Source organism: Benincasa hispida, chromosome 9, assembly GCF_027475165.1.
Source record: "Benincasa hispida cultivar pf3 chromosome 9, pf3_genome.v1.1, whole genome shotgun sequence".
Taxonomy (NCBI): domain Eukaryota; kingdom Viridiplantae; phylum Streptophyta; class Magnoliopsida; order Cucurbitales; family Cucurbitaceae; genus Benincasa; species Benincasa hispida.
In genome coordinates, this window is record NC_143486.1 from 13,699,201 (window position 1) to 13,771,289 (window position 72,089).

Genomic DNA, 72,089 nt, shown 5'->3' on the forward strand with positions numbered 1-72,089 from the left:
TTGAGTAGGAGAATAAAGTGTAGACATTGTTTCTAAATTCTCATAAGATCAAAGTTGAAATGTTGCCCTTCTTGTATTATACATCTCTTCAGAACGACGATCTTTCCTTTCAAAATCTATTTATCACGACAATCTGATCATCTTAATATATACATTTTTTCATGCGTGTAAATTATATAAATTTCAATGTCCATCAACTTACTAGTTTAATTCATATAAAATACAAACTCCTAATACAATAATGGAGGTTGAAGAAACCTGAAGTGGCTAATCGAAATTTGGTCTAGATATTTTGCCCTAAATATCCAAGGCAATAATACTATGCTGTTGGGAGGAATAGATCCTTCCATGTGAAAGGGTGACATCCATGGGTCCATGCCACATTGATTAGAGACAAAAGGGTTGGTAGGAGTAGTTAATGCGTTTATTGTTTTTACCTACTTTTGTGATGATTGATGTCAATATCTTTTTCCTTTAGGTTTGCTTGTATATTTTTCATAGTGATACTAGAAAGTTTGTTTTAATGATATTATATTATATTATATTTATTTTAATGTAATTAGGACAAGAGATTCAAATCATATACCTATTAGTTGTTAATGCATGTATGACAGTTGAATTCTATTCGCTTTGGTGTATTGAAAATTTTGCTATTTAAGGGGAGTTAGATTTCTTAAAAGAAAAATACTTAGGTGTATCTTGGATATCACATATCTTTGTGCATCCCACTAAATTATCCAGTCATAACTTGCAATGTGGCAAATTTGAATTTTTTCCTTTTTTGAAATATTTTAATATTTTGTATGTGAATGGTGAGAAGTGATACACAAAGATGGGTAATGCCTGGTGTCACATTTATACTTCTTCAATTGTGCAGTGCCATGATCTTTTCCTCGAACATGACCAGCCTAAAGGCTAATCCTAGCTAATACATTATTTTCTCGAGTCATCTTACTTTGTTGGAGCTTCAGGCGAGGTTATTTCATCCTCAGCCGAGCTTACGTAATCTTTGTCTCACAACGCACATCGAACATTCGTTCGACTAGTCGTACCTATGAGCATTCTTTCGCTTGCAGTGACATTGTCTTGATCGTATGTTCTCAACTTGATGCTTACAACTTAGCTTATCTCGACAATGTACGTCGCCCCTTCGTACATTCCAACTTCTCTCCTTCACCTTAGTTCTCCACCATTCGGTCATCCCATTCCTCATATTGTCAGGACCTTACCAGCATGAGTTCTGGCCCATAACGGGGTCAATACTACTTTATCCAACTCATTATAAGCTTTTTACTTCATCTCGAGTCAGGAACTAACTTAACTTGTCAATTGGGATAAGTCTTGCCTCTAGCTGAACTGAGAGTAACTTTCTAACGCTCATTGGGTGTCCATCAGTGTTCAACGATGCCACCCTGAACCTTAGAATAACATAAAGCTTCATTCCACATAGGGACACGTTTATCAAGAATCGACTCTCGAGTCATTCACATCTACCGGGACCAACGAAACAACCATCAATACGAACATCATCAAGGCATGACGACACTTGCAACCATACCGCGTCGTTTGAGGATACTGTGCTGGAACCTGAGCATATATACCAACCTCCATTCTTTTCGAAAAGGAGCAATGTTCGGCACACTCGTGCCAGTCGACACTGTCCTTGAGTTACTCCTCCTCATAGGAAGTTGTCTGAGACACTCATCCCCGACACTCACCCACGCCATGACACACTTGTGGTAGTTCACTTAGGCACCAATGCCCATGGGTGGTAGAGAGACAACACCATGTCTCTCCCTTATAGTATTTTCTGAACATTTCCTTACTTGCCACCCATGCATATGGATTATGGCGAACGGTCACTCGCCAACATAGAGCTTTCATCTGAACTCTGATTGACTTGAAATTCAACGTGCTTGCATATTTCCTCAATATGCGCTCTAGAGTTGCCGTCCAAACTCACGACGAGACCCTAACTTTCAAGGTCATGGTCGCGGACCCCATCTGGCCCCCACTAAGCTCGTCATTGACACCACCAATGACAATGGTGTTTGTCTTCTTATTTGATGTTCAATCTGGCATGTTTGCTTACTATTCTTTATGTGTTAGATGATGCATCGTCCTCGATCGCATCGCACTTTACTTCTCTTGCCCTTTCTTTGGCCTGATAGATGACATCGTTTTAGATGTCATCGTGATTGCTTCTTATCTCGTCCACTTCGTGGGAGTCTCAACCCACTTTGTCATAGTAGGGTCGAGACACTATTTCCCACTTAACACTGTCATCGTCCTCGATGACTCTATTTCTAGGTCGACACAGTCTCCCCCACTTATTCTCCTCATCATTCTCGATGATGCTCACCCTTATAGTAAGGTCGAGACATTCTCCCCTACTTAATCACGTCATCGTCCTTGATGACGCTCTTCCTTGTAGTGGGGTCGAGACACTCGACACACCCAAGTATTACCCTTCTTAAAATATGTTGCGTGGACATATTTTGGGCATTTTCTTGCTTCTTCTTTATACACAGACACACACCCACTTATTTATTTATTTATTCATTCATTATAATGCATTCATGCAACTCATGATATTGATTATTAATGGGAAAACATAAATTATTTAGGGCTGACAAGAGAAATAACAAATGTTAAAGTTTCATTTAGAAAAATGGTAAAAAAATTTCAAAATTGTAAAAACAGCAAAACAAATTCAAATAATAGAAAATACAAATTGGTAAATGACCAAACTACCTCAAAGACTAACAAATTGAGTACAAATAGACAATGTTTTAAAAACAACTCGAACATTGCAAATATACTATATCTAAACTTCTATAAGCAAAAATAAATAAATAAATAATATAATATAAACCAAAAACTAAAAAACAAACAGCGTAGTCAAAATCTTAGAAATGGTTTGAAAATCTAAAAACTCGCCAATATGGTCCTCATTGAGAAACAATTGGCAGTTGCTTCTTCAATGGACGACCACGATGGTGTGTTTGTGGTGCGATGGTCATCAGTGGTGGCATGCAACCACTTAGAGAACCAATCGATGATGAACAAAAGAAGATTTGATAGTCGTGTAAACCGAAATGTAGCAGAGAGGGCGATAGTGAGAGAAGAAATGATGTAAGGTTGTAAATGAGATGACCCAATATGCGACTGTGGTGAGAAGGGTGTGCTAGCATAAACTTTAAAGGAGAGGTTGTGGAGATGTTATGGCTAGAAGTTACTGCAAATGGAAACTAGGAAAGAGAGAAAGAAAAGGATGGGATAAGAGGAAGGTAAAATATAATGAGGGGTTTTTTAAAAAATATATATTTTTAAATATGTAGGGAGGAAAGTGCTTAGATTTTTTTTTTTCATGAAAATTATAAATATATTCAAACATTGGAAATAAGGGTTAGTTTTTTTTTTTTTTTTTTTCCTCTTCTTCTTCTTCTAAAATGGAACAATATAAAACAAATTTTATCAAAATAATAAATATATTTTATATACCAATGATATATTGTTATATTATTAGATTACATTTTAAAGAGTATAAACTATATAAATAATAATAATATACACACAAAAAATTAATATAATAACAAACTGCATAAACAAATAATAAAAAAATAAAACAAAATTTGATAACAAAAGATAGATTCAAATAGATATCGTTGGAGAAAAATCAAGAAGAACCTCTAATGTAAATAAAAAAATACGAAAAATGAAAATTAAAATCGCATAACTTCATATTACAATGGCACTATATGTGTAAATGTAGATTAGTCAATCTCATAACTTCACGTTGCAATTACACTGTATTTACAATGTATATTAGTTAATTTTCAGAACTGGAAATATGTTCAACTTTATATTACAATTTGAAACTGATAATAACATATTTAAACTAATAAAAAGAGATTTAGATAAAATTAAATCAGGTTATCTGTTCGCATATGGAGGAACCGCGGTATCATGGCGACCAGTGAAACCGACCATAACAATCACTTCTTTAAATTATGGTGAAATCTTTGCAATCCACGAGGCTAATCGAAAGTGCGTGTGACTAAGATTAATGACTCAACACATTTGTGGAACATGTGGTTTGCCTTTTAATAAAAAAACTTTCAACAATATTATACGAAGACAACAGAACATGTATAGCCCAAATCAAACGATGATATATTAAAGGAGATAGAACAAAACATATTTCATCAAAACTTCTCTACACCCACGATCTTGAAGAAGATGTTGACATCAATGTACAATAAATCTGTTCAAAAGATAACCTGAAAGATTTATTTACAAAGGCATTACCCACCACAACCTTTGAAAAATCGATGCACAACATTAGAATGCAACGACTCAAAGATTTTAAATGATGTTTTCACGAGGGGAAGTAAATATATTGTACTATTTTATGAGTGTATATTACATTAAATATATACTTTTTTTTCTTTTACTAGGGTTTTTCATAGTAAGATTTTAATGAGGCATATTTCATATATATAATGAGCATCTAAGGAAGAGTTTTATAAATATTATAATAATAGATGCCCATTAGATGCTCGTGCTTATTGTCCATTGACCATGTGTCATACCCCTATTTCCCCAAGTGTTGTCTACTTGTCTCAAAATTACACACTATTAGTATCAATGTAATCCACCTAGTGACATTTGGTAGGTTTTGTAAGATACACACATATTGGTAAGAAATCCAAAAGGCTTGGAGGAAGTTTCCATTTTCTCCCATTTCCTATAATTTGATGTATTTCATTTAATTATTTAGTTATTTTATTTTATTTCAAATATATCTTCTCCATATCCGTGTTCTCGTCATACGCCATTGTGCTCCTCAATGTTACAACACTTTTGCTCTAGACCGATTTTTTAGTCCATTTTAAAAGAAAAACTTCCAATTTTTTTAAATTTTAGTCAGAAAATCATTTTTACACCATACATTTCATAAATTTTTTAAAATTTGAATTATTTCATTATGATATTTTATTTTTCATATTTGACTAATTTAGCATCCATCATTTCAAAATGTTTATTATTTTTTTTTTTTATTAATACTTGTTTTTATTATTTATTAATTTCGATTGATATTCATTTAATGCACAATAAAAATTAATGTTTCCTTCATTTTAGAATATTTAGTGTATCTTTTATTTCTCTCCATATTTCTAGTTGAAAATGGAAATTTCCTCTATTAAAATCTTGAGTATATATAAAATATACTGGAAAATGTAAATATACATTGTATATGCTATAGTTTATTTTTTGGCGTGTTTACAAATATACTAAAAAATGTAAATATATATCTCATATAGTGTTCGATATACAATATGATATATTGTACAAAATATATTGTCTATGCACTTATCAAATATACCACGGTTTATTTATAGAAACTTCAAATATATATCTAATATTTTGTACTGTAGATAACAAATATACTCGTTTTCTCCTTCAAAGCTTATTGTTGATTCATGCTTTCATTCACGAGAACTCTTTTCGAATTTTTGGAAACACTTTATTTACTTACATGGATTTTGAAAAGAATGTCACTTTGGAAAGTTCATAACCACAAGAAACTTTCCTATCTTTTGATATCGATACTATTGTATATGTTTTTTTTTTTTTTTTTTATAGTTGTTTAAATGGTAAAATTGCATAAAATAGTTTCAAGTATAGCAAAAATGTTATTGTTTATCAATGATAAACTGCAATTGACATCTATTAGTGGGCGATAGATTGCAATAGACATATATCAAACACTGATAGATGTCTATCGTGGTCTATTGCCGATAAATAGTGACATTTTGTTATATTTGTAAATAAATTGATTCATTCTCCTTTAGTTGAAATCTTTTTAAAAAAAGAATGGTAATAAAGGCCAAAGAAGTAAACTGGAATTTTTTTAAAAAATAATATTATTTTAATATTTATTGACAAAAATAAGGTTGGTTTGGAACTATTGACAAAAATAGGGTTGTGAAATCGTGGATGGGGGCCATGAGTTTTGAGTCAGCAGATAAATCGTGTGCCCCGTTCATGATTTAAGGCAAGGACAACCACAAAAAAATCTTTTTATATTTTTTAGCGTTTTTGCATATTCGAAAAATCGTGAAATTCAAATTTTCAAAGGCCTATAGTAAAATAAAAATTGAATCAAAGCCACGAATTAAAGTTAAATATATATTTTTTTCACATTTTCCCCCAACTTCCGTCTTCTTCTTTTATTTTTTAAGTTTTTTTTTTTTTGTATTTTTGGAGAATCGCGAAATTCAAATTTTTAATTGCAAATAAAAATTGAATCTTTAGCCTCGAATTAATTCTAGATATTTTTTTCTTTCACATTTTCCCCCAACTTCTGTTTTCTTCTTTTATTTTTTAGTGTTTTTTTTGCATTTTCGGAGAATCTTTTACCGTGAAATTTAAATTCTTAAAGGCGTATGGTAAAATAAAATTTGAATCAAATTTCTAGCAATGAATTAAGACTAAATCTATTTTTATTTTCACATTTTCCCCCAACTTTCATTTTCTTCTTTTATTTTCTAGTGTTTTTTTTTTTTTTTTTTTTTTTTCGGATACTGTGAAATTCAAAAAGGCATATGATAAAAAAAATTGAATAAAATTTATAAGGCTAAATTTATTTATTTTTTTCACATTTTCCCCAACTTCTGTCTTCTTTTTTTTTTTAGTGTTTTTTTTTTTTGTATTTTTTGATGTGAAATTCAAATTTTTAAAGACCTACAATAAAATAAAAATTAAATCAAATTTCTAGTCACGAATGAAGGCAAAATCTATTTTTTTCTCATAGATTTGTTTTACCGTAATTTTTTTTCTACATAGATTTGTTTTACTGGTAAATTCAAATAGATTTGTTCCCCTTTGTATCCACGAGTTTGTTAGCTGATATAAAAATCGTGTATCGGGTACACGATTTTGCTACCTTATTTTTGTCAATACTTTCTTCCTCCACCTACTTTTGTAATTTCTTTCTAATATATCCTATTTTTGTCATTATCTTTAAAAAATACATTATTCTTGAACTTACCCGTGGACCAAACTTTTAAGTAAAATAATAACGCATAGGCTATTCAGGTAAAAAAAATAAAAAAAGTTCAAACCTTTGACCAAACTTTTAAGTAAAATAATAATGCATTAGTCTATTATGTAAAAAATAAAAAAGTTTAAATAATTGTGTATTTGACATTTTTTTAAATCCAATATTGTTTTCAAATATAATAAAATACACTCAAATATTTTTATATATAGTAAAATTTCACTGTGGGCAAATGGGTTTGACATGTTCCTTTCTAGATTTATATCGCTTATAAAAATTAAAAATTAGGTTTATATAAATATAGGTTAAAGAGAAATTGTCTTAAATGGAAAAAATATTTAAAATATTTTCAAATATAGTAAAATCATAGTTTATTATTGACTGATATTGATAGGTATCTATCAATAGTAGATGATCTATATTTAAAAATATTTTCAACGATTTTTTCATTTAAAAGAATTTCTCTTTAACCTATATCTGTATACACCTCATTTTTAATTTTGAAAAGCAATTTAAAACTAAAAACGAACATGTCAAAACCCATTCGCCCGTAAGTTTGAGCCCCCATAAGAAAGCAGTAGTAAAGCCCGGCCCAAATTCATTGTCGAGTGGGCGTCAGTTTGATTCCAGCAGAAGGCAGACCTCCTCTACGAATCACCAAATCACAGCGAAATTCATCGCTTGGCGCGGCCATGGCGTCGTTCGGCTCTCTGAAGAACGCCATCTTCGAAAGAGAAGAGAGAAAACAGTGCGTTCTCTTGTCTTCAATCTCTCTTAACATGTCCATAACTCATCTCCATGGAGCTCTTTCTTTCACTTATTCTTAACTAATTTTCTTCCTTATTCTTGAAAATTTTGCAGACAGTACCAGGCTCATGTGCGAGGGCTTAATGCTTACGATCGCCACAAGAAGTTTATGCATGATTATGGTGCGATTTCTACTTTATTAATCTTTACTTTACTTTTCGTGGAGCATTTTTGTGTAATTAATGAGCATTTGTGAGGGAAACGATTAGATTCGTGATTATGGCTTAATTATATGTTGCTTTAGTTGAATTTAGCGCATGATCTTATATTTCAACATGACGAATCAGTTACTAGTAGTGGGGGCGAAATTACTGCTCATTTATGGAAGTGGATGAATATTATTGTTTAGCTTTTAGCTCATTCGGATTTTGTCTATCGCGGTTGCAAATGGAATAGAGCGACAACATGGCCATTGACCCGTTGCTCTAAGAATTGTTAAAAAAAACTCATTAAGTTAGCTTATTAGCTAACAGACGGACTTGAAGGAAGCTTGCAAATATTGAGCCCCTTATTTGCACATCCTGGAGTCCTAAAGCAAAAGAATGATGAACAGTTTCCTTCACTAAGATGACAGGAGGCTACAGTCATCCTAACATACAGTTTGATGCAAGAAATATTTCAGGTAACCTCGAGATTAGTTCAAGTACATTAAGTATATTACAGACCTGAATTGTGCCTCTGGCCTTTTGGTCTTTTAGCCTTGAACTTCGGCAGGGTATTAAAATTTATTATTTAGAGACTAGAGTAGGGGAAAAAAGACGAGTACATAAATCTGAGGAAGTACTAAGAATTCGGTGGAGCATTAGTGCTTGTATATGTCAGACGAAGTACTGAAATTTCAATGCGATAATGCGAGTCATACCTTATTTGAGTTATTTTATTTTATTTATATATATAAAATGTTGTATAAATATATCGTGGCTAAGAAAGATTCGTAAACGAATGAACTATGGTTGTCCACTTTCATGCTAGTTAACGTAAATTTCTTCTAGGAAAGGATAAGAATTTATTAATTTGTGCTAAAAGTTAAAGTAATATTAAGGCTTCAATTTGGTTCGTGTATCAAAGTAGACCTTTTTCCTACATGTTCATTCCTCTCAAAAATAGCTGATATATTTATTAAAAAGACGACTTCAAACTAAGACTGTATTATGGATTTTGAACAATCTATTGGTTAGGCTTATGGATTTTCGTAATAATTTTTCTTTTATTTTCCCGTGTTACTATTTGTTTTGGAAGCCGAAGCAGTAGAAAGAGAACCTCATATCTTAAAACATCTGAAATTGTGTCAAATTCTTGTCAGTCAATGCAACTAACGAATACGAATAGGCGTATCTTCATTTTTTTTAATAGCTCTATAGTCCTCCTTAGTAGGTTACCAGATTGATACTCAGTTATTTTTTTACTATTTGAATTGTGTGGTCTTTATTGGTTGCAGTTCATTTCTACGGGAAAAATAAAACTGGGGGAGAAAAATTTCCTATCAAGACTGATCAAGACACCTTGAGGGAGGGCTACCGGTAAGAACCCACTATTCTTCTTATGGCAGTCATTATAAAGTTCCTCGTCTTCATGTTTGCAATACGTGTTATGACCAGATTAGTGGTGTTTTCAGTAAGAAATAAACTATGTCATAGTTATACTGGTAGTGCGTGTTTTTTTTTTTTTTTTTTTTTTAAAAAAATTAAATAGTTTTTCTTCCCTTCTTTGGAATAAGAAAGTTTATAGGCTATTTTCAATGAATTATTTTCAAGGTTCATTCGTTCGGAAGAAGATGACATGGATACATCATGGGAGCAGAAGCTCGTGAAGCGATATTATGATAAGCTTTTCAAAGAGTATCCTATGTATAATCTGATGCCATATTTCTGGGCTTTAGCCGTTTGTTATATTGATTAGATAGAGTTTTAGATCTGGCTTTTGTCTTTGATTTCTATTTGTCAATTTGGTTGTTGAACTTTTAAAAGTTTCATTTTAGTCATTAAACTTTTTTCCATGTTTTCTTAAATTTCAGTTCATTAATATTTAAAATATCAACATTAGTCTTCAAACTTTTTTTAAGAGCTCATATTTAGTCTCTATCTTGATAATGTGAATAGGACATAGATAATAAAGGGGTTAAATTACATTTCAAGGAATTTAAAGAAAAATGGAGGACTAAAAATGAGATTTTAAGAGTTAAATGACCAAAGCAAGTTGTGGGTAGAAATTGAATGACCAAAATCAAAATTTAAAAATTTAGGGGCCAAACTACCAGAGACTAGATAATAGTTTAAAGACAGAAACTACATTGAAATCTGATTAAATTACTGCTACAGGTGCCTTAGAAGTACTTATAGCAGTTAAGGTTTTCTTTGTGTAACCGTTGAATATATATATTTTTTTGACTGTGCATTTCAAGGGCTACATTGCTGTTAGGGAAGCTGGAAACAGTTTAATTCGATCCCCCATTTAGTTACTTTTTTTTTAAGCATATGTGCAATGCTTCTTATCACAAGAACAAAATTAGTACTTTTTTATGCTTATGTGAGAGCAAATCAGATATTGTTGCCTTAAATTCATCGAAGATACTGCATAGCTGATATGACACAATACAAAAGTGGGAAGGTGAGCTATGAAGTTTTCTCATTACTTCACTTCTATTTTCCGTTTCTTACTGAAATTTTCACGTGAAATTCAAACTAGTATTAAAACTTTCTTTATAGATTGGTCTCAGGTGGCGTACGGAGAAGGAAGTAATATCTGGGAAAGGTACAATTTTTTTAATGTCCATTCTTTAGTATCTGCCATCTTTTCTTTCATTTTTTTAATTTTAGTTATTAACTTTTAGTATGAACTTCCATTATCCTGCTGCTTGACTGTACAATCGGTTGCCTTTTGATGATATCGCCTTTTCGTTTATTATTTACTTTACTTTGAATATTTGTTTATCTGGCTAATTGGCTGTGTGGTTAGCTAGGAGCCTTATAAAAATTATTCCACTTCTTTAAGTACCTTGTTCATTTTTTTTTTATTTTGGATATTGAAACTACCTCATTTTAAATGTACGCTGTATCTTGTTTTCACAATTTGTCTATTGACATTTTATAGTTGAAAAAAGTACTAATTTCCTGTAGGCTGTAATCTTTATCTTTTTTGTTGGGATTTATGCTCGAGCTTTTGCTTGACCACTTTTTCTTCTGTCAGGGCAGTTCATATGCGGTAACAAGCATTGTGATGAGAAGGATGGTTTAGCAAGCTATGAGGTAATATTAATATATATTTAGATACCAGCTACAACTAGTTTACTACTTCAACATATCAGGATATGATAGAGACTTGATAATGTATAAATAGGAACATATTAATTGGGACTGTGGATATTAACTGGGTACTGCTTTTATATTGAAAGACATAGGAAGGACTTTGTCTTCTGATTAAACTTTAAAGGCTTATTTGAGGGCAATAAGAGCAGAGGAGAGATATGACATGGATATATAAGTTTTTGGATGGGACCTGTTGTTCAGTGGATTCTGGCACTGCCCATCACACCTTACTACTCTGTTCGAATGAGTTGAACAGATTGTTTTTACTTTAGCATAAGCAGATTAAACTGTTAGGTGTGGTGGTAATATGATATGGTGTTACATGAAGAAGTATTGAATTCATCATGTTGTCATTACTTAGTTTAGGTTAATAATCTATGCAGTAGATTTTGCAAATCAGAATCAATATTCAAATCCACATAAGAAAGAATGAATTGAAAAAAGATCAAGCTTAAAATAGTGTATTAGCTTAGAGTTTTTTAGTCTGGTAGTGACATTGCAAGATAAAATGTAGTACTTCATGGACATTGAGTTTGGGTGTTTATCTGTTCTCCCTCGACCCCCCCCTCTTTTTCTCCTGCCAACTTCAAAGTACCTGAATTTACTTCTACATGGTCAATTCAATTATTTCCAAGAAGTTCCTTGTTTGACTGCAATTTTTCTTTCATGAGGCCAAAGATGGCCTGTTTGGCTAGGAAAAGGAGTTTAGCAAAATTAAGAAACAGATGCTTGAAATTTTCTTTTAAAAACACAGGATCGATAATGAGGATTTAATGATGGAAATTCATGTGGTTGCAAACTTGGAAGTGGTTAGTGCAGGTGCTATTGGTATAGGTATTGATAGTGGATAGTGCAGGTGCTATTGGTATAGGTATTGATGTACAGTATACAGGCAAAATGTCAATATTTACTATTGCAACTTTATTTGACATAATGACATGTCCTGATGAGCTGGGATGTTCAAATTTGGAATGGTTTTCCATTTGTTACAAGATCAAAGTTCTAAATGAACGATGTTGGCCGCTTCTAGTTACTGCATGTCTTTTTACTTCTCTATTATTGCAGGTGAACTTTTCTTATTTTGAAGCAGGAGAAAACAAACAAGCCCTTGTAAAGCTGGTAACTTGTGAGAGGTCGGTGGTCATTTTTATATGCTAAGGTTCCCGATTCTATTTCTTTTTCCCCTCAGCGACTGTGCTGTTTGTATCAGCACTTCGATGTGGTTGTGTCCTTTGTAGTTTTTATTCATTATGCTCCATTAGATCCGTTTGAACTCTTTTATATTACTGAAAAGGCCGCTTCTTTCCTAAACTGTGATTTGATCTTATGGAATATCTTTATCTTTTGCCAGATGATTGAAGGACGCTTTTAGATAATACTAGACATATTCATATTGTTTCTATAGTATTGTTTCCATAATCATGGGTGATATGTTTGGATGAGACTGTCATTTATTCTTCCTCTTCGATTGAAGCCAAACATTTTACATGCTTCTTTATCTTTTATAGATATGCAAATCATGGAATGCTGAATTAAGTAATTAATTAGGATCTGAATACATAATCATTAAATGCAGTTCTTTAATTCCATTTTGCATGATTTTGAATGTCATGTAGTCATCTGCACGTATTTATAGGTTTTGTTTCTGCTTGGATATGGATCATATGTTGAATCAGGTTGCTGTTTAGTTTCCATTCCTTCCACACTTCATTACTTATATTTAAATGTGATGTCAGATACGAATATGAATCAAAGCAACGATTTTCACTGTAACTCTTTGTTTGGAATATTAATTATTCTTTTTCTGATCGTCTTCAATCCTTTTTTTGTTTGGAATATTAATTTCCCTGATGACTAAAACCATCGTCTTCGATCCTTTTTCTATTTTCATATTGTCTCCTTGCGTTTCTTTGTAAGGTTTATTTACCAATATTTTCTCCCATCTTGGATAATTTGGAATAGATGCTTAAAAAAGCTTCACTACAAGAGAAAGAAAGAAAAGGAGAAACAGGAAAGGAAGGAGCAAGATATGTCCAAAAGGAAGAGGTGCTATTCAAAACTCTAAAGGAGCACTTTTCTGCTTGTCAACTTTTACAGAAGCTGACTGTTATATTTACTTTCAGGTCAAGTGATGACAACTCAGATAGTGAGGATGAAGGGAGCAGAACGAGGAGAAAAGGTATGATGAAGTGCCCTCTATAATTTGGAGAAGTTATTCAATTGTGTTTGCCACTTTTAGACCATTACATATATGAGAGATTATTAATTACTGTTGTCCTTTTTTTTCTCCTTTTTTTGTGTAAAGAAAGTTGAAGTAGTTGATTACAAGAACTTCAAGATATCATACACATTGGATCTTTTGTTATAGAAGGAAACCCTTTCCTAGGCTTGGTACTATGTTCTCAGGTTCATTTGGTAGTATAAAAAGTTGGATCGATAGTAGAAATCAGAGAACCATTTCGATAATTTGTAGAACAAGGAAATACAGAGCGATACCCCAAATAGTTAGAGGAATTTGAAACTTCCCTCTCTGATCAACTCAAGCGTCCTTAGCTAGTGAGTTACACTCTTAATAATCACATTTCTTTCCTATTGAATAGACTAGAAACTACTGGCTAGACTGGCAAGAGGATCTTGTGGCTGATATCAATTGAGCTCTTATTTGGTTGATTTAGAAGGAAAGAAATGCCATAAATTTAGAAGGAAAGCCCTGAAGCAGTTTTAGACATTTCCATATTGCAGGCTTAAAAAACATCCTAGCTTCTTTTTATTTCGGAGGGGTACAAATTTCTAGGTTTTATTATAATTTTTATTTTGATATTCGTTGAGTGTCCGGACCAGCTTATGCACACCTCGACGAATCTCACGGGACAACTCACCTGCCAAATTTCTAGCTTTTCACAACTATAGTTTAAATATTCTCATATTCAATCGGAGAATTTTCGTAACCTCATTGGATCGGCTTGCCCTTTTATAACATTTCGCATTTCTGTTCAAAATAAACTTTTGAATACTCAGTCTATTGGGAATGATTATTGCCATTTCTTTGCAGGAAAGAAGGCCTCAACATCATATGGGGATCATAAAGCTCACGACAAAGAAGACTTTGATGAATATCTGGAGGGAATGTTTCCATAATGATCTTGATGAATATGGGCCTCAGGACTACACTTTCAGCCTCGACGATTATTATTTTCAGCGATCCGCTTCCTTGAAACCTTTTTGAAGACGACAAATGGCTGTGGGTTGTACGCATACACCTTTTTATTTTTTTGGGAAACTTGTATCTTAACATAAAACATCATGTTCATGTGGTTCTCGAAATTGTTTAATTGTATTGCAGCCTTGTCATGATCTATATATCTTGTTCTGTTATATGAGCTGTGTGCAGCAGGGGTTTTTGCTCAGAACCATTTGTACAAAAGCTTCTTTCCTTTGGGAGTGATAGGAAAATTGAACGATCAATCGAACATTGGTTTGTCGATTTTGAATCATCAGAAGCTTGGAAGTCTCCTATTGTATTCAATGTTCATACTCAGGCAAAGATGTTCTCGAGCCAGGACTGGGAAGAGCTTCCCAGTCCCTGCCCCACCCCCTATTTCAATCTCCATTTTTGTAAAAGAAAACTATTTATTCATTTTTTTTAACACTTCTTGAATTTATTCTCACCCAAATAAAATTTTCTGGGTCATTTCCAATACATTTTTTTTTTTTATTAAAGAGCACTAAAATTTCCTCATACAAACAATAATATTGTGTGCAAAAATATTAAACTATTCACCCATGGTTTCTTAAAGTAAAATTTAAATATTACAATAACATAGTCTAACACTTAACTTTAAATAAAAATAAGAAAGTCTTAAATGTTAAAAGATTATATGAAAGAGTTGATTATTGAAGTATGATTTTTGTAAAGTATTATATATATATAATCTTATATATTTGTATATATGTTATATTTATCGTGGCAAGGCGTGGAAGAAGAATGTAATCCCCATCCTTAACTAACGAGAAGAAAATTCTTCCTTCTCATTTCTCCATTTTTTGTCTAATCGAGTGTTTTTCGTCTCAACTCCCTATTATCCATCGTCACCCTCACTGTCACCAACCACCCCTTTCATCCTCTAGTTTTGACGTTTGTTGGCTCCCACCAATGAACTTGGACTGATAGTAATTGCGTTATATAAAACGGAATTTTTGACGAGGAAATGTCAAATTGTCTGGTTGGTGGGTAGGTGGATGTTAGAACTTCACATCCAGTTTGGCAGTTTAATTGATAAGGGGATATTTTGTCTCTGTCTATTTGTTTTTAACCTACATACAGGTAGGATGGGATGTTTTGAACAAAACTTTATTAGTTAAGTCACATGGATTGATCTTTCTAATATTCAATCCGGGTATTTTATTCCAATATTGAATATTTAAGAATAGAATCAATTATATAAACCTAGAAGTACAACTAAAACAACTAAAACATGTAATTTAACCAAGATATGTATATAAATTGATTGATCAGAAAAATAAAGCTATTTTAGAATTGTATTTAGACTTTCGTCAATTTAATCAAGTTTGGGTTTCTTCATTTATTTAATTCAAAATCAACATAACTCAACTGACATACAAATATGTTGGATAACACGAGTATCTAAAGCAAATAGTGTTCAATATGTGGATGTGTGTGTGTTTTTTTTAAAGTATAATTTATAACCAACAACTAAATAGAGTCCAATACAAAAGCTTCCTCACAAATAGGAGAGGAGAACCAACTACACAAAATAGATGAACCCTAACAGCTTCTTCAATAATAGACGGGAGAAAACAAACAAAAAAAAGTCCCAAAATTATTGTACTCCAGTGCCGCATATGCGAGAAGGTGTGTCGCCCCATTAGCCAATCTCGAGCACCAGGCCAAGGAAACAACGCGGCTAATCTCAGATAGGGATAGGGTTGGCAAAATTACCCGCGGAGCCCCGCCCCGATCGGGACGGGAAATTTTTTCGAGATGGTATCCCCGCTCCGACCCAGACCTCGATTTTATATAGTTATATTTTAAATATTTTATAAATATATATTTATAATATATAAAATAACTTATTTATATGTATGTTTATAATGTATACTATAGATTTATAGTATTGTAAGCCCAATATTGAATATATAAATTCTAAATTTAAGCCCAAACTTAAAAAAATTTAAAAAAAATAGAAAATCCCCACGGGAAATGGGGAATGGGGCCCTGCGGGGCCCGTTTCCTCGACGGGGAATCCCGCCTTCAAATGGCGGGGACGGGGGCAGAGATGGGAGTCCCCCATCCCCGACCCCGTTGCCAACCCAGATAATCTCCTCCACTAAACATCCAAGTTCAGTCAAATCACAACCCACATGACGGACATCAGTAATGAGCTTAGCAAAATAAAATTTAACGACTAATGGGAGAGGAACCCAATTCTGGGTTGAAGATTGACAACTCTTTGATCATCACGATCCAACTGATATATGGATATGTTGGAGACCAAAAGATTTGGAATTTCAATTCAATTCCTCTACCTTTATCATACTTCGAGAAGAAAACATTATTTATAATTGTTAATTTTTGTATATTATATGGAATAATCAACTTGATCAAAATACAGAGAAATAAAGAATAAATAGACATCAACGAACCTAACAAAAGGAAAGAAATAGAAAAGAAAAAAATACTGAAAAAGAAAAACTAGATAAGGAAAAGGTATAGGAAAAATAAACCCTCATTAACTTTAACACCTTTCCTCAACTCAAAGTGGTAGAATAACAACCAACTCGAGTTTGTAAAGGGACCGACTGAAGCTGACGACGGAGATTGAAGAAAACTCCAGAATCAAATTAAGGCAGATCTGGGTTGGAGACAGAACCCATGAAGAACTAAAACACAAAGTACGAGACAGAACTTACAAAGAACTAAAACATAAAGAACTTCTGGACTCAAGACAGAACCCACGAACGACTAATTGGAAAAGGGAACATAAACCCTGAAAGATCTGAAAACATAAATAGAGGCCCACAAATGCATATTTGAAAATGAAACAGAATCAGTGACAGAAGCAAAGGTAGTTTAAAACCTAAACTCTTATATCAAGTTAATTCTTATATATTATATTGAATAACCAACTTAATCTTCTTATATATTATATTGAATAACCAACTTAATCATAATACAAAGAAATAAAGAATAAATAGACATCAATGAGACCCAACAAAAGAAAGAAACAGAAAAGAAAAACTAGATAAGGAAAAGGTACCAGAAAAATAAACCCTCATCAACTTAACAATAATAATGCTTGGGAATCAGTGAGATTTCAATTGCAATTGAATTAAGGCCGGTTTAGTATTGCTTTTGAAATAACAAAAAAATTATTTTAGGAGAATCTTAACTATCTGTTTAGTAAAACAACTTATTTATTAATCTACTTAGAATCACTTCTAAAATTGTTTTAATCTGCCAAAGTTATTTGATGGAGAATTTAGATTTTAGTTTTCCTAAAAATTTGGTATCTTTTCTCATCTATCTCAAATTTTCATTTCATCAATTTATTTTCTCACGTTTAATCCAAATTTTAATTGGTTCAAATTCTTATAACAATTATTCTTTTCAAAGAAATTATTTCATAATTTTTTTAATTAAACAAAAATGATTGCATTTCAAATCATATATATTTTCAAATAATTATATAACTAAATTACACTAATTTAGTATTAATTTACCAAACACCTTAACTAGTTTTTTTTTTTCCTAATCTTAACATTAAAATTTACCAAACATTCTTTTACATCTATCTACATTAATTTTTCTAGAAGCATAGCTACCAACAATTATTTTAAAAACTACAACAATTCCAAATGAAGCCTCGACCAAAATAATAAATTAAAAAACCCAAATGATTATACATTAAAAGGGATACTACTGCATCAAGTAATTCTCAACCTAGTTCCTAATTTTTAAAAATTCTGAATTTTCCTTCATATGTTAGAAATTAATCAAGCCAAAGAGTTGGCTAAAATTTGTTAATAAAAAAGTTTGTTGTCGCCAGATAACATATTTAGACAAAGACAAGTTGGCATGTTGATGTCAATTCAGATCATGGATGATTTTTATTGCGATGATTAGCGCATTGGAATCTTTGTGTTAAATAGAATTAGAGTTGTATATGCATAGTCTAAAAAGTTTAAATATAAAAGGATGAATATTTAAAGATTTTAATTACTTTAAGACATAGACTCTTTTTAGGTCACAATTTTTAAATTATGTTTATTTCTTCTCAAATTATATATTTTCACGTATTTTAAATAAAAATTTGAATTTTTAATCAATTTTTTAAAATAAAAAAATAAGTTTTTACTTTCTAACAACTATTTTTCCTTTTTCTAAAAAAAAAAAAAATCAATACTATTATATATTTTCAAAATTAGGGAAGTTGATTCTATTATATATTTTCAAAATTAGGGAAGTTGATTTGAATTCTACCCCCCAACTTACCTTTACCATGTAATTACTTTAAATGGTAAAACTATTTGAAATATTTATAAATATAACAAAATGTCAGTGTCCGTCAGTAATAGACTACAATAAATATCTATTGATGATATTGATACATATCGATGGACAATAAAATTTTATTATATTTATAAATAAGTTAGTTCATTTTCGTTTATTTTAAACTAGTCCTATTATATATTTATATCTAAAATTCTATTTAAAAAAGGAATTTTTCACAGATAGAAAATGTCAAACAATTTACAAAAATAGAAAAAAAAATTTATATAAGCGTCTATCATGTAATATCAATGATAGATTTCTATTAGTTTTTATCACTATAATAAATATTAATAAACTTCTATCTACATATATAAAAAAATTTAAATTTTATTATTTTGTATAAATAATTTAGTATATTTTTCCAGATTTGAAAAGTTCTTAACAAAAATAGTCAACCAATTCAAAATTTGTCTTACCATTTTCCATTTTTTTCCAATACAAATCCGAGTGCAGACTTCCATGCATATGCAAAACGCCACGTGTACTTCATCCACAACTTCATGAAACGTGGCATCACCTCAGGCACTATCTTTTATTACGTGGCGTTCATGCATTTGATAACACAAAATTTGCGTGCTACCTTGTCATAAATACATAAACGTCCGCATGACGATCCTCTAACGCCTCAGTACGGCTCCGTCAGTGTGCCGTTAGGGCTTTGAAATGGAGTTGACGTGTAATTGTCAGAGGTGGGACCACCTACCTTGTTACTGTGACACGTAGCGGCATCCAGTAGAACCGTACAGCTGTCAACTTGTCACATTTTCCAATATTATTATTTTATTTTAATTATTATATAATATATTAATAATATTGATATTATTTTTTGAGTTTTAAATATCAAAGTTGGGAATGACGAAAAGCTTCTATTCCCATTGGTCACCTTTTGGTTTAGCTTTGGCATTGGTCAGTTTGTAGCCTCATACAGAGGAGAGAATGACCAAACTACCCTTTCCTGATGTCATTCCCTAAAGGAAAATATCTACAAATTGGCCATTTTTAGAATTATAATTGACCAAAACTAACATTTACATTTTTTTTTCCACATTTGATAAATAATCAATAGACCAATCTTGTTTGATATTGGAAACATATTCCAAAAGTTTATGGCTTATAGACAATTGAAAATTTTATAAGTCAAGACAAAAATTTTTAATATATATTTTTATAATTACATAACATTGTCTAGAACTTTACGTAGAGTTATATATATATAGTACGGCGACTTAAATCAAAATATTTCCACAATAACGGGTATTGTATTCACATTTCGTAAACAACGAAATCTCTTTCAAAAACTTCCATATAGAATTTTGTACTATTGATTAGGCGGCAAAAACAAAGTAAAGTCACCTAGATTTTATCATAACAAAAAACACTCAACTTTTCCTATTGTTTTAGTTATAAAAACACACATTGGTCTTATTATTTCTTCTTCAATAGACACTCAAACACATAAAATTATAATAATGGCGGATCCAAAAGAAGGTGGGATAGTGAAAAGGGGGCATGAGGAAGGGCTTGAACTGGCCGTAGCCCTTTTAAAGGAGTTTGAGTTGCCAGAGGGGCTACTCCCTCTAGCCGACGTGGTGGAAGTTGGGTATGTGAAGGAGACTGGCTACGTCTGGATCGTGCAGAGGAAAAAGGTGGAGCACGAATTCAAAATGGTGAGTAAGTTGGTGAGTTATGACTCGGAGATTACTGGGTTCATTTTGAATAAGAGGATTAAAAAGCTTAAGGGTGTCAAGGCTAAAGAGTTTCTGCTTTGGCCTCCTGTTAATGATATCTACATCGATGATCATTCAACAGGAAAGATTCATTTCAAGAGCCTTGCTGGTGTCACCAAAACTTTTCCGATTCAAGCCTTTGCTGCAGGCCAGTGACAAATCATATAATTAATAATAATTCATATCCATCCTTGTTCTTGTTTGTTTTTTTTTAAAGAAAATTTACTTTATCATGTCTGCGTCTTTTGGTTGTTGAAGTATGTTTGATTTGGACACGAATTCAAATTCAAGCGTGTTACTGGATGGTTATCATAATTTCAAAGGTGGATAAAATTATTTTATGTTTCACAATTATTGCACCTGATATATATATGTATGTATGTAGTATGTATGTATGTATGTATGTCTGTTTGTCAAATTCCATGTACTACCTTTGATGTGATCATTTGGTCTTTTTGTAAACAACGGCGAAATACATTCTAATGATGGCAATTTAAAGAAATTGCTTTTCTTTTGATTAAAAAAAATTATGATAACAATTATCGCTTTTTATGAGACAATTGAAAAATGGATGATTTTAAAAATATAAATAAATGGTTAATAAATTGATATAGTCAAATTTTAACATATATTTTTTTATAAATAAGTTTACTCGAGAATTTTATCGCATTAAAGATAAAATTGAACATTCTAAAAGATTAAAGATCAAAATTATGAGAACCATTTAAAAGAGACCATTCACGAAAAGTTAAGTTCTCTTCATTTACTTTTAAAAGTGAAGGTTGTGTTTGCTCATTACAAGGTGAAAGTTTTGATGAGATTTTCGTAAGGATGACATCTTTTTAGGGGCATGAATGGAATTTGGTTTATGCTATGAAATTGAATGAAATTTGACCTTATACTGACTTAAATGTACTGTGAAATTATCGATTCAACCCAATGTATTAAGGAGCGAACATGATGTTATTTTTTCATTTCTCTTCTTGCTTCTACCTCTTGCTTATTTGATTTTTTTCTCATCAAATCTGGCTCATGCTCCCTTCGGATTCTTCCTCTTGTTTGATTCTTTTTCTCGCTTCTTCCTCTCGCTCCTTGATCTCGCTCTAATTCATGCTATGGTTTCAAGAAGGATTAAAAAAATGTTGCAGAGAACGAACATAGGATTAAATTTTTTTTTGCAGAAGAACTACAGATGACTAAAAAAAGGTACAGGGAAAGAATGATAAAAAAAGATTCAAAAAGAAGAAGGATTGCAAAAAAGTTGCAGAGGACGAGAAATGTGAAGAACGTTCAGAGAGCGAGAAACGAGAAGAGCGAACGTGTGCATATAGAAAAAACGAGAAAAGCGAATGTGTGCAAAGAGCAAAAATCGAGAAAAGCGAACAAGTAAGAGGAAGAAATAATTGATTTTGGTAATTTCACAAGAGGAAGATGTAAGCAAAATGCCCAAAACTCATGTGTTTTCAAAACCTAGGATAAATTTCATTTCGGTCTCTTGGACAATCTATACCATTTATTAGAGTAGGATGCCAGCAAATTGAGAAACATTTACCAATATCATCTTTTGAGAAGATATTATTATTATTATTGGGTTAAATTATAAAAAATATTTTAAACTTTGTCATCTATTAAAAAAATACCCTTAATCTTTCTAAAGCTTTAATATTACTTTTTAATCTTTCTAAAGCTTTAATATTACATCGCTTTAAAAAATGTTTAAAAAATACTATTGTTGTAAAATTCTATTAAAACGTTGGATGGAAACTTGACGTAACCAAACACTGGACCACGGTGTTGTTTTTCTTTTTCTTTTTCTTTTTTAAATTTAATATTATATTATATATATATATATATATATATATATATATATATAACTAATTACTAGAAATATATGTCGTTTTTAAACTTATAATTGAAATATTGTAGGTTTGTTCCTTCGGCCTCTTGAAGAGACAAAGTGCATCCTTTTACCTATAAATTTATTTAAAAACAAATAAAAAATGGAGAACATCATTGTCTATTTAAGAGACAAGAATGTAATAGTTTTACTAAAAGTAGAATTTGGCTACATTGGAGAAGCTTCCTAAGATTTTGGAGGTCTTAAGATTGAGGTTTGCATCATTCTTTTTCCTTTCGTTATTTTATTGGATTATTTTCAAATAAAAGAAAATGAGCTAATTTATTTATATATATAACAAAATTTTACTATCTGTTAGTAATAGATCATGATAGATGTTACCGCGATATACTATGAGTAGACATTGACATTTTGTTATATTTAAAAATATTTTACAAAAATTTATCATTTAAAACAATTGTCCCTTTTAGTTTCTTATTCTTTTGAGATTTTTGAAAAGTATTTATTTTTTGGAATATATGATTAAATGGTTAATGAAATTGTTAGATAACTAGATATTATAATATTAAATAAATTACACTTTTGGTTCCTTACACTATTTGTGTCAAATTTTGTCCCTAAATATTAAAATTAAACAAACAAATCTCCAATATTTAGGAGAGAGTAAATCTCAATCCCTCGATTAACAAAAACGGTTGATCATTAATGGAGGTGCTAGTCGAAAATCTTCAAAAATAAAATAATAAAAAAATAAAACTAAAATTAATCATTTTTATTATAATTATTGTTTTAAAAGATCCACACATACCCACTGATTAATTATTAGTGAAAATTTAATTCTTAAATGAAAAAAAAACCTTTTGAGAATCCCACATGCTATTTTATTATTTTATTTAATAAGTGTGAAATTATTAATTGCTAAGTTTAATAAGTGTGAAATGATTTTATTTAAATAATAAATTTTTTATTTTATTATTATTTAAAAATAAAGAAAAAAAAAATTTCTTCAATCTTCTCGAGCGCTTCTTACGTGTGGTCCTCACACACGTTCCACGGTTGCATGCAAGTTAATAGTGTGGCACGTGTGTGTGAAATGATTTTATTTAAAAAAAACAATAAATTTTTTATTTTATACTATTTTATTATTTTTATTTAAAAATTAAAAAAAAAAAGAATTTTTCTTCAATCTTCTCGGGCGCTTCTTACGTGTGGTCCTCGCGCATGTTCCACAGTTACACACTTTTCTCGTTGTTCATTTCGCATCACCGTTGGCCTTTAAGGCCTATAAATTGCACGAGCTTCTCCAGTTCTACACAACACAAAAATTACACAGTCTCTTCTTTCTCTCCCATTTTCTTCTTTCTTTACGAGTTTAGTTTTTCGAGCATATCAGTATTGAAGGGTGTGAGTTTTTCGATTAGTTCCAGTATAGTTATGTTTGAGACAGTGTTTTCTAGGTTGTTTTATCCTGGGAATGGCGTGACCATTGTTGAACTACTTGCACAAAAGGTAGAGTGACGAAACATCTTAAAGAGAGCGAGCTCTGCAACTCAGTTTGTAACAGTTTCTATTTTGCAGGTTCAATTCCGACGACTGACACTGTTCGATCGTACTTGTCTTCTGTCCATCGAAGGTTACTATTAATTATTGAAACATAGAAAAAAAAATCATTAAAAAAAAGTTCAAAAGTTCAAAATTGAAAGTTAAGGGACTACAATAAACAATTTGAACGTTCAAGGAAAATATATATATAAAAAAATGAAAGATAAAATAAAATGAAAATATTGACACGCATCTCATGAGACTAAAACTCTGGAACTTAAAAATTCTTAAGTTTGCACCTCAACTAGGGTTAAGTTCAAGAATAATATGATTTTTAAAAGTAATGACAAAAATGAGGTACATAGGAAAGAAATTTCAAAAGTGACGTTGAAGACAAAAGTATCGACAAAAATAGGATGGTTTTTTGTGGAAAGAAAAATCGTGTACTTGGTACACGATTACCTCTCAATCCAATCAGCGTTCATAGACTTGGTCAAAGGACCAAACTCGTGGACGGGGTCCACGATTTATTTATTTATTTTTTCTAATTTTGATTTTTTTTTAATTTCAAACTAACAATTTTGCTTTTTAGTATAAAAAACTACGACTCATCATAAAATGTAGTTTCATTAATTATTTAATTTCAAAATAGAAGTTTACATGAAATTAAAAGTTTGAATTACAAGTAACTCATTTTTCCACTGGGGGAGGTCGTCTTTGTGTGCTTCTAAATTAACTTCGCCTTGTTACCGTTGTCGTCTACGATGAATACGTCTTCGATCAGTATTAGCAATATTGAGTTATTTTATCTATTGAATAATACTTTCTACATTTACCAAGGTTTGATCATACATTGAACCCAACCTTGGTAAATTGTGTTGTATTGAATAGTACTGTACATTTTCAACAAAATTATTTTGTACGATGAAAAAAATTAATACTAAATAATGTTCATATCATGTATTTGAGAAATGTAAGATAATCCAACTCTTACCATGCAGTAATAGTAAGCGCCTTTAGGTGTGATAAATTGTCTCGTGGTTGGATTGTACAAGGAAAAATAGTCATTTGATACTTCCGGTCCATTTGTTATTTCTCCATGTGCACAACAATCATGACGTGCATGCCAGTACGATATATAGTCTATGTGAATCCGACGCCAGTCTTGGTCATGCTTACCCCTCAAATCAATCTGGTGTAGTGCCAAAAATGTATAGCACAACAAAGGTATCGTTTGTAGTAGACCAAACTATCTCAATACACGGTCTGATTGATGCACTATATTATATGGAAGCATATAAGAGGGCTACAACCAAATATCTTGACCATTACGACAGTAATTAGGGAGTAATGACCAAATATCTTGTGTGTTTGGCATCCAATTAATATGAGAAAAAAGGAATAATTAGACACCAAAAAAGTTTGTAAGATTTATTTGTTATCTGATTGTGCATCAGTCAGTCAAATATTTGTCAGTATACTAGCAACATATTTGTTGACTGTTCAGAGGCAACTAATATACCACTCCATCTATTTTTTTTTAAATACAATCAATTTATTTTATTCTAAAAAATGATAACGGAATAAATATACAAATAAAATAATACCTAGCACTTAGTGGATGATGACCTAGGGATTGTAATTGGACTTGTGGTGCTATAATTTTAAATCTTTCATAAGCCCATACTTGTGGAAGTATCACTGGTCCCACTATTTCCAATGCTCGTATATTAGTAGCCCGATAAAGTTCTCTATAAAGCCATGCAAGGCAGGCATACCCCACTAGTACGTACCAACACGCTCGAAATCAGATAGCAGGGGGATAAACATAAGATGTACCAGAGTGTTTGACTTGTCAGCGAACAAGAATCCTCCAATAGGCTGCATAATGTATGCTCGTGCATACTACAGTAGAATTTCTATCCTATATCGGTTGTGAACGATGGGTATTTTGTTGATATAGTTGCACATGATTAGAAGGACCAGGATCCATGATGCACAAATATTGAAAGAGTATAAACACATATTAATATAGTCAATTCCATAACAGATTCTATTACATAGAAAAATTCATTACATAACAAATTCAAATTGCATAAAAAAATCCATTACATAACAAATTCAAATTACATAACAAAATCAATTACATAAAAAAGTCCATCACATAAAAAGTCAATTACATAAAAAAGTCCATTACATAACAAATCATCAATGGTCCGAAGAGGGAGCACCTAATGTACATTGTGGACAAGTACACTTGTTATGTCCTTCTCCCTTTATACATCAAACTTTTTGGTTAGCCTCTCTCCAATTCATTTCATTATAAATTCGTGTTCTCTTTGGGCGACCCTGTTTTCTCAGTTAGTCTGCATTTGGACAAACTTCTATAAATGATAATTTTGGCCAATAATCTGGGTGTTGTATTGGATGGAAGCGACCTTTATAACATCACTTAAAATGTGACAATTTGCAGTATTCATCCGTAAGAGGTAGGTATGTCAAATGCATGTAGTTACAAACTGCAATTACACGAGAGCATGAAATCTTGAATTGCTGCCATTTATAACAAGAACAAACCCCTTCTTTCAAGGTCACAACTTGTGTGTGTTGACATCTATAGAGAGAAATCATACTTATGTCAGTTTGTATTTAAAAAGTTTGGGTTTCCCTATCAATAGATGTTACTAAATGTGCAGATGCTTATTTGTGTCGCCTCTTAAATTTTCTCATGGTATATTCTGTATACATGTCTCCACGGTCGAGTGCTTCGACGTTCAAAATATAGTATCGTGCGATAGAATGTGTGCCTAACCAAGAAGTAATCGGTAATATTCTAGCACCTTTGAAAACCCCATTCATACATTTAGCTGTATTGCTTGTCATCCACCATAGCGGCACCTATCATCATGTGATTGTGTCCATTTTTTCAAGTCAATATCAGAAAAATATTCAAGCACTCAGGTTCAATTGCTTCAACTCTTTCATGCACCTAATGAACTTGCGCTTTCGGTGCTGATTTCTTGCCTTAAACACCAAATCTTTTAGTTTCTTCGATTTGTATTTCGTATTGAAATTACTAGCAACATGACGAGGACAATATCGATGGTACGCTCTAGGTTCACTCCAACCTATTTCTTCATTGTTAATTATAGTGAGAATGCCCTTATGCCTATTAGAAACCAAGCAAATACCATCTCGTTGGCTAACATATTCACACAATGCCTACAGAAACCATGACCAACTGGACGAGTTCTCTCCTTCAACAATAGCAAAAGCAAGGGGAAATATGTAGCCGTTTGCATCAATTGATAAAACGGTTAATAGTTTCTCCTTATGCTTTTTGTACAAATGAGTTCCATCAATATGAGTTAATGGTCTACAATATTTGAACCATTCTTTTGTTGGACTGAAGGACCAGAAAACTCGAACAAAAATAGTCGTACCTGGCACATCAGATGGAAGAAAATACCAATCCGATCGTTTTCCATGATTGTAATGCACAATAACACTCAATCAATACGAAAACTCTGAATATGATTTCTCCCAATCACCAAACACAATAATCAATGTTTTACTCTTGGCTTGCCACAGTCATCTATAATTAATATTATACTTATATTATTTTTTAATTGCTTCTTGGAGTAAGGCCACATGAATCCCAGGATCAGCTCTAATCATATTTTGGATTTCAATACTCATAAAATTGGAACCAAGCTGTGAATGATCCTGTGTCAATTCTGAGGACAAACATGAGTGCTCCCCTTCAAGTCTAGTAATTTTAAACATCCCATGAGTTTTACGCCGACATGCCCATAACCTCCAATCATAACCATCCTTCCACATCCTTCCACTGTTTGCATCTCACATACCAAATATCTTAGTTCGATTCTACTACGACGATCTCATAGTGTTTTGTCATGTAGTATTTTTAATGGCCAGTTGTAGATTTTCTTTAGTATCAAGTTGTTGGGGTTGATGCCCTAAAGTCTCGTGTCCTGTAGTTTGTAAACAATTTTGTACGAACGCTTGTGATGTATAATATATATAATATTTACTTCACTTCTTGACTTTGCACATTTAGATGTTTTTTTTTACCACAAACCAATAAACTTAATATCCCTGGTTGTCTTATGTAACTTAAGCATGTATGTAGTGACATAAGTGGATCATATCTTAAGTGACAACCAAAATGGTCTGTAGTATATAGATATAGGAGGGAAACTTTATCCTGGTAACGCTACGGACGTGGCCCGCTTTGTGGAATAGTTACAAGTGTTGTGACTTATCACAGATGGTTTGATCCTGATCATTCGTGTAGGGGACATGCGAGCGGGGGCGTCTTATTCAAAGAGTTTGTATAATATCTGACCACAAAGTGTTACGTCTCATCATATAACTCCATTCATGACAGAAATTTCACTTCACTAGGATGATCGTAGGTAACATGACCTCAATTCTAAGTGAGTTAGGAACTCCTGCCATTAAGGGCGGTTCTTTGATTTGCATGGGTGCGAGTGGCCAGAGAACCAACTTAAACCTACCACTTTGGGGATTCATCTGATTTGGGAGCTGGGAACTCAGCTTCACAAGATGGAGTTCACTCCTTCCCCAAAGCAGGGATAAGTAGATAGATTTCTCTTTTAAAGGTTGATCCCGGGGTTTGAACGATGTGGTGCCACACCTTCTAATAGCTCGAGAGGTGTTCACACATAGTAGGACTATGTTGTATTGTTCATTAGAGGGATCAGTGGTACTTAAGGAATAAGATGTAACTACAGGGGCAAAACGGTAAATTGGTCCAACTGTACTTACGAGCATCTGTGAAGGGTCATCGTACTAATGATTGGTTATATCCAAAGAACATAGAAATATATCTATGGTAAGAAGAGTTCAACTGTCGATCTTTAGTGGAATGCCTGGCCGTTAACGGATGGTGGATATCGTGGCTAAAGAGTTTAGTCAGTTATTCACATACTGTTGGAGCTTCGAGCCATAGGTTCATAAGGTCCCCTTGGTAGCTTGGATACAAGTTGAGAATCAGTTTTTGGGTCAGTTTGAAATATTCAAATTAACAAGAGGGAGTTCGATTATATATGATATAATTGAACTAATTAATTATATATGATATAATTAACTTTATGTATGAGATACATTAATTTGGAGAAATTTGGATATAAATTGATTTATATCTAGTGAAGGACAAATACTATGGTTAATATATGATATTAATCCATAGGTTATGAAAAAAATGTGATTATATTCATTGCCTATTAATTGGACGCTTAAGGAATAATATGTCGGTGTCTCTTCTATTTTCATAACGGATGAGTAAGTTGAAGAATCGCTTTGAGAAGCTTAAATAGCTCATGGTGTGTTAAGCATTGGATGCGTGACATAGTGTTGAAGTGTGTCATCACTTAGTAAAATTAGTGCCTATACGATAGTGCTGAACGATCGCTTACCTATACGATCGTGCAGAGTGATCGTTTAATGCTTACACCCGCATGCGCTATTTACTAAATGGTCGTTTAGCGATCGATATTTACTAAACGATCGTATAGACGATCGCTTAGCTTTTCCTACACAATCGTATACTTCACCTAAACGATCAAACATTTTGTCTATACGATAGATGAGCTTTTCTCCCACTTGCTTGATCATTATACACGATCTTCCTTCCTCATCTCCTCTATCAAATCCGAACAAAGCCTACCCTTTAGATTCTCACTCCAAGAATACTGAGGGCTCTGAGTGGTGGTGTCGTCCCCGTTTCTTTCTGTTCGAGTGGAGACTGTTCGAGGTAGACGATTAGGATTGCTGAACGATAGCTTGTCGTTCCAGCGATAGTGAGATTTGCTGTGAAGAAAAAGTCTTCAACTGGTATGATCTATCGATCTCTTATTTATTGTTTCTTTGATCATGCAGTAATTTAGCGTTATGAATGCATATTAGTATGTTTGAATGTACATGTGGAAATTCTGTCACAATGAATTGGAAAGATCCGCTTCTGCTCGTAGATACTATTGAATAAGAGTTCATTCCTTCACAAGTAACATTCATTTTGTATTAAATTAGAATTATCTATACATCTACTCCTTTCCTCCAATGTTGACCCTCATTCACAGGTTGAATTAATAATGTCCCAATCTATTTGGGTGAACATCTTTGATGGTATCAACTCAAGATCATGTTTTGCACATCTATCGTTTCCAAATAATTCATCAAGTTCTGCGTTAATATCATTGTCCCCATCATTTTCAGATTCAAGAATGACTAAATCTTCAGAACGCATCGACATATTTACTCAAATCTTTACAACTGTTATAGTTGACAAAAAATATGTTAATACTAATAGCCTAATCCAAAAAGTTTGTTTTTTTTCTTTTAAATTCTTTAAACATTATTTTAAATAGTCCAAACAGTCCATATAGATCAAAACTCAAAATAGCCTAGATATTATTTTTTGAGTCCAAATAGTCCAACCTTATAATATTAAAATAGAAAGATCAACTACAACCCAAATGTTCATTCCAACTTATAATATTAAACTAAAAAAAATTAAATAGATAAAATAATTCAAATCCTACACAATAGATCAACTAAACTAGATCAAAACTCTAGTTTTTGATGCATACATTTAAATAAAATAGTAGATCTATAGACTAGAATATCATATATTGGAAAAAAAAGGAAAAAATGTTACCTACAGTTGGCAGTGGCAGAGAGGGTAGTGACGGTCAGTGGACGGCGAACAATTTTGGACGATAGTGACGACGAACGACGGCTGTGACGTTGAGCGGTAACTGTGAGAGAGAGGCAGAAAGGAAGAAAATTTGAGATGAGAAAGAAAGTGAAGAGAAAAGGTCTTGGGGCCTTTTGGGGACCACTAAGTTGTGTACCCCGTACACGATTTAGGGTAGTCGTGGACCCCGTCCATGATTACCTGTGGTCAACGCTGCATCCTTGTACAAGTGGTAGTCTGTGTGTGTCAGGTCACTGCCAATTCACGTGTTGCGAAGGAAGTTGTAGACCCGATTCACGATTTTGGGGTAATCGTGTACTGGGTTCACGATTACACAACCCCATTTTTATCAATATTTTTAATCCAACTCTATTTTTGTTAATAATTAATAAAATAATATTATTTAAAAAAAATCCCTCAACTACTATAGCCAATTACACTTTGGTAAAGGTCTTGCATCGTTGTATTTTTAATAGACGAGAGTGCTCTAGTTTTTATCTTATTTTTTATAAGTTTAATAATCACCCTCTCTTGAAGAGAGGACAAACGAAATTATAATATTTTAACAATAACCTTCATAAAAATCTTATATTTATGATAAGTTCTTAAAAAGAACAATATTCATAAAAAAAAATAATAATAAAGTCCTCTATAATGTTACTTTAGTTCTATCCAAAAAAAAAAAAAAAAAAAAATCAAGTTTCATGATCATGCAAACATACAACCTTGACGATATGTATCAAAATGCTATTTAAAAATTCAAGTTTCATATGATCCCATGCTAACAAATTGACCTTGAGGATTAATATATATTAGTAACTTTCTTTAGATATGAAAATAAAATTTACTTGGGATTTTCTTTATCTATTATTGCTCAAGAAATCTAAGAAAATAATGAAAATAAAAGATTTTGCTAACAAAAATTCAATTGGACCAACTATACACTTTTACCTAATTAATAATATATGAAATTTGGGATCATATGTCATCATAATAAAAAAGAAATAATAATTATAAAGAATTGCATGAGTGGATGAAAAAGGGGAAAAAAGGGGGAAAAAAAATCTAAAACAATGGAAAGGTGTGTTTTTGCCAATTGATTCCAAAGTCCTATATATATATATATATATATATATATATATATATTTTAATGTCTAAAATAAGAAGGTTAAAAGGGCAGCTCAGCAGCAATATCTTTATACCTTTCTTCCTTAAAGGGAGACACAATTGGATTGCAAGTTGTGTCCTTTATGTGATTCAATCATTAAATGTACACTATTCATTGGACAAAATAAACTTTGGTATTCTAATTCAAAAGAATGACATTTTCGAAGTAAATTCAAAATTTAAATTTTTAAGACTATATCATTTGGTTTTTTATTTTTAGTTTTAAAATATTAGGATGATTTTTCACCATTTTTTATTTATGATTTTCATATTTCGTATGTAAATATTTGAATTGGTAGCCAATTTTTAAATACAAAAGCTATTTTTGACTGTGATTTTGATAGCACTACTAAAAAGTAGACAACATAACATGATAAACCAATAGATGAGAGTGATGTTCATATACTTAATTTTCAAAAACTAAAATTAAGTAAACTAAATTTGTGAGATAGGTTGTTTCTTTTTTATTCTTTTATGGCAACAAAGATTTAAAATGTCAATAAAAAGAATATTATATCTAAATATGTAGTTAAAACAAGGATTGAACTATCATTTTAAGATACTCTCAAATTTTAACTAAAAAGACTTTTTTGTATAAATAATTATAGACAGCATGTAGTGAATTTGATATGACTTTTGAAACAATGAAAACAAATGGAAGATGGAATCTAACTTGAGGATGAATTTTTAGAATGACTTTGAGAACCATTAGACCAATGCTTTTAAATGATATATATACTTTTGAAAAAACAAACTAATAAAATGTTTCAATTCAAGACACTTCAAATTACTCTTAAAAAAAGATTAGACACACTTTTACAATTTTCTAAATAATTTTTTTGTTATATAATCAAAAATTGTTTTCAAATATAGGAAAATGAACCAACTTATTTATAAATATAATAAAATGTCAATATCTATTCGTGATAAACACTTATATATATCTATCACTATCTATTGATAGATAGTGATAGTTTATTATATTTGAAAATATTTTCAATAGTATTGCAATTTAAAATAAATACCCTATAAACAATTAACAAAACAAAATCGAAATGTCTTTAAATTGGTAAAAATCACATTTTATTATTCAATAGCTCACACAAAATCACCTTTAGAATTGTTTTTAAAACAATTAGAAATAGACTAAAATAATTCTCAAAATTTAGTCTCTAAATTCTTACCTCTAAGGCATCAATTTACTTTTAAATTTTTTTAATCTGTCAAAGAACTATTAGACACAAAATTGATCGTTTGACCTATCTGACACTTATAATAATTTAAGAATTAAATAAATTTAGAAAAACTCAAAATTCAATCAAAATTATCCATAAACCTAAAAAAAAAGTCATCTAACCATAATTTTGGGCAAGTTATCAACAAAATATCATATCAAAGTTGAAAAAAAAATTACTAAACTTTTTAAACTTTTTTTCTTAAAAAAAAAAACAAAGTTGAGATATTAGATAGTTGTTGGAATTTAGGGAGGCAAAGTAATAAATTAACTGTATAAACTACCATAAATTTTATAGACTCTAATTCAAAAATTATTTTATTTTAATTTTCGCTCCTCTCCATTTTTTTATTTCCTTCTCTCTGTCATCTTCCACTGGCACTGCAGAGAGAAAGAGAGAGAGAGAGAGAAAGTAATGGAACTGAGCTAGAACGCCAGAGCGACCTTGAAGCTAAAGCTCCCTAGGGTTCGATCGTCGGCTTCATAATCACACAACAGTTGTAAGCGTTTTCTTGCTCTCGCTTGTTTCTGATTTCGCTGCTTACAATCGGAATTTTGATCGGAGCTTGGTTTTATTATGCCTCCATTTCACTCCAGAAATTTCTGCTTATTTTTCATCTAGTGGTGACGGAATGATAGAATATAAGGAATACTGTTGGAAATTTGAGTCTATGAATGAGTAGAACAGAGTATTACCGGAATTCGATTGCAAAAGTGGTTATGAACTTGAAATCGCGAGTCGAAGAGGCTATCGTCTTGTTGTGTTAGGAATTTTACCGTTGGGAATTATGAATCTACTGTTTTTTCTTCATTTTCCTTTTTATTTCTCTATTTTTTGTTCGTTTGCTGCATGCTTTATGGCAACCGGTTATAGACCTTTATAGAGCCTCTCTTTTGGATCTATGGAAATTGCAGAGGCTGAAGTTTGTATAGCGTAAATGGAAACAGATAGATGGAGTTTGTAACGAATATCTAGTGTATTTATTATGCTATTTTCTTGCCATAACGTACTCGAGGGTTGTGTGTTTGAATCTTTGGATGAGCTTAATGAGTAAAACACTTGATGTCTCCAAAGTTTGGCCTTGGCCCTTGAAGCAGGCTTGGATTGTTTATTTATTTATTAATTTTTTCATTTTAAATAAAGGAGCCGTGCATATCATGGAACTTGGTAGAATATAATAGATTTAGTTGAGAATTTCCTGATGCTGCTGTGTGGTATAAGTATGAGTGAATTATTTTGTTTTTCTTTTCTTTCTAATTTTCTCCCCTTTTTCGGTGATGGGATAGGGTTCGAACGATGCCATCAAAACCAGAAAATGTAGACCAACAAGTAGCTGATGGGGCAAAGTATTTGCTACAATCGACTAAATACTCTGAGCCTTGGTGGCATGGAGTTGGTAACAATACCATCATAGGTGAAGACGCTGCCAAAACATCTTCTGCAGAATATCTGAACGTTACTGTTACCAGTGGAGCAACGCAGTCACAAGCAAATGGTATAAGATTCTCTTTCTTTAAAGTAAATGTCTATGTTTATGGATATGCTACAATGTTTATTAATTTAGTATATTTGTCTATGGATAGGCAATTTAAGTGATATATTGAAACTCTTCTTGGTTCAGATGAAAATATTGGGAAAGAAGTCCAGCATCTTAAGTACATTCCCTTTTCTACATCCCCACCCGTGGGCGAACACCTTGATCCAAATTCCCAGATGGAACTGGTTGGCCATTCAATTGTAAGGATTGTCTGTTTCTCTCTGAAACCATTGTAAACGAAGAAATAAACATGAGTAGTATGCCTAGTTCTTCATTTGTGTGCAGTGAATAATGAATAAATTTCTTTCCTAAGAAAAATAGATGTTTGACTTCTTGGCATTGCTTCCCTCTTAACTGGATACAAAAAGGACTTCAAGTATCTCTATTTGCAGGTTTTGACATCATATCCTTTTTCAGATGCACAATATTATCAAATGCTGACTTCTTATGGACCACAATCGACGGTATGCTCTGATTTACTTGAATGGTTTAGTAATTTCATTTGCTAATTCACACATTCTGTTTTTGTTACATATGTCATTCATTATATAGAATGACAAGATCGTCCATGTTAATTAATTATTAATTGCGAGGATGAGATCACCATTAACTTTTAAAATGGTAATTTGTGCCTTATCCATTTGTCATGATATATGGTTAAAAAAAAAAAATTCTGTATGAATAGAGGCTAAACATGTCCCTCCCTATCGGTCCTTGTCATGTTTCTTTCTTATGTACCTCTCTTTGCAAAGAAATATGCCACCAAGCAATTCCTACGAATTTCACCGAACAAGATTGCATATAAACAATGGGGTTCTTTTGTACAGACCCTTCTTGCTGATTGACTGTTCAAGAATTATGATTATACTTGATTTTCCTGCAGTTACCTCATATTTATGGACTTCACCATGCTAGGATGCCTTTACCCCTTGAAATGGAAGAAGAGCCTGTTTATGTAAACGCAAAGCAGTATCATGGTATCCTGAGGAGAAGACAGTCGCGTGCCAAAGCTGAGCTTGAGAAGAAAGTGATAAGAAGTAGAAAGGTATAGCCAACATATGTTTGAGGAGAAAATGAAAATGACTCATAGATAAAGAAAGATATTTCTCAAAACTAAGCAGACCTAAATGGATATTCGTAGTTAGTAAAAAAAAAAAAAAAATTTTTGTTATAAATCTTCTTTCCAGTTGGTTACAGCCTATGGGCGGGTGGGTCACTTCATCGCATTATATAACTATTATTAATGGTTTTTCATGTCTCACCAGGGCTGTCTTTTCATATCGATCGCAGTCATGCTCTCTGGCTAATTACATTCCATCGTAATTGTATAACATTATTTACTTTTCTGGATACCCTGTTCCGTTTTGTGCAGCCATATCTTCATGAATCCAGACACCTCCATGCTATGAGACGAGCGAGAGGCAGTGGAGGACGTTTCCTCAATACCAAAAAGCCCAACAATGTTATTTCCAATACAAATAGGGAAGAAGACATCAATTCTAGTGCAAACCATTTAACAAAACCTGTCAGCGGGGCTGCACCAAAGTACACGGTGGCTGATGAAAATGAAATCAAGGACACACTCAATGAGGGCAGAGAGTTAATGAAACACAATATGCAGATAACACACGCTTTCTTCAACGGAAAATCGAATGTCCATGGTTTATCGACATACAATTCACAACTTGCCGATGTCGAGGGAGGGCATCTCGATCAGCCACATGAAAGCATGCAGGTGAATGGGGCTCCACAGAGGGCCATTCCCATCAGTTAAAAGTTTCTTGATGGGGAATGAGGGTTCTCCAACACTGTTTAACCAGTTTCAGTGCAGAAAACTTGAATATTCAGTAAGCATGACTGTTGATTCTTGTGAGGCTCTGTTACTGGTTGGAAGTTGATGGATTTGCCCTCTTTGTGCTTGGAAGAAAACCGCCTTTTGGCGGCGTTTCTCAGGCAATTCATTCTTGGCTTTAGTTGTTACTCTGAGGTGAGATGGAAGAAGATGAAGAAATGCAGTTCACCAAAAAATGTGGTATATTCACTGCCTATTTCTATCTTCTTCAATTTACCTCTACTATTACTACGTATGTATTTATGATCTTGAATGTGTCTCAGAAAAACAAAAGATTTTAAGTGTGCAGACTTTTATAACTTAATTTAGGTGCAATTGGGTGCTGTATCTTTTCAACTTTGTGTGAATGTTTCGGGTGATAAATATTTCATGTTTGGTGGACTTGAAGCCATTAAAGATGAAACCTCTCTTTCATATTCCCTCACTCACTCGCACACGCTATGGTAGATGCCTTTATTTTAATATTTAGTGAAGACCTCATTATCCACTAAGAAAAAAATTAATGTTTACTTTAGTTTTTAACCAGTTATTTAATCCTTAAACTTTTAAGGTTTTTTTTTATCTATTTGATTGCTGGACTTTCATAAACTTTAAAAATATTTAAAAGATCCCTGAATTTTCAATTTTGTGTATATTGGTTCATGACAAATTTTGATCTATTGAAATCAAATCAAATATGTATTTAATTTTAGGTAACACATGTTAATTTCTATATTTTTGAAGAAAGTTAGAATTTTGTTCCATAGTTAGAATTTAGTCAATAGTTTGATAATTTTTTCATAACTAGTTTCAATATTAAGGGCTATTTATGAGGATTTTATCTAATCAAATGGACTTTTTATAAAGTTATATCAAACCATTTAGGCAATATTCTATATGAACTAAATTCTAACTTTCTCCGATTTCAAATACTAAATTTTTAACTCAACCCCAAAAATTTTGAGCAAAAGAAGGAAAAAAAAACAATTGCTTAATCAAATCTTGCATATGAACCTCAGACTACTACGAAAGAGTGTTATCGACAAAATCATATGGTCCAAAACAAAATGGAGGGATTAAAATTAGAGGCGGTTGCAAAATAATTGATAGATATAGCAAAATTTAGATCCAGATCTTGGAGTTTATCAATGATAGACTGTATTGTTTGTAGGAGACTATTAGCGATAGAAGCCATCGCCGATAGATTTTACCATACTTTAAATTCTTTAAAAGTGTTATTATACACTTAATTATTAGCTAAAAAGTACTATCCATTATAATTACCCTTAGGATTAATAGAAGGTGATGGGCTCAAAGAGATTCATTTTTCACTGTAAGAGAGCTTTTCATTCTTTGACCATAATTTTTTACAATGAGAAGGGTAGTTTTATTCATAAATGCGAAGTTTTCACTTCAAGATCTTGGGGGAAGGGAGGAAGCACAGTATGTTATAAATTAAACATAAAAAACAAGCAGAGGCAAAAGCATTTCAAGATAAAAGATGAATAAATTACATGCTAACAGTTGTTTGTTTGGCTTCTTCAGGTCCTCTGTGACATTCTGTCACAAAAAATAACTGACAGTCAAAGTCTTTCTTGTTCTTGAAGTTGCTCCTGTTCAGAAATACAAAATGTTGAATGCAAAGGCACTGAAACTGAAGTAAGAGAATGCCAAAAGCTAATAGAAAATTTAGAGTTCTAAGATATAAATCACAAACTCAGGCAGGATATTGGATAACCCGTGGAAGGCAATAGACTATATAGTTTACCAATATTGCTCTAAACTCAAGTGTATGATAGTTAGAAATAACTCGTTGTCGGCCAACCGTATGATAACTCACGAATCTGTGACTATATACTTTGTCGATTGCCAATATTGGACAACAGTGGTTTATATCTTAAGGTAAAGCTGGAACTAGATAATGCAAAAGACGTTCAGATTGTTTCTTTTGTCAAAGTTTATCAGAAATCCAACTGAATGCAAACGACTTTGACACTAACCTCTGTAACGAAGAAGGCATGAAACCCATATGGAACTCTGTGTGGCAATTCAACAACTGCAACAGGCTCAGATGACATAGTTTTTGCATCTACGACATGCACTGCAGATTTTCTGCAGGAAACAACAAAGATAATTATCCTCCTTTTTAGCACAATAAACTAAATTTGATTCATCACAAGTATTTAGTAAAACTGCCTACTTATGTTTTTATGCAAATACCAAGGCTTCTGTACAGGATTAGAGTTCAATTCTATTGAGAGAGTGAGTTGGTATATTCATGAATTGTAAAAGTAATTGACAAAATTATAGAACTCCCAGTAACATTAAAACTTTAACTTTCTAAATAGCCACTTAGTAATAGGATATCCAATTAGGATGTCTAAGAAAGGCATCCACATTCCAGCTACTACTCATATGGGATATAAATATATAAATACATATGACACAACTAACAATATACTAGAAGTGGAAAGCAATTACCCAGTATTCTCGTCGTGAACGAATAATATCAAGTAGCCATCATCTTCTTCTGAAGTGGTGCCAGGTATGCGAGGAACAAAGATAGCTTCGGAACCAAATCTACCAGGTCCAAGGTCATAGAGGCCCTGAACATTTCCTCCAATTTCAATTTTCGTCTTTCCAGTTTCAGGTTTAGCATGCAGATCAAATTTAGCGATCCCCGTGACTTTTGCAATGCTGTCTAGTGTAGTTCCATATACATATTGTTGCTTCCTGATTGCATACAGAGCACGTGTACTTATTCACTAATTCTATATGTTAGGAATCCAGTTCATCAAAGCCAGGACAAAAAGAAACGTGAGAATTAGAAAATGATAATCAACATCATCTGATCTCTAACAACTATAATAGATGACATGCAAGTGCTGTCGCTAAAACATTGTAAATAAAAGCTTACGTAAAATTTGAATGTACGGTATCCCATTTCATACAAACAATTTAAACCATTAGTTACTCGAATATTCAAAATAATAGAACCAACCTAAATTCCCCTACGGCTAATAGTGTTTCTGAAGATGTTTTCTAAATGGGGTTTTCTTGACCTTTGATTGGAAAACTGCAAACGAAAGAAATGCCCTTTAACTCAAACGTTTTTTACTCCAAAATTGGGTGATCTCTTCATATATCTCATGGATTCAAGCCGATATTCTTTTTAAAATACTAGAAAAATAAGGGAATTAAAATACCTGCCAGTGTAGCATTCATTCACTCTAGGAAAATCTACAGCAGATTCCGAGAGTTTCCTCTGTGAAGCTAAACCAGATTTAAGATTGAGTCTCATCTCATACCTAATAGATGGAAAAATAATTAGAAATATCACAGCCACATCGGGAACTTTTCTTCATATGTAGAAATAGATTGGAGTCCTACAGCTCATTTGAGAAGTTCTCAAGCTTCTCTTTAACAGACCCACTGACCATGTCCAAGTCTGGATTCTCGAGACGGCAAGTAATCAAAACTACTTCATCTCCTTCCTCCCAGGCATTTGCTAAGCAGAAGTATATAACAAAAATGATGAAAATGGAAAGAGTAAGAATAATGATAGTCTGTTTAATTAGCCAAATAAACAGAATCCGATAAGGTACAGTCTTTCATATAGAAAAAAAATGTAGAATCCTTCAAAACTCGCGCCATAAATGAAGAGACAAATCAAATCCAACTGTAATCATATAAAATCATCCGTACACACAACATTAATAACAGAAAACTGATAGACCCCGGTTATTAAAAGATATATGAGAGAAAGAGAAGGGGAGAATTAAATGTAAATAATGGAGAGAGGGAAATTAGTTAGTTGTGGGAGAATGGTGAACCTGTTGTGGGGCCAAGAGGAAAGATTCGGGTTGTTATGAGAGGTTATAGCTCGGAGAGCTTGTTGAGGGAGGGAGTCTCGGCTTCCTTGGCTATTTTGGCGTAAACAGTGAACATATAACCGAATTCTATCAATTTGGTATCAGAGTCTTCGCTCCTCAGGGGATGGTGAAGAAAATGGAGGATCGAATGTCTGCGATTGAAGAATAGCTCACCTTGCTATAGGTGGGTATGGAAGCTTGGATGGACCAACGGTTTGTAGAGATGCAACAACTGACGAAAAGCGCCATGACAACTCGATTTGAAGCGATGGGGAAGACCATGGAATAGAGAATGCAGATGGCACTTGAGGCGTGGTCAAGGCGAGGAGGTATGATAGATGACAGTGGGAAATTAGCTTCGTTCGAGCGAACAGTGACGGAAAAAGGCAAACAACCACGGTTGAAGAGGCGGAACAGAAGGGAAGTAAGTCTAAAAAAGGAAAAGAGAGGTACCTTTATTCGATAAGCATTTAAGTTGAGATACCAATCTTCAAAGGAGAGGCAAGAGATGATCCACTGGGATGGTTCTATCGAGTGGAACGATACTTTGTTTTCAATCAACTGTCAAAGAAGGATAAGATCGAGGCGGCGGTTGTGTTTAGAAGGGGAGGCGTTGGAATGGCACCAATGGGAGGAGGAACGAACGCGATGGACACCTGGGCGAAGTTCAAAGAGCAGATGTTGCTCCGTTTTTTGCCAAGGAAAGAGGAAGATCGAGAAGCCCAATTCCTCACCCTGAAACAAGAAGGAATGGTGAGGGCATATCAACACCAATTTGAACAACTATCTAGGCCATTGAAGGATCTGTTTGATGAAACGCTAGAGAGCAAGTTCGTGAGAGGATATCCAAGTGGAGATGAGGATGTTCAAATTGGTAGGCATCAAGGAGAAGATGCGGATGGCCCAACTAATTGAGGATACTAAAGAAACCCGTAGAAAGAAATGGGGCGGGGGAAGCCCAAGCCGATCAACTAAGGCAAGCAGATCTTCTACATCATTGGGCACCAATTTGACTTCGAGCCAGACAAACCCAAGTACTCTAGTGGCCCGAACTATCTTCCTTAACCCTAATCGTACAACCAGTTCATCCGCTTCAGCAACCCTACTCGATGTGAATGGAAAATTGTTCACCGCCAGTTCGTTCAAGTGACTGTCGGCTATTAGACAGTGAGATGCAGAACCGACGAGACAAGGGGTTATGCTACCTTTGTGACAAAAAGTATACACTAGGACATCATTGTAAAAAGGAGTTAAATCTATTGATTTATAACGACGAGGAGGAAGAGGATCTCAGTCCTCACCATTGAAGGAAACCTCGAAGCTGAGAAAGTCAATGAAGTTCCCCCTTCACCGTTGGATATTTTGCTTATGGATCCAATGGAAGCCGCTGAATTATCTCTCAACTCCCAGGCAGGGATTGACTCACCCAAAACGGGGAAGCTTATGGGCACAGTAGGAGATAGACACCCGTGTTAATCGATAGCGGAGCCTCCCACAACTTCATCGACGAAGAATTGGTAAATACACTCAATCTGCCATGATCTCCAACCTCAAGCTACGGAATGATGCTGGGAACAAAGAATTCCATTCAAACAAAGGGCATTTGCAAAGGTGTGGTTCTTAACCTTCCGAATTTGACTATTATTAATGATTTTTCCCCCTTGCCATTAGGCAGTGCAGATGTTATTTTAGGTGCTCACTGGCTGATGACATTGAGCCGTGTTGAATGTGATTGAGGCACATTTGAAATGGACTTCCAAATCGGTGAACGGAAGGTGCAACTCAAAGGGGACAAAAGCTTAATGAAGTCCAAAGTCTCCCTGAAATCCATGATGAAGTTCGTGAGGGAGGAAGGCCAAGGGATCCTGCTAGAGTTGAATGCAGTAGTGGCTTAAATGAATGATGCTCACCTCAGTCATGATCAAACTGCCCCAAGTCCGAAAATACAGGTGGTCCTACAGAAATAACAAAAAGTCCTTAAGCCGATTGAGGGTCTACCACCTACGCGACGTCTCAATCACTCCATTGAGCTGAAACCCGGGGAAAGCCCAGTAAATGTGCGTCCGTATCCATTTACAACTTCGGTAAATATATCTCCCAACTGTTTGTCTAGTCATTGTAAAGGAGAGGAGGATGATCTTTTTATCTATGAGATTACCTCTTCCACATCATCTCCTACTCAACCTTCTTCTATGTCTCTTCCTTCTCGCCCACTGGTCACTCGAGTTTACTCCAGGTGTCCTCTACAGCCACCTGCAAACATATGTCCTACACCGATGATCTACCCATTCCCCTTCGAAAAGGTAAATGCACTTGTACTTACCCTATCTTTTCGTTTGTATATAACCGGTTGTCTTCACCCACTTATTCCTTTATTACATCTCTTGATTCCATCTCCGTTTCTCACTCTGTTCATGAAGCTTTATCTCATTCTGGGTGGCGTAGTATAATGATTGAGGAGATGATTGTATTGGATGAGAATGGTACTTGGGATTTAGTCTCGCATCTGGTAGGAAAGAAGGCTATTGGATGTAAATGCATGTTTGCTATAAAAGCCAATCCTGACGGAATAGTGGCTCGCTTGAAAGCTCATCTTGTTGCCAAAGGTTATGCCAAATTTATAGGACTGATTATTCTGATACATTTTCTCCTATTGCTAAATTAACTTCCATTCGACTATTTCTGTCCATGATTGCTACTCATAATTGGTTTTTGCATCAACTCGACATTAAGAATACTTTTCTGCATGGTGATCTTCAGGAGGAAGTTTACATAGAGCAACCACCTGGGTTTGTTGCTCAGGGGGAGAGTGATAAGGTGTGTTGTCTTTGGAAATCTTTGTATGGACTGAAACAAAGTCCTTGTGCATGGTTTGGTAAATTTAGTCAAACACTCGAATGTTTTGGTATGAAGAAAAGTGCTTCTGATCATTCTATATTCTATCAACGATCTGATAATGGTATTACTTTGCTTGTTGTGTATGTTAACAATATCGTTACCACTAGAATGATATATCAGGTATATCTTCTCTCAAGACTTTTCTTTAAGGTCAATTTCATACTAAAGATTTGGGACAATTGAAGTATTTCTTGGGTATTGAAGTAATAAGAAGCAAGAAAAGTATTTATCTGTCACAACAGATATATGTACTTGATTTGTTGTCTGAGACTGGAAAATTAGGAGTCAAACCATGTAGTACTCTGATGATACCAAATTTGCAACTTGCTAGAGAAGGAGAATTATTTAAAGACCCTGAGAGATATAGAAGATTAGTTGGAAAGTTGAACTATTTAACAATGACACGACCAAATATTGCTTACTCTGTGAGTATTGTGAGTCAGTTTATGTCTTCTCCTATAGTGGATCATTGGGCTACAGTAGAACAAATTCTATGTTATCTAAAAGTTGCAACTGGATATGGGATCTTATATAAAGATCATGGTCATACAAGGGTTGACTGTTTTTCAGATACTGATTGGGCTGGATATCAAGAGGATAGGAGATCAATCTTTGGATATTGTGTTTTTGTAAGAGGAAACCTAGTGTCATGGAAAAGTAAGAAACAATGTAGTTTCTCGTTCGAGTACTGAATCAGAATATAGAGTTATGGCACAATCTGTGTGTGAAATAGTGTGGATACACCAACTTTTATCTCAGACCGGTTTCAGGATTACCGTGCCAGCTAAATTATGATGTGATAATCCAGCTGTACTTCACATTGCATCCAATCCAGTGTTTCATGAACGAACTAAACATATTGAAATGGATTGTCATTTTGTTCGCGAGAAAATACAACAGTTAATATCTATAGGATATGTGAAGACCGGAGAACAAATGAGATATATTTACCAAAGCTGTAAATGGAGCAAGAATAAGCTATTTATGCAACAAGCTATGCATGATTGATATATTTGCTCCAGCTTTAGGGGGAGTGTTATAAGATATATTTAAATTAATTTGTACAATCGTCCTTTATTGTAATTTTGTATATCCTAGATTAGATTTTCTCATTCTCTTATATATATATATATGTAACTTTTATTTAATTAAATGATAAGAAATTCATTCTCCAAAAGTATAGAGTACAGCCAGTACCAACCACCATTAAACACCTACGGGGATTTCTTGGGTTGACAAGTTATTTTGGGAAACTCGGCTGCTGATGGCCTTTCTCATGTACCAATAGCAATGGAACTAAGCGCTTTAAGTTGTGTGGACAGACTAAATTCAGCGGTATCTAGTGATCAAATTGATCGAGAGAATTGAGGCAAATCTGACAAGCTATCCAAGCTGGAGACTCAACTCCGAAGGGATTTTCTGTGAAGGGGGTTTACTGCTCTATAAACAAAGAGTGGTTCTACCTTCGACATCACCTGCGATCCCTCTCTTACTTCAGGAATTTCATAACTCGATGGGAGGTCATAACGGAACCCTTAAAATGTATCAATGCCTTAAAAAAGAGTTCTTTTGGAAAGTATGAAATCTATTGTACGATTGTTTGTGGGTGACTGTTTTGTATGCTTGTAGGCCAAGTATCTGCCATTAGCACTGGCGAGATTATTACAACTGCTCCCTGTACCGGAAATGATATGGAATGACATCATTATGGACTTCATTGATGGGCTACCGGAATCCGAAGGATACAATGCAATTTTGGTGGTGGTGGATCGATAATCGAAGTATGCCTATTTTATTGCTCTAAAACATCTATTTACAGCAGCCTCGGTGGCAACAATGTTCCTCCGAGAAATTGTAAGACTACACGGTGTGCCACAAAGTATTGTATCAGACAGAGATAAGGTATTTACAAGCTTATTCAACTGAAATAGAGTATTTCATATCATCCTCAAATGGATGGTCAAACAGAAGTGGTCAATCGAGGACTAGAGGCTTACTTACGATGTTCTATGGAGACACCAACTAAGTGGTCAAAGTGGCTAGCATGGGCAGAATATAACTACAACAGCTCTTATCACACATCATTAAAGAAATCTCCGTATGAGGTGGTATATGGCCAACCGGTTCCACCGCTTATATCCTATGAAAAGGGAGCTATTGTGAGTAAGTGAGGTTGATACTCTTTTGAAGGAAAGAGATGATATGTTGAGGGGTTTAAAAGCTGGAGAGAACACACCAACGCATGAAGGCTTTCGCAGATACCAAACGAAGGGAAGTGGAATTTGCAATCTCAGATTGGGTATATGTTAAACTCCAACCTTATCAACAGAGCACTCTAGTTATCCATAAACACCAAAAGCTTGCTCCTCATCCCATTGGCCCTTTTCAGATTATTGACCGAGTCGGACCTGTGGCATATAGGCTTGCTCTGCCAGCGAAGGTAAATGAAAGATTGGAACTATTGTGGTTTCACCTACTTAACTTTGAAGTTTTAATTCAATGGGAGGGCATGACATCTGAGGACACCACGTGGGAAAACGGATTACATATTGCTAAGCAATTTCCTGATTTTCACCTTGAGCACAAGATGGTTTTTTGGGGGCGGGTAGTGATAGACCCCCAATTAATAAAAGATATATGAGAAAAAGAAAGAGAGGGTGAGAATTAAATGTAAATAATGGAGAAAGGGAAATTAGTTAGTTATGGGAGAGGGGTGAATTTGTTGTGAGGCTGGAAGGAAAGACTCGAGTTGTTACGAGGGGTTATTCGGGGGGCGAAGGGAATTTTTATCATCTTTATGAGCGGTATTGGGTGTTCGAAAGATTGGAACCATTGTTGTTTCACCTACTGACTTTGAAGTTTTAATTCAATGGGAGGGCATGACATCTGAGGATGTCACGTGGGAAAACGGATTAGATATTGCTGAGCAATTTCCTGATTTTCACCTTGAGCACAAGACGGTTTTCTGGGGGAGGGTAGTGATAGACCCCAGTTATTAAAAGATATATGAGAAAAAGAAAGAGAGGGTGAGAATTAAATGTAAACAATGGAGAAAGGGAAGTTAGTTAGTTATGGGAGAATGGTGAATTTGTTGTGTGAATATATAAACGAGTTCTATTAAAAACCTAGTAAAATGGCCAACAGAAAATGAGTCAGAAGATCCATACAAGGAAATGCTACAAAGTTATAGCTACTGATAAAATCTCTAATTTCCCAACCGCATGATCTTTTTTTCCATAACTGCACGATGTAATACTCTTAATGAAACTGATATTTAAGATTGTAATTTCATAACAAATGGAACAGCATGTCAAAGATATTTCTTGCTTTCAAAGACGTGGGTTGCACAAGTACTCACCATTATGAAATATAAAACAATTTGGAAGCTCAAACCATCGGATAAGCAAGTCATCTTTTGCATATCGTGGTAGCACACCAAACCGAGCTTTTTTTGTAGCATCAAATGTGAAAATTAACTTATTTTCTTTCACCATTTCCTGAAAGTTAACAAGTTAATTATTGCATGACCAACCATAAGATTAAGAGGTTCAGGATTTAACAATCATGATGCTAATAAGTAATAATCAAATTGGAATCCAATAAAACAACATATGTATGTAGTCTGTCAAACTGAAGAGGAATAAAAATTGGTCATAAAAGTGATAAGTGCTTCATAAGAATGAAGATGAATGAAAAATCAAATTCCCCTTGCACATTGGATTAAAGGTGTCATTTCTCTTTAATCATCTTTGGTTTTTTAGTGAGATTTCCCAAGATAACTTTAATTCTTTTTCTTTACGTAGTTTTTTAAACTTGAGTGGCAACACTTTTTGAGAATGAATTGATACTTGTAACTAAAGGGGAATGTACTTTTCTATGTTGTGTGCATAACTGTTGCTTTCTTATACCATTGGCAGGAAATGGAACACAGGGCGAATTTGTAAAAGTAAATTATGGGAATGTTGGGAAGCATCAGATGGTGCATGCCAGCCATGTAAATACTAAGATAACACCATGCATATCAAATTACAAATGAAAAAAGGAAGGGGAAAGACACCAATATCCTAAACTTGAGTTTGGGAGATGAGGCTGACTTCAATAATTTATGCCACTAGTTATGTCCTAGCTTGTTTACATACAATGGATTATTTTGTTATTCGGTAGCATGAGTCATCTGGATTCAAAATATAAAGTTAACAACAAAAATTGTTAATAAGTGTCATACCTTGGGTTTAAAATATAAAGGAAGATCCATAAAAATTGCATAATTTTCGGTAATCGCGAAGTCATGCATCATGACTGGAGCTGGAATTGTGATTAGTACGGGGTCATGCATGATACCATCCTTGGAAATAACTCTGTATGTAACATATGGTGGTGAATGGGAGTAACCAAATGTAAACATTTCGCCTGCATGCAGAAAATTAATCAGCACAGAGCACTTCATCATATTTCAACAAACTTAATGGTGTCTTTTAGGATGCTTATACCAGTGACTGGATCAACCTTTGGATGAGCAGTGAAGGAATGTGTTAATCTCTTGTCATAATCCAGCAGACCAAGTGTCTGCAGATCTCCATCCTCCAACACTTTTATAACATCTACATCAAGCAAAACCAACAACTCAATGATAACTATCTAAGTCTGTTACTCAATGGGCATGGGGTGGGTGGCTCTGTGTGTGTATGTGTTTGGGGGAGAAGATAAGAACTTGAAAGAGAGAATTCAAACTTACAAGGTTTATCTGCCTCCGAGAGTGCAAGCAGCTTCCCATGGTGATATATGAGAGCCGTGTTACCTAGAAAAGTTACTGATAATCAGCTTCACACAATTAAAATTTAAGTTCCATACGAAGCTAGGAGTAAAAACAGCACATGACATGCATATTTGATCATATTATCTAATAGGGATGCCTACATTATTATCCGTGGTTAATGAATGAACAGGATTAAACCTGAGCTTTCCAGGATACCCTGGTCCAGTATATCTCCATCACATGGAGGATTTGACGTCGTCAAAAATGATAACAATCATGTACAACATTTAACACAGGTGGCATTCCGAAACCCAACCATGTAGAGTCACCCAAATGATCAAAATATTTAACGGAGCCTAACTATCATCAATACAAAAGAAAGTTGAAGAAAACTCAGAAATGCAATATTGAAGAAAGAGAAAGTTTGAAAGAGTTTCATAGGACATCTATGAATCTGAAAAAAATTTATTGCCAAAGAAAAAAAATATGACGAGGTCAACAACAAACGAAAAAACAAAAAATAAACAAAATCCAACCTGTCCCAGTTCCATGCGAAACATCCAACACTTTTAACTTTGCTCTCAGCATTTGCATGTTGACCATTATTAACCCGAAGAACCCTTTCAGATCACCAATCTGGAAATGACATAAAAAGTTAACAGCAATCAATTAACATTTTTGAAGTTCTTCATTTCCAAAACTACTTATCACAATTTCCTCGAACGGCACGAGGTAAAACAAAGAAGCCAATAAAGTGAACTATGATGAGGACTTCATCAGTATTTTATTAGTTGTACATTAGTTGTCTCCCTACTTTTTCTTTATGTTGTAGTGGGTCATTCTCCTATATAAGAAGACCTAAGTGGTACATATTTGAATAACATAAAATTATTATTCTCTTACATTTAAGATGGTATCTCAGTGGGTAAGACTCTAGCCATCTCTAAAACTCCCAAATCCTTAGCCACTATTTTTATAGGCGCACTCTACTTCCAGTGCCGGTGTCTTCGTTTTGCCTTGCCATGACCCAAATTCAATAAATTCCACAGTCAAACCCACTTCCACATACCAGGAGAACAAAATGTAGAAGAATGGGAGTATTTAAATAGCAAAGCTGAATACCTTCATGAATTTAGCAGCTCCAAAATATTCTTCTTGTTTAAGTCTTGATGTCCGCACATAACGGGAAACATATGATGCTTTTCCATCTTTAATGCGCAATCCATGGATCATGCTGCAAAATAAATTAGCAATAATTTATAAAAGCCAGGCCACACAGAAGACAGAAGGAACAATAAAATATAATAGCTAAATGGATATCATGTTTAAAACAGAACTACGTTCTCTAAGACTTGGGCTATCCTGATAACAAAATAATGAAAATGTTTGGAGATAAGACTTTGGAATGCAAAAAAGGAAACTTTTTCACTGATTAGGAGTTATACTTCAAGAAGGCCTATTTGTTCAAGAATCAGGAGGAGAGAAAAATCGTCAGTTACAGTTTACAGAGTTATAAAATGTTACTCTGAAGACCCTTCAGAGTTTAGTCAATAACATACCCTGATTGACTATTCCACAGGAAATAAAAAGTCAATGAAAGGAAAAATTTTATACCGTGGGTCAAAAATTGAGCCATTCAATTCAGAACTCACATTAACTGAATCCATCATATCAAGGATTGGAACAGTGTTCACTTGGGGAAACTAATCGAGATCGAGAAACATAAACAAATGTAATCTTTAACTAAGCTGAAATAATGGGATGGACTAGGAAGTAGAAGGCGACGTACCCATCTCCATCGAACCTGCACATGGAAAAAAACACAAATAAGGAAGATTTCACCTAACAAAGCACTAAATGATTTGGACAAAGACAAGGGAACTAGAATAGATTTAACAAACCATACCAGTGGTAACCAGCAACTGGGCTAAACTTCGGATTTGGCCCCACCCTAACAAACTCTCCATTTAAGCATTCCTGTAAGTTTATAATGCATTCCACATTAGAGGAAGCAAAATCAAGAATAATAACAACCCACAGATAGACCAAAATAACACGCAGTATGCAGAAGTATCGACAGCTCGTAAACAAAGAACTAATCTAGCACAAACATACATAAATGAACAAAAAGCTAGTTCAAAAGCCTCCTCTTACATTATCCGGTAGCATAAAACATCAATTCTTCTAACTCTATATCAAGCGAATTTGTAATTTCTCTCTAGGATATTACTTCATTGTTTTAGATTATCTAATCAACTTATATGTTTTGTCAGATCATCTAACCAACTTTACACCATACCCTCCTTGGCATGCAGTCGCACCAATTGTAATAATATAATTGGATTGAGTCAATACAGGGAAACGAAAACTTCAAGACTCAAATTCAAATTTCAGATAAGGCCTTTCATTCTCAACTGATGAACCATGGTGTCCGGGTCCGAACTGTATTGAGGCCCGTCATAACCAGTGGATTTGCTATTTGATTGTACCATTGATTTTACTTAATCACTTGCAAAATATGAAGGAGTAGCAATCTTCAGATCAGATCAGTCTAAAGAATTAACAGCATTAAAGCATAACCAAAAACCGATCGGTACAGGGTTCCACACTCCTCTATTACCATAGAATGATTCTTCCTTAGGACAAAAAACTTAAAAACAGCCTAAACAAGAAAATAATACTAAAAGAAAGCCACTAACAAAAACTATAAAACCCATCCAATGACACCTAAACCCAATTGAATTCAATTCATTAAGCAACATTTCTGAATAAACAAACACCAGATCAGAAAGCAGATTACAACTCACCGGAAGATAACCTTTAACAGGGAGATCAGTAATTGGAGGAGTCTCATCGTGAACCGGAGCGAAATTACCGGAAAGATAATGCTGAGGCTTTGAAGAATCATACATAAGCTTGACAAACAGCTGCTCCAACAAATCGGTGGCCTTCGATGCAAGCCCTTTACTTGGCTTCGGATTCACCTCCACCAACGATCTTCCGGCGACTCCGCCCTTGAGATTCTGCTTCTCCTCCGCCATTCTGAGTGTCAGTCACAAGATGGGGAGTGAAGAATCAGTTTGGTCTTCAAATAATGAGTGGAGTTGAAGCATGTGGGTGAAAGTACGGCCACGTAACGATGCTGATGTTCATTTCATTGAAATTCTTTCCACTACCATACAATCTTCCTCAGTTCATACACACATCATATTTGTATCATCGGGACTTTCACCAACAAAAAATTTCCATTATGTGGGTAATCAATACTTTTTTATGTATATATTCAACTATATTTAATACACATTATATTGATGTAATGAAAGTAAGGAGTGATAATTTAAGGCAATAAAGTAGCATTAATCATATTTCAATTAAGTAGAACTAATAGATTCTATATAAGAAATAATTGTCAGATGTTTTTATCAAAATAAAACAAAAATTCAAGAATTGTTTGCTATGCCATACGAAGCTTGTTTTATGTTTTCAAATTTTTTGATTTCGGTGAATATGAATATAAAAGGTAAGAAGTCTTAATTTTATTTTTAAAAATGATTTCGAATTCTGTAAACCAAACCATTCAGAAATTTAACGACATTTTTATGTTTTTAGTGTATCCAAATTTTGAATTTGAAATTTTAAAATACAAAATTATATTAGAAAAGATAATAACAATAACAAGTATAGTATTTCAGGTTATAAACTCAATTATTTTTGTTAAGTTAAAATATATGTTATATGATATTACAAACTAATAATTATACAATTTTTTTTTACATAAATAAGTTTATTTATTAATTAGTAATAGTTTATAGTCAACCATCATATAATTAGTTTAATGGTTTATAAATATATCATCAGACATATTTTGAAAAATTATTTAAATTGGAATTTAATTTCTGATTTTGCTACCAAAAACATATTTGAAAATATGAAATACAACGCTATTTTTATTAGATGCTCGGTTTTCAAAAGTCTTTTTTCAAATTGTAAACATGTCTTAATGTCCGTTATTTAAATGGATCTTGGTCTGATTTTAAATTTTAGAAAAGATTAAGTAAGATTTGAAAAAAAAAATATGTAAAATCTCGATGTTCATCGATTTACCGAGAAAATCCAAAAAATTGATAGTTTAAATATAAGATGAAAAACTTAATTTTTTTTAATTTAAATCTCAGTGGTCGGTCTTGGCCGAAAAAAGATCGAAAAAATTATTTAATTTTAAAAAAAGTGTGCTACTTGTGAAAGAAGAAAATAATGGAGGGTTATTCCTAACCTTTTTCAATTCTATTATCATTCAGAATCTTTTAATAGAAAAATCTAAACATGCTAATGAGGTTTCATCTTTTATTGGTTCCATATGCAAATTATTGCATCGTAGTTTAGGCTTTAAGTTTATTTAGCTGCTCTTGAGTTGGTTTCTCATACTCCTAGACATCGAGTCTCAACAATTTAGCTTGAAGATTATCTGTTATAACAATCTGATCTTTCGAGTACTTAAATAAGGGTCGTTACGACATAACACACATTCTCATTCAAATATTTTGATCGTCATAACATAAATACAGTGAAAACATGAATAACCGTTCTAAACTGAAATATTAATTTAATAATAAATCCAATAACCAAAACATTTAGTTGGGATCTCAAAAAAATGTTTACAAAGAAAATGATCCAAAGCAAATTAGTGAAAACATGTCATCTGACAATGTACTCAATGTTGGGAATGTCCTAAACTCGCCAGTTTGTAATATTGTTAACATATTATATTTATCAATAAAAGTATTATTGAGTATTTTTTTAAAAATAAATTGTTATTGATATTGCATTCTTTTATAAAAATTCAATAAACGAATCCATGACTATAATATGAATACTTTAATTTTACGTGGTGACATAAAAGAGGATCAAGTTTTAGTATATAGCCAAAATGGTTTATGAGTATATGGATGAGATTTGGTACCTCATCTTGGTGACACTATTGGATGCAGCCCATTTTGTATATTGATACAAATGATATGATCCAAGGAGACATGTGAGTGGGAGCATTCTATGCAACGAGTTTGCATAACACCGGACTTCGAAATAGCCACTTTTCTATAGAAGAACCATTTACCGCTAAAATTGACTATTTCAAATTCAATGACTTAGGGTAACTCGATCTTAATCCTGAGCTAACTATGAATTTCTGTTTATTCAGGATTATCCTTTGATCTACATAGGTGAGAGTAGTTCAATAGCACTGCTCAACAAGCCTCCCATTTTGGGATAAGATCGAATAAATAGCTAGGGACATGGTTATGGAATTCACTCCTACCCAATTTAGAGTTAAAATATAGGTTGTCCTCTCTTAAGTGCTGATTCCTAGTCTTGAACAACGGGGCCCCGCCCTCTCACGATTGATAAATTGGACTATAAAACAATTGTTCAATGGAGGATCAGTGGGAGTTTTAAGGAGCAAGATGTATTTACAGGGGTAAAATGGTAATTTTGACCTAGTTGTAAATACAAACGACCTGTGAAGGATCGACTTACTAATTATGGTTATAGGGGACAGAAATATACCTACAGTGAGGAGAGTGCAACTACGAGCTATAGTGGTATGTCTCGGTAGTTAACGAATATTGATTAATTTGATCTAAAGAGTTTGACAAATTAATCTCAAATCGTTGGAGCCCATAATCTGTAGGTTCATAAAGTCCCTCTACTAGCTCGTAATTGAAATCTTGAATTAGTGAATTGAGTAAATTTGAAATGTTCAAATCAAAATTTGATTTTTGAATTTGACGTGTTCAAATTTGGTTTAGAGTTTGGTTAATTATATTCAATATAATTAACGAAATTGGAGAGTCGATTAATATTTAAATGTGATTTAAATATTAATTACATAAATTAAAATTCATTATAGTGAGATTGGTGTTTAATTAATTTAATATTTGATATTAAATTAATAAAATTAATTAAATAGTTTAATTAATTTTATTGAAAAATTAATTAATTGAATTAATTTTTATGAAATTAATAAAGTATGAATTTATTTATTAATAATAAAAATTAGTTTTGAAATCAATTTTTAAAAGAAATTTGGAAAATAAGAAGAAATTTCAAAAGTTGGAAAAACCCACTATGGGTAGCACCTTATTCACAAATCCACTCCAATTCCACTCATAATTATAAAGGAGTTGGCTTTCATGGATGCAATCTAATTGCATGGTGAAAGAGATTATAAATTGAAGTTTTTGGGCTGAGAATTCAACCATGCATGCTGAAGCTTAACTTAAAAAACCTTATTCTTCCCTAATTCCATTACTCTCAATTCAGTATTTCCACCACACAATTTGAGCTAGAGATTAGTAGAGAAGCTCCTCTTGGTGGTCTATTGGAAAATTGAAGGTTCAATTTATGAAATTCAACTGGAATTGAAGAGTTTTCATCAAAGGTAATGTATTCTTAAAACCCTTTTTTGAAAACTGTTTCAATGCATGTTTTAAACTCAAATTAAGTGTAATTAGAGTGCTTATTGATTCTAATTTCTTCTGCTGCATGTTCGTTTACTCTATAACTCAAATGAAAGGAACAAAAACCATTAAAAGAAAAAATAGAACATGTGCGGAAGCGTTTTCTAATGTCCCCGTATGGCTCTATCACGAGTCCCGTCTGTCCCTCGTTAGTCCATTCCTGTCATTGCCTGGAAGAAAAATATAAAAAAGAAATGGATGAGTGTAACAATACCTAGTAAGTGACCCGCTATTGTGCTCTCTAGGTTATTTGTTAGCTAGTTTATCTAGGCGACACCCATTTCACTTCAGTCGTAGTGATCCCCCAGGGTCACCAAGTTGACCTTTTGATAACTCATTAGAGTTGACATGAAATGGATAAACGTGATCCCGAAAGAACACCCACCAGTCATAGAGTAAGAGTATTCCTGTTAAGAAGGCCCACAAGTCGTTGTAGACCATTAGTCATAGTCCCACAACTCAATCTAGAGCACCAAGAGGATAGTGGAAAAGATCTTGAGGTGGTCTACAACGAGATTTGAAGAAATTTGCGGTTGAAAATCGAGATTTCAAGAGTTCTACAAAGGTATGACTTGAAATCCACTTGTTTCTTCAAGAGCATACTTTAGTTTTTGCCAAAATTAATGAATTAGAGTATTTAATGGTTCTTGTTGCTTTCGCTGCTTGCTGATACAATTCAATAATTGGTATCAGGACATCATTTAAGAATTCAATTCGGTTTAATTTTGGTGTGGTAGGTGTTTTTCTTGAGTTATATGAAACTGCTGCACTGATATGATTTTTTGAGTTTTGGCATTTAATTTCTCGATTAAATTTGTAATTGGATCTTGTTTGATGATCTTATATGTGTTATCAAGAGTCTGTATTTTATTCGAAGTCATTAGAGTTGAAATTAAGCTGTAATTGAAGAAACAAGTGAAGAAGGCCGAGTTGCATATTCCAGTTTTTCAGCCTCTGCTCATATATCATCATTGAGGTTTATATGCTAGACGATCATCTAGTTACGAGCGCTAAATGATATGAAGAAAAGCTAGACGATCTTGTATCTATGGGAGCTAAATGATATGTTGAAGTGCTATATGATGGCACTACACGATCGTGTAGCTTTGAACGGAAGCTAAACGATGCATTGAAGTGCTATGCGATAGCATTATACGATCTTTTACCTTTGTGCGCGTGCGAAATGATCAAGAAGAGGCGCTAAACGATCGTGTAGTATCGTCCGACGCTAGATGATGGCACTGCACGATAGAGTTAGACACTAAGCGATCGTGTAGCATTGTCCAACACTAGATGATGGCACTATACGATAGATGAAAGACACTACATGATCGTGTAGCTTGGTCAGGCGCTATACGATGGCGCTACACGATCAGGCAAATACTAGACGATAGTCATCAGTACTACACGATGAGCCTTAGCGAGATTTCGAGCATGGAGCAAAAGCAGCTGGTTTGACCGGTTCTCTTGAGGTTCAATCCGATTCAGCCTCAAAAGGTTTTTTGCTGGTCCGGTTCAAGCTGTTTGGGTTTAGTTTGGAGCGATTCGAGCAATTCAGAAGCTGTTTTGTAATTATTAGGCTTTTGTTTGCTTGTTTATGCCAAAACTAAAATCATATCAGATTGTGTTAACTTATTTATGCATTTGATGTATGTTATAATTAAATAAATCTTGTATGTGCATACAGTATGCCCTGTAGATTTAAAATCCCACCACAGGAAGCATGTTACATGCATTGAAAGTATGTTATAATATATAGTATGCATGTTAGGGTTTCTTGTATTTAATATAATTGTTATATTAAATATTGAATACCTTTGATGTATGTTGTGGATGTTTAGCATGTCTAAAATTTTGTAAGCTGTTATAAAATTGGGTTAGACGTTTAAAATCCATAACGAAGAATAGCTGCATGCTCACGTAGGTTAACCACCCGTTTTAATAGTTAAAATAGGTCGTTAAACTTGTAAAACTTGGGTTACAAACTCAACCAGTATATAATCCTATCTAAGGCTGGGGGTACTTAAGTTGACAGTCTACGGAACACCTCCTACTTGGGGATTATGGCCGAATTATTGAGCATTGGTAATCGATTTTATGAGCATACATAAGCGATGTGAGGTAATAAAACGGTTTATCACTTAGACATTGTAGGTTTAAATCCATTTATAAGTGTTATACTTGGATAAATCATTTAGACTTAGGGTTTTTTTTATTAGCCAAAAAGAACCTAAGTATAAATTTACCCAATTAATAGAACACTTTAGTGGGAGTTCAATAACTTCTATATGATAAAGTTATTAGAAAACTTCAGTGGGAGATTAGTAACATATATGATAAGTTATTTTTAACTCTCACGTCCCTAAAAGTTCACAATCTAGATTTAAGCGGTACTTCGTGTCACCCTTGAAGTGACCTCTATTTGAAAAGTATTTTTTTAGCTTAAATATAGATTTCGGTGAATAAAGGGAAGTGGTTCGAATAGAAATCAAATATATGATATGTAGATTTCAACTGCCACGTCTCCACATAGTTCACACCGTGAGATTCATATGACACTTCGTGTCACCCTGGAAGTGACCTCCATTCAGAAAGTGGATGTATGAGTCAATACCAAGGTGAACGGAGGAAGTAGTTCATAATAAGTGGGTGAAGGATATATGTCAACATATCCTGCGATCTCTTATATTAGTTTGGACCGTGAGATTTCTATGTTGTGCCTGCTTGTTAGCTTTAAACGGCCCTTTGCTAGTCGTTTAATGACAGCTATCCCCTCGAAGGGTTGTAACATAGAATTCGGAACAACTCAAGCTCCAGAGATGGATAGGATTTCTTAGGTCCATTCCCAACCTTGTCTCTCCACTTCGGTAGCATAGTTGGGGTCGACCTCTAATGTCTGAAAATGGAGGGTTTCACTTACAAAGTTATTAAAGTGTTAGTAATTTCTGACCAAAAGCGGTACCTAAATGACTATCGAAATACGAGTTATTCTGGAGATAGTATTTAGTCAAGAATGTCTTGCTGTAGTATCTTGCAAAAAAAAAAAAAATCTTGGCTATATTATTAATTTGCTAAAACTTGATTGGATTTAAAAGAAATTCATTTATAGAGTTTGTTTATAATTTCAGAATGATAAGTTCGATAATACAATTGTTGATGTCTTATAAACTGATTGGGGATAATTATGTAACATGGAAATCAAATTTGAACACTATGCTAATGATAGACGATTTACGGTTCGTCTTAATAGAGGATTGTCCTTCCGCTCCTAGCTCTAACACAAACCGAACTGTTCGATATGCGTATGATAGATGGATCAGGGCAAATGATAAAGCCTGTGCTTATATCCTCGCCAGCATATCTGATATTTTAACGAAGAAACATGAGGATATGGGTACTACCAAAGAGATTATGGAATCTCTATGAGGGATGTTCGGGCAACCATCCTTCACCCTAAGGCATGATGCTATCAAGTATGTTTATAACAGCCGCATGAAAGAGGGGGTCTCTGTTCGTGAACATGTCCTGGACATGATGGTCCACTTTAATGTAGCGGAAGTAAACGACACTGTTCTTGACGAGAGAAATCAAGTTGGTCCACTCATGAATTGAATACAGTTTGACTATTAAGTTAAATGAGCTACAGGCTTATTAGACTATGTTGAGAACTGAAGGTCTGGAATTAGAAGTAAACGTTACTATCACTGAAAAGGGAGGAACTGATGTGTTATTTTTATGAATGAAAATATGAATGATATGTGTTGATGGATTGCGTTGTGCACTCAAGTTTCCCCAGCATAATTCAAGTGTAAATTCCTCTGAGTTTCCTAGTAAGTCTAAGTTCGAACACAGAGACTTGTGAAAATAGTTGCGTTGGTAATATTTATGAAAACTTTGTGGTAACCAAGTAAATAAATAAAGTGTTGGGTGTGTTGTTGCTGTTGATGATCTCGTAGTCTCCTTCAAAATGTTCTCTCAATCTTCGGGTCGTAGTTCGCTAGAGATTGAGAGTTCTGCAAAGAAATCATAAAAATTACTGTAAACAACTATTTTGCCGAAGTCCCCGACAATGGTGCCAAAAACTTGATGCGTTATTTTTATGAATAAAAATATGAATGATATGCGTTGATGGATTGCGTTGTGCACTCAAGTTTCCCCAACGAAATTCAAGTGTAAATTCCTCTGAGTTTCCTGGTAAGTCCAGGGTCGAACACAGGAACTTGTGAAAATAGTTGCGTTGGTAATGTTTATGAAAACTTTATGGTAACTAAGTAAATAAATAAAGTATTGGGTGTGTTGTTGCGTTGATGAAAAAAAAGTAAATAAAGGCAACGGATTTGAGAAAGATAGTTGCGTTGATAGATGCAATGAGTATGCGATGAAGGGGTTGAGAAGACCTTTAGCTAGCGTTACTCGGGAATGCGTCAAACTTTGCTATCATGTTACAACCATGCACAACAAGTCATTTCCCAAAGTAAATGCGATGCTCCTAAGTCTAGGACGCATGTGTTGAATGCAAAATGTCCATAGAGCTTATTCCTAAGACTTTACTCTTGTCCTATGCGTTGATGCAAAATGCATGAAAGCAAGGTGACCGCATACAATCGTATTTTATCACTGAGATGCATGTGATGCGTTAATAACAAATAGTGCTCATTCCTAAGCGCTTATCTCTCGTTTATGCATTCTAACTGGTTCTTCCAAACCTAGATTCTGACCCGACCTTCCCAAGTCTAGATCCTGTCCTTAGACTACCCTCCCGAGTATCTCTAATAGACGAATGAAGTATACATAAACAAGATAATCGCAAAGAATGAAGATTCCCTAGTTGTGCTAGCTAAATGCTTCTCAACCCATTCAACTAATTTAGCTACTCATTCATGAATTACAGAGAGTGAACAGATATAGAGAAAGACATTCCATTCTTATAACTGAGTTGAGTACAAAATGATAATGGAAAATAAAGGTAGAGAGTCTGGTAGCAATTCCTTGCTGACCTAGGCTTTTTACACTGAATCTCTATTCTGATCTACAAATATTCCCGCTTTCGCAGGCGTCGGCCCTCTCTCTATCTTGGAGCTTTCGGTGCTTTCCCAAACTTGCTGGAATGATCTATCGACACACTTTCTTCCTCGCGTCCGCCTTAAAATGAGAGAAGACTATGGACAGGGACATGAACTTGTAAAGAAGTAATCGACTACTTAACCCCTTCTTTGAATAATGCACTTGGTATTTATAGAGTTTCCATGGTGAAAGGCAGCTTCTCTCTCCCAGTTGTACAGATGGGACAACTTTAATTCCTGACTGATGTGTCGGATAATTGTCACCGATAAAGCTGAATGTACTTCGTGACCGTTATCGGCTGTCAACTTAATTTGGATCCGACTACCGTAAGCTTTCTGTCCCATTGCTCTTAATTGTCCTTTCACTCGGATGTGCCCACCATGTTGCGCTGACCAAGTTGCGGTGATTCTTCTTGGGCCAATGTTCGCGAGCACGATCAACGCAAAGTCTTGTGGTGAAGTTGCGCTCGACCAATGTATTCCTATGATCGCAATATCTGTATTACGTTAACGCATATTCAGCACAAAAATGTAAAGATCAACTGCTCTAATGCGTTGGACGCATGCGACCGCAATATTATAGAATTTATGCTTAATGGACGCACATATTTCATCAACGCAATCCAACATTATTTAAGAACTTAGTGCTATGATAACATGCATTTCTACCCGTTATCACACCCCCAAATTTAAACAATACTTGTCCTCAAACATAAGCTAAAGCTTGCTTTAGCAAGTTAACCGCAAAGTTTTCTTTCCCTAGATTTCTCAAGGATACTTCGTTCAAATCCTATATGCCAGAATTTTCTTAAGTCTTATTCAAGTCTCTTCCTAAAATATTTCTAAGACTTAGGAATTACAAACTTAACTTTCGAAAGGACTTTAATAAACTTCGGAACATCGCATGATTTATTTCAAAAAGAAAATTTTCCCCCGGGGTGTCAAATGATTTATCCTTGCACAAATTTTTTTTCTTTATTGCTATTTTTTTCTGACCTTACGCTGATCCGAGTGCGTTGCCTTCGTTTTGGCTTGGCCCCACGTGTGTCATGCGGACATCCAACTACGAGCAATGCACTCTTTCTCAGACTAAACTCATACCGATTTGGCAGTAGAGTTACGATCATTGATTTATGCGTTGATCCTGGTGACTTACTTTTGTTTGGCTTTCCCCCACGTGTATCATGTGGACATCCAACTACGAGTAAGTGTCTTTCACAACTTAACTCTTATCAACATGGGTTTTCCATTGCGTTGACAATGGAGTCATTATTCTCAAATATATATATATTATATATATAGTAATACTATATATATATATATATATATATTATATATATTCCTATAGCAAAGTCGAAAATAAATACCTCACCCCCAAATTTAAAATGCGGTAATGTCCTCATTGCCAAAAGAAATTAAAATAGGTCATGCGATGGTCATAGAATGCTGGTAAAGAGAGTTTGAAAGAAAGCTAGCAAACCCCTAACGTCTAGAAATATTTCCTGAGGTGACTATCTTAAGATGAAGTCGACTCTGATGTATATGAAAGACATAGAAGCATATTTTTCATCATTGAAATCATCCTTGGCAAAGAAACAACATGCGGTGAACTACTAAATTTATCTACTTATCAAATGATTGCGGTAATTAAGGAGGATGCGGTGATAAAACGTAAAATGCAATGTGATTGCGTAAAATTTGAAATAAAGATAAGGAAGAGTACACCCCCAAATCTTGCGCTGTCATCTGCATTATGTATTGATGCATCCATCCTTGCGGCGATCTTTGCTTCTTTGGATTGCGGTGATGGAATGAGATCATTTACTTCTTTGCAATCCTATGCCTTAATCCTTGTAAATAGACAAAGAGAGGGTCAATTGATTTTAAAACAAAAAAACAATTTTTTTTTAAAAGAAGAATAAGTGAAATACTGATAATAGTAAAACGACGAAGAGTTAAATGTTCAAGAGTTGAGTAAGGGATAGTTCGGGTTTTTCAACTTTGCAGAGACTGTTTTTGGCTGGAAATCTCCTCCGCAATATGCCTTTATCCGTTGTCTATTAAATGTTCGACTGCCATCCTTGGTGATCAGTTTCACCGCACCATGTGGAAATATTTCTTTGATGATGAAGGGACCGGACCAACGCGATTTTAATTTTCCCGGGAAGAGTCGCAATCTCGAATTGAAGAGTAAGACCTTTTGCCCGACTTGAAGATTTCTAGCGTATATACGTTTATCATGCCAACATTTGGTGCGCTCTTTATAAATCTTTACATTCTCATATGCGTTGACCCTCCATTCTTCTAGCTCGACCAGCTGTAGTTTTCGCGCTTCCCCTGCTTTCTTCAAATCAAAATTCAGTTTCTTGATCGTCCACAATGCTTTATACTCCAGCTCCAAAGGTAAATGACACGCCTTGCCAAATACCAACAAATAGGGGGACATACCTATTGGCATTTAAATGCGGTCCGGTATGCCCACAACGCATCATCAAGCTTCATCACCTAATCTTTCCGCGAAGGTTTTACCATCTTCTCAAGTATCAACTTAATTTCACGATTGGACACTTCAGCCTGGCCATTTGTTTGCGGATGGTATGCGGTGGCCACCTTGTGGAGGATATTGTACTTGTGTAACACCTTCTTTATATTGTGGTTGACAAAGTGTGATCCTTCATCACTTATGATGGCACGGGTAGTGTCAAAACGAGTGAAAATATTTTTCTTAAGGAACTAGGAGACTACACCGCATCACTTGCGGCGCATGCAATTGCCTCTACCCACTTGAAAACGTAATCGACGACCAATAAGATATAATGCTTGCCATGCGAAGGAGGAAATGGTCCCATGAAATCAATCCTGCAGACGTCAAATAATTCCAGCTCTAAGATAGTGTTCATTGGCATTGCGTTCTTCCATGAAATGTTGCCGGTGCGTTGACACCGATCACATTTCATTGCATAGTTAGCAACATCCTTAAATAATGAAGGCCAAAAGAATCCACTTTGTAAAACTTTAGCTGCAGTGTGTTGCCCTCTAAAGTGCCCTCCATATGACGAATCGTGGCACTGTGACAATATGCGTTGTTGAGCAGCATTTGGTATGCACAATCGAATGATTTGGTCTACACTTCTTCTATACAATTCGACTCATCCCAATAATAGTGTTTACATTCATGTTTGAACTTCCTCTGTTGATGGTATGTGTAATCTTCAGGGAATTATTCACAAACCAAATAATTAACGATGTCCGCATACCAGGGCAATTCTTCTATGTGGAACAGCTTCTCGTTTGGGAACACGACACTCACCTTATATTCATTGCGGTTAACCTCAGGATTTTCCAGTCTGGACAAGTGATCCACAACTTAATTCTCTGTCCTCTTTCGATCAATTATCTCGATATCAAATTCTTGAAGGAGAAGAACCCATCTGATCAACCTCGATTTTGCGTCCTTCTTTGTCATCAAATATTTGATTGCTAAGTGATCAGTGTGAATGAGTACCTTGGTTCCCAATAGATATGCTCGGAATTTTCCCAACGCAAAAATCATAGCCAGGAGTTCTTTTTCAGTGGTGGTATAATTGATTTGAGCAGGGTTCAGAGTTTTACTCGCATATGCGATGGGGTGTAAAATAGTTTTCTTCTTTTGCGTTAATGTGGCTCCCATCGTATACCTGCTTGCATCGCACATGATTTCGAATGATAGTGTCCAATCCGGTGCAATCAAGACGGGCGTGGTAATCAGCGCATCTTTTAAAACTTGGAATGCGTTGAGGCAATTATTGTCAAATTCAAACCTTCTGTCCGCCTCTAACAACGCACTTAGTGGTCGTGCTATTTTAGAAAAGTCCTTGACGAATCGTCTGTAAAATCTAGCATGCCCCAAGAAGTTTCGCACAGCCTTCACGCTGGTTGAAGGTGGAAGCTTTTCAATTGTGTTGATCTTTGCTTTGTCTACCTCCAACCCTTCTCGGGATACCTTGTGTCTCAACACTATACCCTCTTTCATCATGAAGTGACATTTTTCCCAGTTGAGCATCAGGTTCGTCTCTTCACATCTTTTCAGAATTTTCTCCAAATTGGCCAGGCAGACTTCATAAGTGTTCCCATAAACGGAGAAGTCCTCCATAAATATTTCCACTGAGTCCTCGAGAAAATCTGAAAAGATCGCCATTATGCACCTCTGGAACGTGCTAGGCGCATTGCACAGGCCAAACAGCATGCGGCGAAAGACGAATGTCCCATATGGGCAGGTGAATGTGGTATTGTCTTGGTCTTTGAAGCTATCATGATTTGATTTTACCTGGCATATCCATCCAAGAAGCAGTAAAAATCATTTCCTGCTAGTCTGTCTAGCATTTGATCAATGAATGGTAGAGGGAAGTGATCTTTCTTTGTGGCCACATTCAATTTGTGGTAGTCCATACATATGCGCCATCCAGTGATGGTTCTTTGCAGTATTAATTCATTGTTCTCATTTGGGACTACCGTAATTCTGCATTGCACAGGCCAAACAGCATGCGGCGAAAGACGAATGTCCCATATGGGCAGGTGAATGTGGTATTGTCTTGGTCTTTGAAGCTATCATGATTTGATTTTACCTGGCATATCCATCCAAGAAGCAGTAAAAATCATTTCCTGCTAGTCTGTCTAGCATTTGATCAATGAATGGTAGAGGGAAGTGATCTTTCTTTGTGGCCACATTCAATTTGTGGTAGTCCATACATATGCGCCATCCAGTGATGGTTCTTTGCAGTATTAATTCATTGTTCTCATTTGGGACTACCGTAATTCTGCCCTTCTTAGGCACACATTGCACGGGGCTGACCCACGTGCTATCTGCAATGGGATAGATAATAGCGGCATCCAAAATGCCTATACGAACAACTATTTAAGATTGAATGTGGTGCATGCAGTACGCGGGGCTAATTACTCTGATGTCAGCGAGCGTCCAACCAAATGCTCGCACATGTTTCTTGAGAATGCTCATCAATGCATTCTCTTGATCTTCGTTGAGCGTAGAGGAAATTATCACTGGTAGCTTCTCATTCTGCCCCAGATGAACAACTATTTAAGATTGAAGAATTACCATGGTACGCGAACGTGGTCAATTTCTGGTTTGCGAACAATTTCCTAAAGACTATACTGATGGAATACGAGATATACGCAGTGAAATTGGGACCAAATTACACTCTAATTGCTTTTAAAATAAAGGAAAATAGCATGCAATTGAAGGAAAAAACAGTGAATTAAAAGTGTAGGATACTACCTTTGAAGCTCCCGAAAACTGCTTTTCCTCATTGAATCTCGACCCGAACTCTTTCGGACCACCACTAGAGTTAACTTGCTATCCTCTGGACTCAGAACCGAGTTATAGGACCCGATGGATGAAGAAAATCGAGAGAGAGAAAAGAGATGGAAAATAAGATGGAATTTGGGTAGGTTTGGGTTTTTCTTTTTTCTTTTTTTTTTTTTTTTTTTTTTTTTTTTTTTTTTTTAAAGTTGTAATTTTTCCAGCCCAAATATGAAAACCAATTTCCAAAATTGCAAAAACTCTTTTCATTCAAAATGAAAGCTCAATTTATAGAAAAATCCATGCAACAATTGCATGAACTAAATACATAAAAAACCAACACCTATATTCCACTATCTTAGTGGGCTTCATGTCTCCACTATAAGCCAACACCTAGCCCACTATTTTGTTAGTGGAATTATCCAACAAAAGTTTGGATTTCCCATTAACTATAGTCAAAGGGCAAAATAGTCATTTGGACAAAGTCAAACTTTGACCAAAAAGTCAACATTTTGACTTGTTATGATTTTTCCGGTATTAACTAATTTTGACCTCTCGAGCATGAATCCACATTCATTTTCTCGAAATTCAAATCAAATTTGAATATAAGGTCGGTCAAAATTTGATTTTTCAAAGTCAAAAGTAAACTCTTTGACTTTTTATATCTTTGATCATTTCCATCATTTTCGAGCTTCCAAATATGAACATTTTCATATTCTTGATATTTAAATCACATTTAAATATTAAAGCTGTATCTCTAAGTTGAAAAATCCAACCACTATATCACATATACTTGTCGGTTTCTCTCTGTCTACATAATTCGAACAATTCGAATTATTCTATCATACTGTTCTAAGTTTATTCCATATGAGCTAGTAGGGGAACCTAATGGACCTATCGATCATGGGCTCCAACGATCCGAGATTAGCTAGCTAAACTCTTTAGACAGAGCTAATCAACATTCGTTAACTAACGGGTCATTCCACTAAAGTTCTGTAGTTGCACTCCCCTTACTATAGATATATTTGTGTCCATTTGATATAACCATGATTAGTAAGTTAATCCTTCACAGGTTGTTCGTAATCTCGGCTGGGTCATAAAAACCGTTTTACCCCCAAGACTACATCTTGTTCCTTAAGTTCCACTGATCCTTTAATGAATAATTGGTTTAAGGTCCAACCTATAAACCGAATCCCTCTCGGGCCAAGGAGAGGGTGGGGCCCCTTGTTCAAGACCTGGATTCAGTACTAAAGGGAACAACCTATCTACTGTCCCTATAACGGGTAGGAGTGAATTCCGTCTTGCACCCTATGTTCCCAGCTATCCACTCGATCTTACCTCTGAAATGAGAGACTTATTGGGCTAGCAATATTGAGCTGCCCTCACCTATGCAGATCTAAGGATAATTCTGAGTGAACAGGATTTCATAGCTAGCTCAGAATTTAGATTAAGTTACCTAGGTCATCAATTAACGAAATAGTCAGTTTTATACATAAAATGGTATTTAGAACATAAAAAGTGACTATTTCATGGTTCAGTCTTATGTAAACTCTTTACATAGGATGTCCCCACTCACATATCTCTATATGAACGATTCAGGATCACATCATTCGTACTAACTACAAAGTGGGCCGAATCCATAGTGTCCCCAGAATAAGGCGCCCAACTTTATTCATATACTATAGACCATTTTGGCTATATATTTGAACTTGATCCACCTTTATGTCACTATATAAAGTTCAAACTACATTAAATAGCCTCAGGACCTTAGTTTATTGGATTCAAGATTACAATTTCAATAACAAATTTATCGAAAAACAAAACAGAATATATTTATTAATTTACAAACTATGAGTTTTAGGACATAAAATCCAACATATACAGACCACCAAAAGAGGTGGCTCAAACATGAATGCAGATCATATTATTGGGATGAGCCAAACCTTTATAAGAGGGGGTCAGACTAGATTTTGTGCCTATGTGTACTAGATGCTGCTTACCAATGCATATTATCACAATGTCATGACTTGCCATACGGAGGACACTTTGGAGGCCAACGTATAACAGCGAAAGTATTACAAAGTGGGTATTATTGGCCAACATTATTTAAGGACGCAAGAGACTATGCGATGAAATGTGGTCGGTACCAACGCACGGGAAACATTTCATGGAAACACGCGATGCCCATGAACATCCTTTTAGAACTGGAATTGTTCGACGTCTGGGGCATATATTTCATGGGACCATTCCCACCATCGAATGGTCACAAATATATTTTGTTAACCGTCGACTACGTTTCCAAATGGGTAGAAGCGGTAGCGTGCGCCGCAAGTGATGCGGCGGTAGTCTCCAAGTTCTTGAAGAAAAATATCTTCACTGATTTTGGCACTCCACGTGCCATAATAAGTTCTGAACGCTCCCACTTTGTTAATCACATCGTTAACAACTTGCTACTCAAATATAATATCCTCCATAAGGTGGCCATTGCATACCATCCACAGACAAATGGTCAAGCTGAAGTGTCCAACCAGGAAATCAAGTTGATATTAAAGAAGATGGTAAAGCCTTCACGAAAAGATTGGGCAACAAAGTTGGACGATGCACTGTGGGCATACAGGACCGCCTATAAGACACCTATAGGCATGTCCCCGTATGCGCTGGTGTTTGGTAAGGCATGTTATCTATCGTTTGAGCTAAAACACAAAGCGTTGTGGGCGGTTAAAAAGCTTAACTTCGACCTAAAGGCTGTAGGGGAAGTAAGGAAACTTCAGTTGGTCGAGCTCGATGAATGGAGAACGCAAGCTTATAAGAATGCCAAAATTTATAAAGAGCGAGTAAAACGTTGGCATGACAAGCAGCCATGTGAGAAGAATCTCCACGTCGGACAATAGGTCTTACTTTTCAATTCGTGGCTACAACTCTTTCCCGACAAATTAAAGTCACGCTGGTCCGAACCTTTTATAATCAAAGAAGTATTCCCGCATGGCGCGATCGAACTGATTAATGAGGAAGGGACCCACACATTCAAGGTAAGCGGTCAGAGAGTCAAGATATATTGCAGAGGTGATTTTCATCAGGAAAATACCTCTGTAGACCCGAGAAATCCGGAATGAAAAAAAATTGAGCGGCCCCTACATTGGCATGTGACAGAAATTCATCAGGGGCGCAAGTCTTTTGGAGTATCCTTTTCTTACCATTGATTAATGAACTCTCATTACTCTTCTTTTATATCGACTATTGTTTATTTACAACTTAAAAAAAATAATAAGTAAAAAAAGGGAAGAATTTTTTTTTTGTTAACTTTGTTTTTTTATTTTGACCCTCTTAATGTTTTCTTTGCAACGATCGAGGTGAACGATTGCGGAGGTGCTAAACGAAAGACGCAACTAGCTGACGCCACCTTAATCGAAGAAAGCAGTTTTCCGCAAAGAAGGATGCATTCACAAATAATGCGGGCGAAAGAGCAAATTTGGGGGTTGTATCTTTCCTTGGATTTTTTTATTCCAAATTTCACTCTATCGCATATCATTTTAACTTTGATAATTTTATCATCGCCTCCTCTTTAGTCGGAGCAATCATTTAACATTGATTATTTTAGTAAGTCACCGCATTATTCCTTTTTGTCAATTATGATTTCAATGATGAAACGCATGCCTCTATTTTTTCGAATATACTAGAGTCAACTTAATTTTAGGACAGTCATCTCATGAAATATTTCGAGAAGTTAGTGGTCTACCAGCTTTCTTTCAAACTGACTTTTTACGAAACTTTCTAAGAGCATCCTATGACTTCTTTCAATCTTTCAACAATGAGGACATTGCTGCGTTTAAATTTGGGGGTACGGTATTCATTTTCAATCTTGCTATTTTTAGGCATAAAAAAAAATCATAACGTTGCGATCGGATCCTACTTGTAGTTGGATGTCCACATGACACACGTGGGGGCAAGCCAAAACGAAGGTAGGAATTGTGATCAACGTATAAATAAGATGATCGCAACTCCGCTGCCAAATGGGCATGAGTTTAGACTGAAAAAGAGCGCCTTGCTCGTAGTTGGATGTCCGTATGACACACGTGGGGGCAAGCCAAAACGAAGGCTAGGCACTCAGATCAGCACAAGGTCATAGAAAAAAAGACATGTGTCTATAATACGCAAGGATAAAAATCATTTGAAAATACCCCAGTTGAAAAAGTTTTTTTTAAGAAATAAATCATGCGATGGTTTGGAATCTAGTAAAGTCTTTTTGAAGGTTAAACTTGCGGTCCCTAAATTTTAGAAATATTTTAAGAAGTGACCATAGATAAGAATTAAGGAGCTTTTGGTGCATAGGATTTGATTAAGGCAACCTTGAGAAATCTAGGAAAGAAGAAGGCGGTCGACTCTTTAAAGAAAATCTTTAGTCTATGCTTGAGAACAAGCATTGTTTTAAGTTTGGGGATATGATAACGGGCAGAAGTGCACGTTATTACAATGCAAAGATATAAAAAAATGCAGGATTGCAACGGTAAAAATATATAATATTGCGTCCAAAAGCATTAAGTTTGCAACATTGCGATCACATGCGTCCATCGCGTTAAAACAACTAACTTATGTATTTTATGCAGGAAAATGCGTTGACGCAAGGCAAAATTGCGATCCAAGGAAATTAGTGTCTGAGTGGACAAGAGATTGCGACCGCAAGACCATGCGATCGTTTGCGTTCGATTCCAAAATCTACTCAAGAATGTGGCCGCATAGAGTCGGCGCATCAAGGTGGGCGCATCTGGGTGAAAGCTTAATAAATCACGATGGGACAGAAAGCTAATGACGGTTGATTCCAAATTAGGTTGACAAGCCGTTAACGACATACTGTAGCAAGTACACTCAACTTATCGGTGACAAATATTCGATGCATTATACAGAGAATTAAAGACATCCCATCAGTGAAATCATTCGAGAGAAAAAGTTCTTCACTTTGAAGCTCTATAAATACCAAAGGCCACCTTCGTTTAAGGAGTTCAGATAGTTGGTTTCTGCTCCTCAGACTTTAGAGTTCTTCTTCCCCTTATACTTAGATTTTACATACTTAGAAGGTGGAAGCGAGTGAAGGGAGATTATGCCGAGAGATCGTCTTGGTGAACTCGAAAGAGTACCGGGAAGTGTAGAAAACAGAGAGGGCCAACTCTTGCGGAAGCAAGAACATCTTTTGGGCAGAATAGAGATAATTCAGTGTAAAAGCCTTGGGAAGCAAGATATTGCTACCAGACTCTCTACCCTTATTTTTCCATTGCCATTTTGTATTCTGAACTTATTTATAAAATTTCATCTTTATATCTGTCCATTCTCTTTACGTTACGCATGAGTAGCTAAATCCGTCGAATGGGTTGAGAAGCACTTAGCCAGCATAACCTAGGATCTTCACTTTATGCGATCATCTTGTATTATGTATGCATCATTCTTCCTCTAGAGATACTCGGAGGTAGTCTAAGGATAAAATCTAGGCTTGAAAAAGTCAGATTAGAATCTAGGCTCGGGAGAATCAGATTAGAATCGCATAATCAAGAGATAGAAGCTTAGGAATAAGTTCTGTTTGCTATTAACACATCACATACACCCTAGAGATAGGATATGATTGTATGTGGTCACCTTGTCCATGTGTGCATCTTTCATCATCGCATAGGCAAGAAGTAGAGACTTAGAAATAAGCTCTATAGACATCATCGCATACATCGCATGCGTCCTAAAACTAGAAGCTATCGCATTTGCATTGGAAAATGAATTGCTGTCGCATGATCGCATAGCTTGAACGCATTCTCAGGAAACGCTAGTGAAAGACCTTCTCAACTCGTTCCTCCACATACTCATTGTATCTTTTGCATAATTAACTCTTCCCTAAAATTTGCCACATACAGTTTATACCATAAACAACAAACCAACCATCACTTTGATTTATTTGTTGCTGCAAATGAATCGAAATTTACCAACGCATACTATGTCCTTAGTCCTGTTTTCGACCCTGGGCTTACCAGGCAACTCAGTCGAATTTATACTTGGATCTCGCTGAGAAAACTTGCTTAGACAATGCATATTCCACCATCGCATTCTACACCATTATTTCATCGCAAAAAAAAAAAAAAGAAAAAGGAATCAACGTCTTACTCAAAGAGTTGAGAGTACCTCAATGTAGTTGGAGGAAAGTATGACTTCCTGGTCATTATTTAGAATAAGATGCATTCCCCACTAATAAGAAGCCTATTGTACACTAACATGTTTACAATGATTCTCTTGGCTAAAGTGTTTGAGAATCATCTAGTAAGAGTAGGAATACCAGATTAATAACCTAGGGCAAGTGGGAGAAATATCGGGTATGGGATTCCGAATGGTAAACCATGGGTATGAGATGCTCTAGTTTATTGTATTTCTCTATAAAACTAAGAAACTCAGTCTTATATATTGGATATATAAGTTATCACTGGAGTTTTAGTTCAAGTGGGAGTTTGTTGGGTTTTATGTCCTAAAACTCGTAGTTTGTAAACAATAAAACTTATTCTGAAAATTCAATAAGTTGTTATTGAATAAATGTATTACTTATTAGAAATTCAATAAACCTAAAAGTCCCTTGACTGTTATATGTGCCCCTAAAGTCTCGTGTCCTGTAGTTTGTAAATAGTTTGTACGAACGCTTGTGTTGTTAATATATGATATTTACTTCAAATATGATATTTTATTCAGTTACTTGTTTTATTTGCTTTACCACAAACCAATAAATATAAAATCTCTGGTTATCTGTATGTGACTCAAGCATGTATGTGGTGGAGGGTTCTACTGCATTGAGTTCCAAAGTGTCGATGACTGTCTTCAACTGGTATGGAACTCTCTCCTTTTTGTTTTTGTTGTTCATAGCATACCGATAATTAGTGTTTGTTTGTGTAATTGTATGTTTTGAATGTATAATGTGTATTTCGGTCATTGTGAGATCGGAGCGATTTGAACGTGCTCATGGAACTCTTCGATAGGAGATCCTTCAATATGAGTACTTGAACTTTATGTAGAGACATAAAAGTAGATCAGGTTCGAGTAAATAGTCAAAATGATCTATAGTATATGAGGTTGGGTGCCTTATTATGGTAACACTATTGGATGCGACCCACTATGTAGTTGTTACAAAGAGTTGTAAAGTGCTATAAACGAAGTGATCCTAATTCGTACATGTTATGAGATGAGGAGTGGGGGCGTCCTGTGCAAAAGGGTTTGTACTAGATCGAACCACAAAATCAGTCACTCTTACTTTATAACGGTGTTTACTATTTAAGACTGACT

The 72,089-nt window shown here is 34.5% G+C and overlaps 4 protein-coding genes across 5 annotated transcripts; 3 read left to right on the forward strand and 1 right to left on the reverse strand.

The window, feature by feature from the left end:
- The first annotated feature begins 7,656 nt into the window (after positions 1–7,656).
- On the forward strand, positions 7,657–14,672 carry LOC120086171 (folate-sensitive fragile site protein). 2 transcript variants are annotated; one of them, XM_039042680.2, is made up of 11 exons: positions 7,657–7,814; positions 7,928–7,995; positions 9,312–9,393; positions 9,628–9,711; positions 10,441–10,480; positions 10,579–10,624; positions 11,060–11,118; positions 12,244–12,311; positions 13,141–13,224; positions 13,302–13,357; positions 14,231–14,672. In XM_039042680.2, the coding sequence occupies exons 1-11, from the start codon at positions 7,759–7,761 to the stop codon at positions 14,314–14,316; spliced, it is 729 nt and encodes a 242-aa protein (XP_038898608.1). In that variant the 5' UTR covers positions 7,657–7,758; the 3' UTR covers positions 14,317–14,672. The 2 variants fall into 2 exon arrangements, with proteins under 2 accessions (XP_038898608.1, XP_090174199.1); XM_090318073.1 differs by lacking the exons at positions 7,657–7,814; positions 7,928–7,995 and adding an exon at positions 8,340–8,495.
- Positions 14,673–20,130: 5,458 nt separating this feature from the next.
- Positions 20,131–20,829, forward strand: LOC120084552 (uncharacterized). Its single transcript, XM_039040351.2, has one exon. The coding sequence runs from the start codon at positions 20,221–20,223 to the stop codon at positions 20,632–20,634; it is 414 nt and encodes a 137-aa protein (XP_038896279.1). The 5' UTR covers positions 20,131–20,220; the 3' UTR covers positions 20,635–20,829.
- A 12,486-nt stretch (positions 20,830–33,315) lies between these two features.
- On the forward strand, positions 33,316–36,814 carry LOC120087003 (nuclear transcription factor Y subunit A-1-like). The gene is made up of 6 exons (XM_039043845.2): positions 33,316–33,521; positions 34,309–34,517; positions 34,644–34,759; positions 34,952–35,023; positions 35,443–35,604; positions 35,932–36,814. The coding sequence occupies exons 2-6, from the start codon at positions 34,319–34,321 to the stop codon at positions 36,331–36,333; spliced, it is 951 nt and encodes a 316-aa protein (XP_038899773.1). The 5' UTR covers positions 33,316–33,521; positions 34,309–34,318; the 3' UTR covers positions 36,334–36,814.
- Positions 36,815–37,714: 900 nt separating this feature from the next.
- On the reverse strand, positions 37,715–51,226 carry CCD1 (carotenoid cleavage dioxygenase 1). Its single transcript, XM_039043844.2, has 14 exons — positions 50,724–51,226; positions 49,823–49,893; positions 49,706–49,720; positions 49,039–49,150; positions 48,453–48,552; positions 47,896–47,958; positions 47,651–47,761; positions 47,386–47,570; positions 46,519–46,657; positions 39,781–39,898; positions 39,597–39,698; positions 38,872–39,123; positions 38,391–38,502; positions 37,715–38,003 (listed from the first exon to the last, which is right to left on the reverse strand). Exons 1-14 carry the CDS (start codon positions 50,955–50,957, stop codon positions 37,974–37,976), a joined length of 1,644 nt encoding a protein of 547 aa, XP_038899772.1. The 5' UTR covers positions 50,958–51,226; the 3' UTR covers positions 37,715–37,973.
- Between the last annotated feature and the right edge of the window lie 20,863 nt (positions 51,227–72,089).

Coding starts and splice junctions, on each gene's coding strand:
- LOC120087003 (XM_039043845.2), top strand. CDS start 34,319: ATGCCATCAAAACCAGAAAATGTAGACCAACAAGTAGCTGATGGGGCA. Junction 35,024..35,442: donor CTTATGGACCACAATCGACG/GTATGCTCTGAT, acceptor ATTTTCCTGCAG/TTACCTCATATTTATGGACT. Junction 35,605..35,931: donor AAGTGATAAGAAGTAGAAAG/GTATAGCCAACA, acceptor CGTTTTGTGCAG/CCATATCTTCATGAATCCAG.
- LOC120084552 (XM_039040351.2), top strand. CDS start 20,221: ATGGCGGATCCAAAAGAAGGTGGGATAGTGAAAAGGGGGCATGAGGAA.
- LOC120086171 (XM_039042680.2), top strand. CDS start 7,759: ATGGCGTCGTTCGGCTCTCTGAAGAACGCCATCTTCGAAAGAGAAGAG. Junction 9,712..10,440: donor TATGATAAGCTTTTCAAAGA/GTATCCTATGTA, acceptor AATTCATCGAAG/ATACTGCATAGCTGATATGA. Junction 10,625..11,059: donor GGAAGTAATATCTGGGAAAG/GTACAATTTTTT, acceptor TTCTTCTGTCAG/GGCAGTTCATATGCGGTAAC.
- CCD1 (XM_039043844.2), bottom strand. CDS start 50,957: ATGGCGGAGGAGAAGCAGAATCTCAAGGGCGGAGTCGCCGGAAGATCG. Junction 48,553..49,038: donor GAGCTGCTAAATTCATGAAG/GTATTCAGCTTT, acceptor TGTCATTTCCAG/ATTGGTGATCTGAAAGGGTT. Junction 47,762..47,895: donor CTCGGAGGCAGATAAACCTT/GTAAGTTTGAAT, acceptor TGCTTGATGTAG/ATGTTATAAAAGTGTTGGAG.